Source organism: Papio anubis, chromosome 7 (genome assembly GCF_008728515.1).
Source record: "Papio anubis isolate 15944 chromosome 7, Panubis1.0, whole genome shotgun sequence".
Classification (NCBI taxonomy): domain Eukaryota; kingdom Metazoa; phylum Chordata; class Mammalia; order Primates; family Cercopithecidae; genus Papio; species Papio anubis.
Genome location: NC_044982.1, coordinates 40419532 through 40491620, shown reverse-complemented (window position 1 = coordinate 40491620; position 72089 = coordinate 40419532). Strand labels below are relative to the sequence as shown.

The following is a 72089-nucleotide window of genomic DNA, read 5'->3' as shown; positions in this document are numbered from 1 at the left end:
AAGAATGATAGAGTGAAATTTGAACCTGTATCGTTTGTCTCCTGCATCCATGCTATTAGTACTATCAATTTTAGCAGGTCTCAGAACCCCCTGAGTGACCCTCACACAGAAAACAGTAGGAGATTCCTCTGCTGCCCTTGTAGGGTAAAACCAAAATTGAGGATCTCTTTGGCTTTGACCACAGGGAGCACCCACAAGATAAAACTGGAGTGTGAGGGAGGGGAAAGAGCTAGAAAAGGGAAACTGAGACAAGGCCAGGGGACACAAAGCTTCTGGGCATCCATCCCAGGCTGACTCTGCAGCCCGGTTGGAAAGGATAAATCCTATTCTGTATCACCCTCTGGACTATGGCTGTTTACTGCTCCCCTCCCTCCCTCTCTCCCCTTTTTCCTTCCTTCCTTCCTTTCATTCTCATCAGTTATGGGCTATATACCTGCCTTTCCAGATATTGTGGGGTGTAACATGAGGAATAAGAAAAAATTAGTAAACCAAGGCTCAGAACTAATGAAGCAAAATGCGCCCATGCGCACACACACTTCCCTCTCACTTGAGGGACCTCCTAGCACAGCTGGGATTTTGTTTCAGTTACCATTGCTGTTGGCTGCAGATAACAGAAACCAGACTCACAGTGAAAGAACTAAACAGGAAATCATTTTTCTCCTTCACTGCAAGGTCAGCTGTGAGCCCTCCAGGACTGCTGGTGGCTTGCACTGCTGCCGACACCCCAGCCACCCTCTGTCTTCCTGCTCCTGCACCCTGGGCATGTGGCGTCATCCTCCTGCCCACAAGAAGGCTGCTGCACTTCCAGCAAGCACAATCACGGGCAGGCGGGAGAGGAGAGGAGGGAATGATGGACAGGTGGTGCCAGCTGAGTCTGTCCCTTTGGCTTCCTTCTCATTGGCCAGAACTGGGCCACTCATCCACCCTGGCTGCAAGGGATCCTGGGAAGGTGTTTATTTTTAACCGGACATGTTACCACCCTGCAAAAAATATTGGAGTTCAATTAGCAAGGAGGTGGGAAAAGGGACACTGGGGAGGCATCTAGCAGTGTCTGCCATGGATTCCAACGGTAAACCTCATCCCACTAGGGAACACCGCACCTCATGAGGGCCAGCGGAGTGGAGTGGAGGGTACAAACTCTGAAGACAGATGGCTGACCTTGAATCTCATTACTACTTGTGTAACCTTGGGCCAGTTGCTTTAACTTCCTGTACTTAGGTTTCCTCATTTGTAAACTTAGGAAATAGAATAGCACCCAATTCACAGTATTGCTGTGGGGATCAAATGAGTTAGCACATGTAAAATACTAAGAAGAGTGTCTGGTGTATAATCCATTCTCAATAAATATTAGCTATTTTGGCTGTTACTATATATTTATGGACTCTCCACTCTATGCTAAATCCTATACATTTTCTCATCTAATTCTCACAACAAATACATGAGGGGAATAAATGCTCACCCAGGTGGCATGAGTTTAGGAGTCACAGACTCCACAGAGTGTCATTTTGCCATTTCATCACCACTTCACTCCCTTGAATCAAGAAGACTTCTAATCCTTGAGAGTTTCTTTAAAGAAAATACCTGTAAGAAAGTTCTCCACAGCTTTTTCAGCAAGCAGCTTGGCAGTTGACACTGAGGGCAGAGATTAGTAGAATCAGCACACCAGGATGTCAAAGACAGAGCCTCTACGTCTGACTTTCTAGTAGGTCTTGTCCCGGGTTCGGTTGCAAGGTTTGAGTGAAGCTTTAATCTAATTTCTATTCTTTCTTGCTTGATCTGCAAATTGACTCACCTATCCTGGATACTTAAAGAAATGTGTTAATGGTGCTCCCAGGATACAGCAGAGGCTGATATGCACAGAGCTTTCAGCAATCAATTAGGTCGGGGTTGAATCGACCTAGAAATGCCAAGAGAGAGGAACATGGGGAAAGGTGGTGGCGGGGGACCGGGGCTCAGAGAAGATTTGAGCAGTTGGTTGCTGAGTAAAGTCAGACTAGGCCAGAGAACAATCAAGTGCAATGACCCAGACTCTGTCTTTAGGGAGATCCCAGGTGCTGACCCAAGGACAGTCCAAAGCAACCTGCAGGGGAGAAGGCATCAGATCCATGGAGGAGGCCAAAACAGACCTGGGCCCTTCCTACAGACCCTCTCCACTGTGGCACCAAGACAGAGCCAGTGGGGCCCTCACTCAGTGCACCCCCAAATAAACTATCAGATTTTGTTTGACTCCTAGAAGTCCAGCCTAAATTAAATTTCATATTCCTGAAAGTGCTTTGAAAAATTTAAAGACTCCTATCTGTAGGGTAAATTCCACTTTTAGGAATATTTTCTGCAGAGGTAACATCCAGAAGGATTTTGCACTGTGGCATTATTTGTAATAGTGGTAAATTTGGGAACAAACGAGGCATTCATTAATAAGGGACTAGTGAATTTATGGAATACATATGTTTAAAAACAAAGAGTACCTCAGAATTTACTAACATAAAAAGATGTGTCTGAATTATGAAAAGAAGATATACAAATGCCCAACGAACATATGAAAAACTGCTCAACATCACTAATGACTAGGGAAATGCAAATCAAAACCACAATGCAATACCCCTTTACTCTTGCAAGAATGGCAATAACAAAAAAATTAAAAAAAAATGGATGTTGGTGTGGATTTGGTGAAAAGAGAACACTTTTACACTGCTGGTGGGAATGTAGACTATTACAACCACTATGGAAAACAATGTGGAGACTTCTTAAAGAAGTAAAAGTAGAACTACCATTTGATCCAGGAATCTCACTACTGGGTATCTACACAAAGGAAAAGAAGCCATTATATGAAAAACATCTTGCACACACATATTTATAGCAGCATAATTTGCAATTGCAAAAATATGGAACCAGCCCAAATGCCCATCAATCAATGAGTGGATAAAGAAATTGTGGTATATATATATACACCGTGGAATACTATTCAGCCCTAAAAAGGAACAAAATAATAGTATTTGCAGCAACCTTGTTGGAATTGGAGAACATTATTGTAAGTGAAGTAACTCAGGAATGAAAAGCCAAACATCGCATGTTCTTATTCATAAGTGGGAGCTAAGCTATGAGGATGCAAAGGCATAAGAATGATACAATGGACTTTGGGAACATGGGAGTAAGGATGAGAGAGGGATGAGGGATGAAAAACTATCAATTGGGTACAGGTATACTGCTCGGGTGATGGGGCACCAGAATCTCAGAAATCACCACTAAAGAACTTATTCATGTAACCAAACACCACCTGTTCCCTGAAAACTTATGGAAATAAGAAAAAAAATATGTGTCTGATAAGTAGTTACATAGGACAAAAGAACATTACAAAGGTACATATGTAAGAATATGTAGAATTTATGTGAAAATATGGAAATAATATATGTAAGCATATATGTTTAGAAAAATATTAGCAGAAAGGCAAGAACATGGACAGAGACAAAGACATTTCTGTCTTTGCTTAAAATGTTTGCTTAAATGTTAGCATCGGTTTATCTGCATAAAACAGTTCCCGAAGAGCAAGATTTCTCACTGTTGGAGTGGGAATTTACAGATAAGCAAGGGGAGGAGGCTAGAATGACCTGTATGGTAATAGATTAGAGATGGAGATATCAGAGGAATTTCTTAGTTTAACACAGATACAGACAGTTACATATCAAAATATTTATAGATGCATGTATACTCATGTGTTGGGATATGCACATGTATTTCTTGGTTCTCTCAGCTGAGAGGGCCTAGATGAAGTGACACTCCAGTAGCACCGAGTGCATCTACAACCCAGATTTTTATTTCTATTATTATTCTCCAATAAAAGGAACCAGAGTGCTTTGGAGAAATGGCTGATTCTAAGGCTGGGGCAAAAAATGTACATGATAAGCGTGGATGGTCATGTAATGCCAGAAAGAAAGGAAGTACTAAAAGCCTACTCAAACAAAAATACTACATTGGTGGGAGTACATCAAAGGAGCCCAGGAACCAATTATCAGAATTCCCAATAGCCAGTATTGAAGCAATTTAGGCAACACAATTAAGTATATTGGATTATAATCCAGTTATAAAATAAATATCCATGAGTTCATAGTGATGTAAGTAAATGATGGAATACATTAATAAATGCGGGGAGGGGAGCGAGAGATAAATCTCCCACGCAGAATTCCAAACAATTTATATACACACTCTGCCCTCAAGGAGTGTACTGCCCCACTTGTTAAGGGGGGCCGTGCTGAGTGGCTTCCTTCCAGAAGGTATAGTATACGAAGACAGAAAAATGAAAGGTAGCCTCACAGTGGAGATGCCTCACAAACACAACTCAGTCCAGTGATCAAGGTCAACATCAACAACCATAAATCATGTGATTACGTAACCTTGATATGATGCGGTAAAAATGACACTATCTCTGTGATCTTCTTCCTCAAAATCTATAACTCCAGGCTAATCATGAGGAAAACATCAGACCAATTCCAATACAGGAGTGTCCTATGAAATTCCTGCTCAGTACTGCTCAAAAATGCCAAGGTCATCAAAAGCAAGAAAAGGTTGGCAAACTATCCCAGCCAAGCAGAGACAGGTACATCTTGAACTGTTCTAAAAAATAAAACTTTTTTTAAAAAAAAGTTCTCACAGAACGATTTTTACATAAACAAAAGAATCAAAGAGAATTAAAAATATATATATACACACATATATATATGTAGAAAGAGAGAGAGAGAGTCTTGCTCTGTTACCCAGGCTGGAGTGCAGTGGCATGGTCTCAGTTCACTGCAACCTCCACCTCCCAGGTTCAAGTGATTCTCCTGCCGCAGCCTCCCAAGTAACCAAGATTACAGGCATGTGCCACCATGCCTGGCTAATTTTTGTAATTTTAGTAGAGGGAGAGTTTCACCATGTTGTCCAGGCTGGTCTCGAACTCATGACCTTGGGTGGTCCACTCCATTTTGGCCTCCCAAAGTGCTGGGATTACAGGCGTGAACCACTGCATCTGGCCTCGAAGTGAATTTTGATTGCAACTTTTAACAAGATGGAAAAGGATCTTTGAAAATAAAACTTTTCCTTAAAGGTTTTCCAATATCCTGGATCAAATTCTTACATAGAACTTAAGGTCAAAGTTCTTGGGCTTTCTCCAGGATATGGAAAGAGTTTCCCAAATATAGCAGAGGCAGACACAACCCTGATCAAGGGGAAGGCTGAAGAAGGTTTAGGTTCCTTTCCCAGGCTCTTGATGTTTTCCTCATCACACATACACAACAGATTAAACTTGAGCATCTCAGCCTATCTTTTGAGAGATGGCAAAGTTGACTGTTTCCAGCTGCATTTGCAGTTTTCATCAGGTCCCAGTCCATCTCAGTGGTTTACCACTGTGTACCCAAGAAGCAGACTCAGAGCTTCTCAGAGAGACCATGAAGTCTCCAGACACATATGAACAGACAATGGTCAAATACCAGGGTCAAGTACCCTCAGGCTGCTGATTGGCTGAAGACGGTGAGACACTTCCATGAATGCATCTGGATGGCAGACTGGTATGCGAGGCATCCTAAACATTCCTCCTATCCCCACTTTAAGTTAGAAGAATCTCAAGAGGCTGCACGCCTATGAATGAAGCTGATGGGGGTAAGCCATGGTTTGTTTTATTTCTTCTTTTTGATTTTGTATGTATGCAGCTTCACTAAGTAGAATTATAACAAGTTGTTTCCCTGGTGATCCAATAAATATCCTACAAAATATAATTCTGGATAGTCAGAAAAGTCCCTAAAATTAGCACTAGGATTTAGAAACAAGTCAGAAAATGACATCTTTGAAAACACAAAGTGACAAATCAATATGCAATGCATGGGATTAGCCCCCAACAGCTCTTCCTCCCCTGTGAGTCGTCCACACTCAGAGATGTTTGGCAAACATTACCGATAAGACTGGAGTGTCTCCCGAATGTTGCCAAGGGCCCCGGGTGTCTTGTGTGTCTCCACAGGAAACTTCTCATCTCAAATGAACTTTAGCTTATTGAGTAAGCTACAGTTTTGAAAATTGTGGCATGCTAATGACAAATGCAAATGCAAAGCTCTCCAAAGACCCTAGGGACAGGAGATAAATAGAGAAGTCCTGGTCAGGGTTTTACAAATCCGTCTAACCAGTAGTCTGACCAATTCATGGTTTCTGGTTGCTAGAAAAATGGCTTTTCCTGTGGAACTGGGACAAGACTTCCAGTTCTTGTGACATGCTGGTCCCATGAAACTAGGTAATCTTTTCTCCTCTCTAAGTTCACCAAGGAACCTTGTGGTCTTCAGGGAAGACACTGAGAGGGAGATGACACAGATAGGTGGACTAAGTATCCAATTACTGAAAAGCCTGGTCTCTCATTGTAGAAGTCCTATGTTAATATGTTTGAAAATCAGTGTCTTATGCATTTGGAAAATGTTCCTCCATACTTGAGAGCTAGGGCACATCTGTACGTACTGATGCTGAAGATTCAGATACTGGACAAAGATGTCCCTGCTAAAGGATACTCCAAGAAGCCTGTGTGGGCAGCCGGCTGAACCCTTTAATGCTTCCTCACAGTAGCCTTGGATCTTCATTTTAAAATAGAATATCCTACATGTTAAATGTTGTAAGACCATTTATTTGCTCAAGATGCTCCTTAGATTCACCATTCTTTGGGAGTGGTTAATGTTACGTAGTCAGGGAAGTTGGAATTATCATTTCTCTAATTGTGTTTGATTTTTCAACTTCATATGGGAACAAAAGGGTTGGGTGCTTTCTTACATGCAATCAACTACTTCGTGGGCCCTACCCAGTGACTGGGTCTAAATGAAGGAACTATAGATGTGTTCTATGGACTGCAGTACTTAAAACCAGAGCTCAAATGCTTTGCTCATGCTGCACAGAAAGACTTTCACATCCATTTGTATCAAAATCATCTTCTGTGGCCTGAAAACAGTACCATTTAATGGATTTCAGAAATTTTCATCTGCAATAGAAAAAGTAACACTTACAAGAGGTGATCTGTGCTAGTCACCTATGTGCATGAAGTGGGTCTGTTTCCTTTAAGACATTTTACCCATGGATTAGGGAGAACATGTGTTTAAAAATATTTGCTTGTATGTGAGTGAAAACAATCTTATTCCCCAAAATATGTTAAGAGAAGCTAACTTCTCCTGTTTTCTAAGACAACAACCATCACTTCTCTTCCCCCGCTTTGCTCTCTATAGAAATTGCAACGCTTCTAGTCATACTCTGTATCCCCCGTGGTTTCTGCAGGCTCCTTGGTGAACACACACCATGTTATGATTAAAAACATTTGCCAGCTGTAAAATGTCTTCTCCAAGCCCCTCTAGAAGAATGTTAAAACCAAGGTTCATGCTGTTATGGGTTTCTGGAACAACAGTCATGGAGACAACAGCTGCTCTTCTTATTGTTGTAACAGAATCTTTCTTGGCAGCCATATAACTTTCCTGGAGGGAATCTACTAAAATTCAATAGCAGACGCCACCTATCCACGACCTCTTTGATCCGGAAGACCTCCTGGCAACCACCAGCTAACCATGCAGGATGGGGCTTATGAACCCCTCCTTCTATGAACTACACAAGAAGGAAAGTAAAGAGCAAGAGAGAGGGAGAACTTGAGAGAGAGAAAGAGAAACAGAGCGCTCTCTAAGACCCTGGACAACATTCCTATGTATCTAATGGCCCCACTCAAAGGCAGCTGCGTAGGCCAGAAGTCCTGCTGCTTCCTTCAGGCATGGCTTCTCGTCCGGAGTAAAGGCCTTGGGTCAGTTATCAGTGCTTTACACCAAAGATACACATGGGTTTAAACCTCCAAAAAAAAGGAGACAGGGATTATTTGCCAAACAGACTTCAAAGGAGAACAAAAATGGTCCTTTTTGCCAAGAAGCCTCACTTGAAAGGTCTCTGGTTTGCTAAGGAGAGAACAGTGTCACCGGCAGGGAAGAGCACAGAGTGGGAAGGTGATCGCTGCAGCTCGAATGGCTCAGACACCAAAACCAGCTCAGAGCATCCAGGGGAGCAGTGCGCCCAGTCCATGCTTTCCACCTTGGTTCCAAATGGCAAGATTATCATGGTTTGTCTCTTAAACGAGCACACTATTTTTTTCCCTACTATTTGCTTCTGTCATCCTTGGAAGGTCCAGCAAGTAAACCATTTTAATAGGGTGTAGCAATAAAATTAGGTAACATTTATGTTTTATATACATGGTATTATTTAGTCCTCACAATGAACCAATGGGGTGAGTATCGTTATACCCATTTTATAGGTAAATAACTTGAATATATTAAGGGATAAATAACGTGCTCAAGAACATACAGCAAGCAAGTGGCTGAGGGGAGATTTGAACTCAGAAAGTCTAGCTCCAAAGCTCATGCTCTTAGCCATGTTACGTTTCCTGTTCACTTTCTACTCCCTCCCTTCCCAGAGTGGCTGCATCTCAAGGCTTAGTTAAATGACCCTGTATCTGCAAATCCCCAGAAAAAAGTCCCCTCTACAATACACCTGGAGGTCTATTGCCTGAATATTTGACAGACGCTAGTTTCTGAAATGAAAACCTACATTAGTCTTTCATATGACTAGAGACCTTTTTAAATGCCAAGGTCAAGTAACCCTCAAGGTTGCAAGGGTCCAAAGGAGGAACCTAGTCTTCATATATTGCTTCAGAATTCTGAATGTTACAGCATTAGCCCAAATCCATTTTGCACGAGGAGCATATGGACTTGCTCAGAGAAAAGATACAAAATATTTTGAGAACTTTCAGTAAGGCCTGGAAATTAGAAGCATGCATTTATCTTTGCTTTCCACTGCAATGTCTCTAAAATGACCATACAGACACCTAAAGGAAGAAACCCTATAGACAAAGAGAATGGGCAGGGAGACAATATAGAGCAGGACAATGGAAGGTGAATGGATGAGTGATGACTCACAGAGAAAGTCCAAGCCCAGCTGCCTTCAGAGGGATGGCCAGTGAGAAGCAAGCTGACTTGTACCACGCAGCCCCTAAGAAGTTTTAGGTTTGGAGGCACTGGGTATCTCTGAAGGGGAAGTCGAGGAGTGGGATTGAAAACAACCTAACTGGTAAAAATCTTCATGAGAAGCATTTAGAGCCGAGTCCCATCCTTTCTCCTACCCCAGGAAGCCACATGGCCAGCCCTGCTCTACCTATTACAGGAAACAAGAAGCATACTCCTTGGAGAAACTGAGCCATAAAGGTCTCAGACCTAGAAACACAAGGCTCAATAAAGGGTAAAGCACTAAATGAAAAGGAGAGAATTGCATGAACATCTACACATTGAATAAATAATGAAACTCTAAGTGCCTTCTTCATCCCCTCCCAGAAGGCTGGCAGAGAGGTTCTTTGGAGAAAATGAACAACACCGGTGAAAGACTTATCTATGATGATGTTTCAGGGCTGTGTAAAAGCAAGGTAGGGCCCTGATTTAATTATTTTATTTAAAAATTTTAAACACTTTTCATTTGGAAACAATCTGACTTACCAAAAAAGTTGCAAGTATAGTACATACACCCTTCACCCAGCTTCTCCAAATGTTAATGTTTTACATAGCTATAGTATAATTATCAGAATCAGGAAATTAACATTGATACTATACTATTAATTAATTTAAGCCATTAGTGAAACCTTACCAATTTTACTTTTCTGGTCCAGGACTTAATACAGGACACTGCACTTAGTTCTTGTGTCTCCTTAGTTTTTCCCAATTTAAGACAGATCTTCATTATTTCTTTGTCTTGAATGACTTTAATAATTTTAAAAAGTACTAGTCAGTTGCCTTGGAGAATGTTCCTTCTCAGTGCACCATATCAGGAAGGACATAATGTCCATGTATCTCATTACTAGTGAGGTTAACTTTGATCACTTGGTTAATGTGGTATCTGCCAGGCCTCTCCACCCTAACATTGCTTTTTAAATTAGTTAACCATATTATAGGGAGCAACATATTCTGTTTCTCAACAAATTTTGACCCACTAGTTTTAGCATGCATTGATGCTTCTTGCATGCAACAACTATTACTCTGGTGAGTGCCAAATGATGATTTTCTTTTTCTGCATAACTCCTTCTACATTTTTATTTGAAATTCTACAGTGAGAGCTTTCTTGTCTTTCCTCTGTTATTCATTTATTAAAGTATCTATATCAGGATGGACTCAGTGACATTTCTCTTATTCTATGGGTTATTTTCCATTATTCTCATTATTTATTTTGTTGTTCAAATTGTCCCAAATTTGACCAGTGAAAACTTTTTAAAATAGGCTTTTCTGTCCTTTTGACATATCCCCAACAATTTTTGAGTACTTTCTTACTTTCTGGAAACATAAGACATTCCAGGTTTACCTTGTACTTTTTCTAACCTAGCCTAAAATGAGCCATTTCGCCAAGGAGCTCTCATTGCTTTTACTGGAGAATGAAATTTAAAAACTAGTGTTGATTCTAAATGTGCCTTTAGTTACAAGGGTATCATTAATTCAAGGTCTTCTCAGCAGACAGAACTAGAAGATAAATCTGTGTACACACACACACACGCACATCTATATCCTATAGTTAGTTTGTAAATAAAGACTCAAATTTTGGATTATAATCGACATTTACTAAAATCTGCTTAGAAGAGGAAGAAATGCAGAAGTTCAGTATCTCAGAGATTCAACTCCTCAGCCTTCTCAAGTCTAAGAAGCTTTAGATGTTCTCTTCTATGTCTTTGCATGGAACATTTATGCAGAAATGGATTAGTAACTTGAGAAAGCTGTCAAGGATTTCTTCCTAATACCTATTTCTTTTTTATGGTTAGATGTAACTTGTGACATAGGGAAGCTTAAGTGCAGGGGTGTCTTGTGATACAAGGGAACCAAGGAGTCATAAGGAAGGTCTTTGTCATGGTGAGGTTAATTGGCTGGCAGGTCTCATCCATACATAGGACCTGCATTTGGCTTTTTATTGGCTCATTCTTAAATACAAATGGACAGGTCATCAACAGGTATTTGAGGAAGTCTCCCACATGAAAGACAGAAATTATAACAAACAATAAAAAAGAAATTTAGAACTCTCAGAAACAATGCAGAGAATAGGAGAAAAGAAAAGCAACAGATAAAAAGACAGAGAAGAAATATAATTGTTAAACAAGATCAGAGTGCTATTTAAAAAGAACATTCAGCCAGGCACGGTGGCTGACGCCTGTAATCCCAGCCCTTTGGGAGGCCAAGGCGGGCGGATCACGAGGTCAGGAGATCGAGACCATCCTGGCTAACACGGTGAAACGCCGTCTCTACTAAAAATACAAAAAAATCAGCCGGGCGTGGTGGCGGGCGCCTGTAGTCCCAGCTACTCAGGAGGCTGAGGCAGGAGAATGGCGTGAACCTGCGAGGCGGAGCTTGTAGTGAGCCAAGATCGCGCCACTGCACTTCAGCCTGGGTGACAGAGCGAGACTCCATCTCAGAGAACAAGAAAGAGCTCTTGAGGATTAAGTCCAAGTTTGGCTCGGCCCCTGCAGGCTGTGCTCAGCTCACGCTTCTGGCCTGATCCACACCTGCCAAGGGTGAGTAGGGCAGCGAGGGGTGTGTAAGCAAGTGAGCATGGGGTCCGGCCACTGTGCACAACCAGGCATGCTGGCTCCAGTGGGGTGGGCAGCCCCAGGCACCGGCAAAGGGGCTGGTTCCCTGTGAGGCAGCAGCTGGAACAGGCATACCATAGGCAGCTTCTACAGCTGACATCAGGGAACGTGTTGTCACCCAGAAGCTTGGAGACACCAGGAATCACAGAGCCCTAAAGAGGGTATCACAGCCCCAGCTTGGCAAGCTCTTAGGTCTGGGCTACCTGAGGGCTGCAGCTCTTTTCTCCTCTCTTTGCTCCTTATTGCCCACAGTATGGTGAGCAAAGGGCATGTTTCAGTCCTGTTTGTATTACAGCTCTTTTAGCTCTACCATCTGTCAGGTCCCAAGTTCTTGTCCTGAGTCCAAGAAGAATGAGGTACACAGACAAGTGGAGGGTGAGCAAGACAAAGAGGAGGTTTACTGAGTAACAAACAGCTCACAGGAGACCCGCAGTGGGCAACCCCTCTCGGTGTCCCAACGGTGTCCCAACGAGTGTTCAGCTCTTAGCAGAGAGGGTAGCTCCTCTCTGCTGGGCAGGTCATCCTCAGGAGTGTTCAGCTCCCAGCAGAGAGGAGACCCTAGGGTAGCCAGCACCTCTCTGCAGCTGGTCTCCAGTCATCTCTTTGGGTCTGGGTGAGTCCCAGGCTTTTTACGGGTCTTAGAGGGGAGGAAGTGCATGCTGATTGGTCGATGGGCGGGCCTGGAAAAAGCACCACAAGTTCCCACTATGGTTTATGGGAACTGCAGCCCCGCCCTTGGGGTTCAAGCGCTCCCCAGCTTGAAGGTGGGGATTCACAGAGGACCCGTCCCCTTCTGCCTGTTTGCGTTCTACTGCCATTCATGGCGTTCAGGCTGTTTGGGCCAATAGGCACCTGTAGGCCAGCACTGAGCTGCCCTCAGGCCCACCTGGACTCCCTCTTGTGTTCCTTGGCGTCCAAAGTCCAGCGGGGCGAGGAGGCAGGGGGCTGGCATGTCCACGCTGCCTCGAGCGTGCACACATCTGCCCGGGCTGCGGCAGCGTGCAGACTAGGCTACAACCTTGCTCCAAGATCAGAGCAGGTGCAGGGAGTGGGGAGGGGCCAGGGAGCGGGAGCAGGAACACACACCTCTGAGCCTGCGGGGGCAGGGCGCGGGGGCCTTCCCGACCCTGAGAGTGCAGAGATGCCTGGGTCTGCGGCCATGACTTGGGTGGCTGCAGCTGCACTTGGGAGGGTGGGGCTCCTGCCTGCTCCCAGCCCCTGCTGGTTCCGTGGAGAGTGGAGCGCACCACCACCCTGGACACACCTCCGCCTCGAGGCCCCTCTCTGCCAGCCCCTCCATGCCTGACTGTGCTGCTCCCCCCACCAGCGGACAACTCAGTCCGACCCCATCACTGCGGCTCCCAGGGCAGTGGGCTCTGAGGGGCTTCCAGGGGCGGGCTCTAGGGACTGCCCACCTCCTGTCCACATTTTCCCTGCAGCATCGGTGGACAAGATGCAGGTGGCATGGCGGCCCTGGCCAGCCCCATACAAATGAACCTGACGCTCTCAGAGTTGTCCCAGTAAGTCTCGGCTGTGCCTTCCGCCGGGTGCTCACAGGCTCCCGAGATGAAGCAGGCAGCAAGGTTGAGGCTGCAGCGGAGGCTCTGGGTCTGGGAGCGGGTCCCGCCCAGCTGTGAGACGATGGGGGTGGCATAGTCAGCTGCCTCAGGGACGCGAGGCACAGGGGCCCACCGTGGCCACTACTGCTCCTGCAGTCACTCCTGCCACCACCACCCATGCCTCCAGCTGCAGCTGGCAGATGGCAGCAGCCGCTCTGGAGGGTCTGCCACTGCTATCAATGTCGGCTCATGACTGTAATCCTAGCTTTTTGGGAGGCCAAGGAGGGAGGATTGCTTGAGGCCAGGAGTCTGAGACTAGCCTGGGCAACATAGTGAGATTCCATCTCTACAAATAATTTTAAAAATTAGCTGGGCATGGTGGCACACACTTGGGCTACTTGAGAGACTAAGGCAGGCGAATCACTTAAGCCCCCGAGTTCAAGGCTGTAGTGAGCTACGATTGTGCCACTGCACTCCAGCCTGGGTGACAAAGCAAGAGCCTGTCTTTAAAAAAAAAGTCATAGATTTTTAAAAGTTTAATAGAAAGATTGGAAGGTAAAGGAAAAGAGAGACTCTAGAAGGCAAAATAAAAAGATCAAGAGATTTTCTTCTTTTTCCCTTTATGAACAATTCTGTCTCAAAACCATGAGATGAGGCTGAGAAAAGTATGGAGACTATGTGTGTGGTGGCTAAGGGAGGGGAGGGGATGTGGTGGCTCAGTGCAGGAATTGGAGCTTTACCTGGGGGTATGGGGGTATGGTGGCCTGGTGCAGGGTGACCCTGAAATAGTATCTGTGCAGACTCAGAAGCCCTGCTTGGGGTGTCTGAGCACGAGAGGGGTGAGGAAGATATCCACATAGTTGGGGGGTCAGCGGCAGCCTGGCACAGGGAGTCGGATCCTGACCAGGATGAGGCAGATATCCTCATGGGGGAGGGGAAGATGGCTTTGATTGGGAATTGGTTACATAAAGCCATTGACCAGATAAGTAAAGATGTTAAAGATATCACTCTCAGAGAAGGAAGTTAAAATATGGAAAAAGAGAAAACTAGAATAAACCTTATAGTATTAGAGGTATTGGAATGAACCTATATATTGTTTCACTATAGATAGATATAGGAATAAAATGTATATATAGTTATGTATATACTATTTGTGCATTTGTGTGTGTATTGTGTGTATTACCCTCTGAGAGGGCCTGGCAGTGCCCCAATAGCAATAAACACGGCACTCAAATCTCAACTTCTAAATACCATTGACCACTAGAAAGATGGCTAATTCCAACACTAAGGTGAGTCTGGAATATTTTGTATGCCTAAAAGTAAGAAAGCTCTCAAAGAATGATGCGACACATCAAAAGATCCAGAAACCAGCTCAAACTGGGGACGTTCTGAACATCAAAATCAGTAATGATGGTAAGGGATTATAATCCACTGAACATAATAGGAAACCATGAGTCATACCCACATAAATACTGACTATATGGGAAGTTTGATGAAGAAAATGATATTTACAGAGTTTCAAAATTCCTTTCCATAAAGCATTTGTTAATTACAAAGGGAAAAAGGGAAACTTTACAGAGAAATGTGGCAGATACCTCCTTAATCAAACGATCAAGGAGAACATCATCAGGGATAGGACAAATCAAAGTCATGCACCACCTGAGCGGATGCAGTGAGACTGCTCTGCAGCCCATCTGTGAAATCTACTACCTAAGATGCATGACCTGAATCGAATCAAGAGAAAGCATCAGGCAAACCCAATTTGAGGGAAAGTCTACAAAACAATTGGCCTGTGCTTTTCCAAAGTGTCAAAGTCATGAAGGAAAAATTAGATTAAGAAGATGAAAGAGAAATGACTAACTGCAACATGTGATTCTGAACTGGATCTTTTTGCTGTCCAGGACATGATTGAGAAAAACAGAAAAACTTAACTGGGGTCTGAGAATTAGATGGTAGTCATGTATAAATGTTAATTTTCTGATTGTTATGCTTATCTTGTGTTTTTGTGGGGGAACGTCCTTGTTTGCAGGAAATACAGACTAAAGCAGTGAGATGTCATGATGTATCATGTTCACAATTTGCTTTCAAATGGACTAGGAAAAAAGTTATTTCTGTTGTATCTGTAACTTTCCTGTAAGTTTGGGTTTGTCTTAAAATGTTTAAAAATAGTTCATGAATAAAAGATAAATAAAAGATTAAAAAATGTTAAAGATAGTTAACTAAGTAAAATCATGAAAAAAAAATTTTTTCAATGAATTAGGGGTTTAATTCAGGAAATCCAACATCTGAATCCTCTGAGCTCCAGAAGGATAAAACAGAGTAAACAGAGGGGGACAAGATTTTCAAAGAAATGTAAAAGAGATAAATGTCGCAGACCATAGGACATAAACTTTCAGATTAAAAGGCTTACCAAGCTCTCAACACAATACATGGAAAAGACCAAGGCATATAATCATGACAGTTTAGAGCACTGGAGATAGGGAAAGATATAAAGAGTTTCTGGAAAGGAAACAAAACAAAACAGGTCACATTATCTTAAGTGAAACAATCCAGGCACAGAAAGTCAAACATTACATGTTCTCACTCATAAGTGGGTGCTGAAACATATGTACATATAGATGTAGGGAGTGGGATGTTGGACAATGAAGACTCAGAAGAGTGGCGGGGTGGGAGGGTGTTGGGAGGAGAATGAATGATGACAAATTAGTTAATGGGTTCAATGTATGTTATTTGGGTGAGGAATATACACTAAAAGTTATGACTTGACAACAACCCAACCTATGCACATAACAAAGTTGCACATGTACTGCATAAATTTGTGCAAAAAATAAAACAGGTCATATACTCTTTATAAGGCAATTCTTGCCTTAAAGAGTAAATAGTTTCTCTTTCTCTTTGCCAAACCTCAAGTAAATAAAATTATTTTTATAAAACAATGACTGAAATGCTCAGAACTAGAAGAGACACACATCAGTCAAAAGGGTTTTTGTTCAACAAAATTCTGTCATTTTCAACTCATGATAATGTCAAATTACAGTCAGATAATACTCAAACTAGTTTCTCAGCCTTTTTCTTTAATGAGATTGCTCCTTGAATGGCATCAAACATCAGAATAGAGATTTGAGACCTGCCTGCCACTTGTCTTGGGAAAGTTGAATGAAAGAGGTTTGTGGAAGGAAAAGATCTGCAGACACCAGCTGCTCCCCGCGTCCCCCTGGAAGTGACCAATCTCTTTCATTTACACCAAAAGATGTTTAACAGGTGCCATACATTAAAGCTTTTTCTTTGTCATGTGGTGCTCCAAGAAGTGGGTGGCCTCTATTTTCTGACAGATATTCTACAGGTATTGATCATGCAAAAAGTTCAATGACATTGTGTAAGGCATGAAGAATAAAACCCTCACCCCATCCTGGTTTTGTTCTATTCCTTTGATTCCCTAAAATTTTCTCTTGGGAGTGGAACAATGTAAGCCTTGCTAACCCATAGTCTCCGAGAATCAGCTCTCCAAATCCTTACGTTTCCAGATGAAAAATGTTCCTGAGAATCCCTGTTGCACACATAAAGGAAGAGAATCAGAAAGTGTCAAACTTCCCAACAAAGTCAGTCAGTTCCCTACAAAGTCAGTCAGTTCCCTACAGAAAGGCCAAGACAGATTCTCATGGCAAAAGCAGCAGCTGTATATTATGACTAGCATTTGAAGGAAAGAGAGAAAGCTATGGTTCCAAACCCTGAACTCCTCCAACAACAGCTGCTGCAGGATACTAAGGGCTATCAGTGCCACAATGAACACCTCTGAAAGGCAGGGCAGCTGATGTAGCACCTTAGTGAAAATTAGGAAAAAGAGGCCTCTCTGGGCAAATATCCCTAGGCTCACAGTGTTGTGGCCCTTCCTCCGGACAGAGTCATCCTAATTAAAGGAACATAAACTGGACCCAGTCCCCGCTTTTTGCTCCCTCAGTCAAGACCTTTGTGTCTTAAATGCACAAAACACCCATCATACATGGTGGCCCTGAACATTCGGCCTAACTTCGTCCTCAGCTGGTAAACTGGGCTGGAAGCAGGTCAAGTGGCCCTCTGTCTTTGTCCCCAAGGCTGACATCCTGCTTTAGGCATCCATTCTAACTGCTCTGTTGGTGAGAAGCACAGAGGGACATACACAGGAAGAAAGGGGATTTCTGTCTTGTGAAGTCCTAATAAAATAAGTAAGTAAAAATGAGGAAAGGGCACCAGGTCCCACTGGTACGACATCCTGTTCCCAAATACCTCGCTGCTCCTTTCATGGAGTCCCAGCAGCATGACCTTATATGCAAACCTTGTCTGCATGTAGCCCCTCCAGCGTGACCCTATAAAACTTCCCCCAACCCCTACCTCTTTGCAGACAGCCATTTCTCTGCTGTGCTGCCTGTTGCACTCCTGCAACATATCTTCATACTTTCTCTAATAAATCTGCCTTCCTTTATCTATAATTGTCTTGGTAAATTCTCTACTGCCTGTGATGCCGGCCCCAGCCAGTCACACCTGTTATATCTCTCAGGCTCTGAACACCTAGTCAATTCCAGTCCCTCTATGCCTTCCTTCTGCTCCCTTTTAGGCCCTGCTTGCAGTACACGCGGAGCGGGGACTCCTGTCCAGTAAGAGGCTGCCTCAGGCCCATCTTACCACTGATACAAAAGGGCTGGGCTGCCAGCTAAACCCCACTCTTAAGCCTGGAACTGTGGCCCTAAGTGAAAAGAGCTGACCCGGTTCTTCTACCCAAATGTTGCCTTTTTGGCCTGCCTCGCCTCTATCCTGTGCCCATAAAAGACTTCAGCTAGCAGAGCAACACAAGCGGCTGAGTGTCACACAGAGAAGCAATTAGCGCTGGAGACTACAGATAGACACAGCTAACTTCAGATGGTGTGGCTTCAGAGAGGCGCCCAGCCAGAGACCAGTGGACTTCAGGAAAAGATCACCTCTCATCCCCTTTTCAGCCTCCCTTTCCACTGAGAATCACCCACCACTCAACAAAGTCTTCCACATTCACTACCTTTCAAACAGTTTGTGTGACCTGATTCTTCTTGGATGCTGGAAAAGAACCCAGGTGCCAAGAGGGCAGGGTCTGCCCATCCCCACCCTTCACTGAGCTGGTTGGCACTTGGCCATCCCCGGAGGGCAGAACTGAAATATCATTGGTTGTAACATGCTTGGACGCTGCTGCAGGGCCCGCACAGAGCCTGCTCCTGCCAGAGAGGAGCGACTGGCTGGTTCCAGCATTCATTCACCCTGGTTTCTGCACTCACTTGCTCTCATGCTTCCTCCTATGAGGAGTGGCCAGCAGTGGGCTGAGTGAAACAAGCCAGTTCCCGCACACGGCACACAAAGGGGGTGAAGGGGACTATCCCATCTCATCACAATTTATCAAAGAAAGCCAAATGGACTTTCTCCCAAATTAATCTAATGAGGAAGAGGAAGATGACAGTAGGAAGAAGGGAACCCACAGGTTTGACAGAGAGAAGGATTGCAAAAGGATATTCTCCTCAGAAATAAAAATTTTTAACTTCTTCTCCCTTCTCTCCAAATCCCACTATCTTTTGAAGTCAAATGAGTCAAACCCAGGGTTTGGGAATGGCAGAGGAAATGTTACTTTCCTAGAGGTTGGAATGTGACTTCACAGTCACAAGAGCCAGGTTATGCACTGGTGGCTGCAGGAGAACTTGAAGCCTGCCACATAGTGAAATCATCTTTGCAAAACTTGTATCAGTCAGAAAATTATAGCAGTGGAGGAGATCTGATCTAACCAATCCCTCTTGTGCCTTTAGCCTTTAAGCTACTTTTAACTATTCCTGGGCTATCTTTGGGAGACTTTTAGTTTATATTTTAAATGATAATAGCCCTTCCCCAAAACTCAACTGCCTTTGTAAAGCTATTGAGAGAACACCAGCCTAGGAGAATGTAAACCAAAACTGAAATTTGAAGTCCCCTGAACCCCGCCACCATCTGAATGGACGCCCTCCTTGGCCAGGGCACTCTAAAATTTAACCTGAAAGACTGCTCAGGCCATGATGAGGAGTGGGGGTCAGACGTGCCTGATTATATCCCTCTGGAATCAACACAGACCTTAAGTCGGCTACAAAGCATTTACAATCCGTTGTCTTTGTCATCATCTATTTTATGTATTATCTATTATCTATTTGTCATTATCATCATTATCTGTCATTATCAAATCTATTATATTTGTCATTTACCTGGAGGCTTTATCTGCATGATAAAACCTTGGTTTCCACAACCCCTAATCTTAACTCAGATATTCCTTTCTACTGATAATAACTCTTTCAATGAATTGACAATCAGAATATGTTTAAATCTACCTGATCTGGAAGTCCCCTCACTCCCATCTTAGGCACAGGTCCTCAGGACCTCCTGAGGGTGTGTCATGGGTGCGTCCCTAATCTTTGCAAAATAAGATTTCTAAATTAATGAAACCTGTCTCAGATATTTTGGGTTCATAGGAAGGAGGGGGGCCTGAATTCTGTTAAGTTGTAGACAAAAATGATTGACAGCCTTTATTCCAGAGGTCATAAGACATGCAACTTCCCCAATTACTCCTGCAGATAAAATCACTATTGTAGAATTGGAAGATTGGCCTTTTGAGGTATCTTCTCAGATTTTTTGCACATCTGAAATCTATGGCTCCGAGGACCCATCTACCGATGATGACTCCACCTGGACCTGCCAACTGTTCCTGTGGCCCCACCCAGAAGCTATTCAGTGTCCAGGAGGATCATTTCCCATACCCCTATGCTTGCACCCCTAACCAATCAGCAGTGAGCCTCCATTGCCTAACCAACCCCAACCCGTCCCCAAACTTCCTTTGAAAAACCCTAGCCCTCCAATTCTCAAGGAGATCGATTTGAGTAATAATAAAACTCCCATTCAGTTGGCTCTGTGTCAATTAAACCCTTTCTCTATTGCAATTCTCCTGCCTTGACAAATTGACTCTATCTGGACAGCAGGCAAGAAGAATCCACTGGAGAGTTACAGTAGAACACAGAAGCTACCAGGGACTGGGCCAAGGAAGAGGGAAACTTGAAGCCCCAGCAGGTCCACTGGGAACTCATTGCCAAAAGTGGTTTCTGTTATCACTGTCATAATCACTCACATTCTCTGAACACCCTACTGAAGGCTAGGATGATCTGGGGAAGTGGAGGTTACAATTTAAAAGGCTCCAACTGGATGTGATAGGGACAGGAGACAGGGAAATACTGGTTAAAAGAAGGTGGTTCACAGCAAAGGCCCCACCCTCAAGCCTGGAAATCTGAGGACCTATATGGGAAAAGCCATTCCTGTTTTCATGCCTACCTCGCTCCCCTATCCTGTACCCAGGTAAACCCCAGACCCCAAGCCCCAGAAGCAGATGAGGAGATGAACAGAATGGCAGAGTGGCATGGTAGAGAGAAGAGGAGCATCTGAATGTCAAGAGGAGTTTGGCTGGGGACAGTCAGAGAGATCAGCCACTGGACAGTTGAACTCCAGCGGAAGATTATCTTCCCACTCTATCACCTTTCCAGCTCCCCATCCATCCCACTGAGAGCCACCTCCACCACTCAAACCTCTGCATTCACCATCCTTCAAGTCCATGTGTGACCTGATTCTTCCTGGACACTGGACAAAGACCTGGATACTAAGAGGGCATTGAGCTGGTTAACACTTAAGCTGTCCATGGTTGGCAAGGCTAAAAGAGTGCACTGTAACACATGCCCACTTGCGTTTCGAGAGTTGCAGATAGTTGCCCTTGGATGCTACCGAGGGGCCAGAGTCCAGGGGAACTTGCCCTGGCTCCTGCACCTGCCCATCTATGTGCTCCCCATTCGGTAAGGGATTTGAGCACACACGGCGGCCAAACAGATGAGCCATACCCCGTCACATGTCCTGTGAGGGAGGGCCAGGGAACTTTCCCATTTCAGATGGAAATCCTTAGAAAGACAGCCCCAGCAGCTCCCCAGTGCTTAGAGAAGTACCTGAGGTTTGTGAACAATGTGTCACTCTCATGTAACAGCTTTGCCTCATCAATGTGAGGCAGAAGGACAACCACTAAAGTTTATTTACACACCAAAGGAATTTAGACTCAGCATTTGTGATACCTTTGCTCATTCTATCTGCCCCTGAGCAATTAGTATCACTGAAAGGAAGAAAAATTCTCCTCAATTACAGCAAGTGGATTTAACATTTTCCATCTATCCTCAATTACTCTTATCTCTCCCCTTGTTACCCTGTGACCCAATAGAAAGCAGCCTCTAGGTCCTTACCTGCACACAACCCACCAGCCATTAGGGATATATTAAATTGTGCCTTGACCTTAACTCCACTCCAAATTTGAGAGCCCTTTGGTACCATAGCAAGTTCTAAGTCACCTATCAGGAGTTGCAAAGTTAGATTTTTATCATAGAGAAATTACTCTTTCCTCAGTCAAGATAAAACTCTTCCAATTGGGCCAATGTCTAATTAAAGCTATTCTGATTGCCCCAAAACAGACACTAATTTTAGCCCAAGTCAATGTTTTCACCTGCTTAAGCAAAATGCCTGATTGTTGGCAGGTCCCCTGAACTTTAATACTAGTCCAGGGATGTTTTCTGTTTTTCTTTTCCTTGTGCTCCAAGTCTTCCTCTGAGATTTCCCCCAAGTTGTTCCCCTCAACTGAAAATTTATACTGACTTGGTGACCAACAGTATCAACATCAAAAGATGGGTTTTGAAAGTGCCTACAGGTACTTGACGCTTTTTCGAGAATAATCTGCACAGAAATCTCACCCTCTTGTACTCAACAGAGCAGTGAGCAGCACAAGACCAATCCCGTCCCGTGCACTATCAGACTTTTTACTCTGATAGTTGATGTGGCCTCTCTTCACTCTTTTACTCTATAAGCTAAAGGATCCTTGCCCTAATTTTTCAAGTGACTTGTTTGCCCATATAGAATATTACCTTTGGGTCCATCTTTTATCAAACTATGGGTTAAAGCTTTGTTTCCAACGAAGGACAACCTTTCCCTTAGGACAGGGGCCAGGTCTGCCTGATTCACTCTTTTATCCTCACTCCTCTGCATAGCTCCCAATAGGTAGTAAGTGCTTGATAAGTAATTGTGGATTGCAGCAATGAACCAAATCTGACCAGCCAGTCAACATAGAATTATATTACAACAGCAAGTTTTAGCCCATTCAGCATGGTTCAGGCTTCCATAAAAACAACTGTCTTCCCCAAAGCTTTTTCTAAAGCTGTTAATCCGACCCTGTTTAGTGATCATTGTTTCTCTGTGGCCTAAAGACAAGACATGAATATCACCATTTAGAGTTAATTCTCACCTACCAAACAGAGGAATCAATTAGATATCCTTCCTTCTCTATGTCTTCAAATTTTAAGTAGCTACAAACATGAGCTTTGGTGCCATACTGCCTGTCCGGATCTTCACTCTGCTACTTATTTAGCTGTCCCGTGGGCAACCCTCTCTATGCCTTAGTTTCCAATCTGTAACATTAAAATATTTGTTTATAGTTCATAAGGTTATTGTGAGGAGTAAATGAGTTAACATATACAAGGTACTTAACACTGTGTGTGGCACCATTAAGTACTCAACAAATAATAGCAATTATTATTATACAACTTTGGCCCAATTCTGTAAAAAGTCTTTAGCTTGAAGTACCCAAAAATACTTGTATCATTCTTGAAAGGCAACTTTTAAAAATCACAATGAGACAGCCAAATGCCTAGGCAAATAAAAAGGGGTCCCCAGAGAATCTCCAACCCACCCCACAAGTGTTTACAACAGATGCTTTTGTGCAGATGAGGGAACCTGCCCAGGGCCTTGTCTGAACATGCCCACATGCGCAATGGGGGAACAGGGTGGAGCCACGGGCAAGCGGGAAGAGCCTGTCTTCTTCCTGTGTGGTGGCCTGGGATTCAATCTGGGAGGTGGGGGGCCTGTCAGCAGGACTCCATCTTGCTTTGCTGAGTTTTTTGGTTTTTTTTTTTCTTTTTTTTCCCCTTTTGCCCAATAAAACCCTAAATTTTCCTGGTCATGTGACAAGAACCCGGTTTTAGGGGAACTAGAGCAAAATTCTGCAACATTATCCCCACCCTCCAAAATAGTTTTCCTTCCAGTATAGATACCTACAGGTAAGTTATTTCCATCAGTCACTGCCCTAGCAGCTGTTGGCCTTTATGAGCTCACTGAAGCTTCCTGAGGTTGCAGTAACATTTAGAAATACAAAAATTCTTTACTTTCTTTGGAGCTGCTTCTCCAAATCTGTCCCCTCCCTGACATCCACATGTGAGTTCAGACTCCAGGGAGACACCACGGAGAAAGAGGGAGACTTCCCTGCTGGGCCAAGGGCTGGTGGCAGGGAAGAGCCCTTGAGGGCTGGAAGAATGATGCAGGGTGTTAGTCCTGGATTCTGGTGTAACCCTCCCTAAGATTCCAAGTCCAATACAATCTAAACTTCACTCAGTGCTCCTGGATGTTTGAAGCTCCTGATAAGAGACTGTGGGCTGCAGAGGAGTTTCTGGGCGAGGGTAAGATTCTTTGTGGCATTTGTTCCCAGGACTGGGAAGCATGTGGTGAGATGCTGAGTTGGGTCTTATTCTCAAATAAAGGATCAACTTCAGGACTAGCCTTACCACTGGCTCAAGACAAGTTTGGGCCTTCCAGTCCTGCCAAATTAGGAAATGAGAGAGGAAGAAAATGTGCTTTTGGGAAGCTAATCTGCCATTTCTGCGCAAGATGGACTGGAAAAGAGAGTGGACCTGAAGACAAGGATTCCTGTTCAGAAAGGAGATAAGTGGGCCTGCAGCAGGTGGTGCCAACACTGAAAGAGAAAGGAACAGCTAGAAAGACGGTGCCAAGGAAATGCAATGTGAAACATTGGCTGGCCAGCTGGATATGGAGCAGGGAGAAAAGAGAGGTCAGAAACTCCAAGGTTTCAAGCCTGGGAGATTAAAGGAATCCCATGACTAGGAAGAGGGCACGATGATGTTGGAGCTGAATGATCAGCTGCTGGGTTTGATGACATCTGCCTGCAAAGATGCAGTCAGTAGCAAGCATGGAGGATCTGGAGGTACAGAAAGCAGTCGGGGCTGAAAACTCGGGTCCTGGAGTGACTCACATCTATTGTGAAGTTGTGAGGATGGGCGTGTTCTCTGAGGGAAATGACACAGAGAGGAAAAAAAGCACAGAGTTGCCATCTAAAAACTGAGGAGCTCTCTTGTCAGGGCAGAAGGATGAGTGAGGAAGGGAAGGAGAAGAAGTCTAGGAAGGAAGATGTATGAGTCAGGGTTCTGCAGAGACAGAATCAGTAAGATGTGTTTGTATAGAAGGGTGGGGGAGAGAGTGATTTATTTTAAGGAACTGGCTTATACAATTATGGAGGTTGGCAAGTTCAAAACCTGCAGATCAGGGAAGAGCCAGTGCTACAGTTCAAGTCTGAAGCCTTCCTGCTGGCAGAGCTCCCCCTTGCTCAGAGAAGGTCAGCTTTTTGGTTTTTTATTTTTTGAAACAGAGTCTCATTCTGCCACCCAGGCTGGAGTGCAGTGGCATGATCTCAGCTCACTGCAACCTCCGCCTCCCGGGTTCAAGTGATTCTCATGCCTCAGTCTCCCAAGTAGCTGGGATTATAAGGGTATGCCACCATACCCTGCTAATTTTCGTATTTTTAGTAGAGACGGGGTTTCACCATGTTGGCTAGGCTGGTCTCAAACCCCTGACCTCAGGTGATCCTCCTGCCTCAGTCTCCCAAAGTGTTGGGATTACAGTTGTGAGCCACCACGTCCAGCGGAGGTCAGTTCTATTCACCTGATTAGATGAGGCCTACCTACATTATGGAGGGCAATCTGCTTTATTCCGGGCCTACACATTTCAATGTTAATCTCATCCAAAAAAATACTCTCAACAGAAACATCCAGAATGTTTGACCAAATGCCTGAGCACTGTGGCCCAGGCACATTGCTACATAAAATTAACTATCACAAAAGATGAGGACTTGTAGGGTTTAATGGCAATGGAACATGAACACTGTCTCAGAGGCCAAGAGCTATGCAGGAAAAGTCCACTGGATTCTTCGTCCGAGATTCGTTGGATCACATTTCTCTTCCTACTAAGGGTAAAATACTGGTTAAGAGCATGCATGAGCTTTGGGGCAAAAAATATTCTGAAGCCCATCCTGACTCAGCCATTACTTACTGTGAACCTACACAAATCATACACAAATTACTTTCCCTCTCTGGACCTCAGTTTTCCCATCTCTAAAATAGAAATAACTGTATCTATGAAGAATTTTTTGAGAATTAAATATTTTGGTGTATCTACTACATGCTAACTGATAAAGTATAGTTCATATTAATATTATCATCACTAACATTCATATTATTATTATCTTGATCATCATCATCTTCATCTGTTCTGTATTCAGAGGACACGATTTAGAGTAGAAGGATTAAAGAGGGAATGGATTAAAGATTAAAGGAGGGATTAAGAAGGGAATGAGGAATAAGGAAAAATGTGTGCCTATATTTCATAGCAGACCTAGCATTTCACACTGAAATCCAGTTCTGAGTCTAGAACACTTTTAATTCATTCTGTCTCCTTTTACAAGCAAGGAAACATTTTCAACACTAATACATTTATTTCTCCCAATCTATAGTTCAACAACACAATCAGAAGTATAGAGAAGACTTACTTTCTCCACCCTGCACCTCTGTCACCAGATAAGCATATTCTTAACTCCCATGGCTTAGCCTTGATTGTGATGCTACTTTCCTAGAAAACTTCTAATAAGAACGGGGGTCATAGTGGACCACATCACTTCTTTCTCCCAGCAGTACTGCAAATGAGGAGGGAGTAGGTGTAGATCCTCACTACAAAGAGCAGGCACAGATTCTAGCTCTGAAACATTTTACTCAGGGTTCCCTGACAATCAAACTGCGTTTCATTTCTTCTTTCAGCTCAGTGCAGTAGGGGTTAATGACTTTGTCCTAAGAAACAAAAGGCTCATATGCAATTAAAAGGATCTTAGAAACAAGTCAGGCATGAAGAGTGTTCTAGAAATTCTACAATTGAATTTTTTTTCATTGACAAATGATCCTGCCATCATTGTAGATAGGGTAACATATCTAATTCCTATAATTCTGTACCTTTAAATGAAGCCTGCAGGAAATGCCTTGATGGAAAGGAAGATCAATGGGACTGAAAAGAACATATTCCACTTCATTCCCCTTCTCTGAATTCAATTTCTCACCAGGTACTCTGATAGCTTCCTTCTTCCACCCCTTCCAGAGTCAATTCTCATTTATCCAACCCTGAAAAAGACTATGAAGCCAATGGAGTCACCAGACACCTAACTTAGCAAGGGCCCCAATCTTCTTCTCCAAGCAAACCTCTTCCTCTTTGTAATTCACCTTTCTGTTCTTCATGTAGCAGAGAAAGAAATAAACAGGGAAAGCAGAAAGAAAAGAGGTAGAGAGGGCACTGCAAGGCCCAGAGAGTTCACAAACAAAAGAACCTGCCTTAGTATTACAAAGCACCAACCACACTTGCTTTATGCTTAAATCAGACTTGATATGGCTCTTCTGAACAAGCACCAGCATCCACATCATTCACTTGGCAGCATTATCTATGGCCTGTTATGTGACAGACACAATGCCACACACTGGTAGATGCCAGTATGAAGACAAGACATGGTCCTGGAATGTAATATTACTCATGGTGTCACCTTGGGCAAGTTATTTAATCTCCATGTGACTCTGTTTTCTCATCTGTAAATGGGGATAATAATAAGCTCTATATCAAAGACTGTGATAAGAATTAAATGTATTATTACATATAAATCACTTAGTGCTAGGGTAGAGATATCATCACAGGAAGATAGGATACTTGAGAATTCCACCTGGACCTTCACACAGACAATGATCCTTGGGCTGGGCTTTATAAAAAAGTGTTTAAGGTTTTAAGAAAAGTGTAAAAGAGATGGGAAGGTCATGCTAGAGGATAGGCCAGCATGAACGATGGCTCAGAAGTGAAAATACACACATTTCTTGGATGGTGAGAGGATGGAGTGCGGAGGGAGCTGTGAAGGGGAAGCTGCTGGAACCTCAGGCCTCCTCTCCCAGGCTCTGCAGGGCCTGTGTACCCGAGGGAGGAGCCTGTCCGGATGATCTACAGAGCTCCTGCTGCAAGGAAGAAGCAGTTCTTAACTGTGTCCAGGGAAGAGTGGTTCTGGACAAAGAGATGGAGCATTTCCTGTCTGTTCCTGTGACTTACCCACTGAGAAGGCAGGAAGGACAGAAGGGATGTTTGCTCTGAGATGGGTTCAGTTAAATTCAAGTTTCCAATAATTCTAATCCTTGACCAAATTTCTGTCAGTGAAGCCTTCTGCTCTAGAATCTTCCCTCCTTCTGGGCACCGCCTTCACAAGCACAAACTACCGACAGGCTTTCCTCTGCTCTCGCTTTCCAGAGTTCCCAGAACTCTGAGGAAGGAGCAGCCCAGGTGAGGCAGAGCTGGGAAGGCCATGAGGTGCAGATGTGACCTCAGTAGCCACTGTCTCTGCCCTCTCGTAGGGAGCCAGGCTCTCAGAAGGTGGAGGAGACAGAGAGCAGAGAGAAAGAGGCAGACAGAGACAGAAACACAGATGGAGGGAGAGTCTGAGTGTGTTGGCCGTCTTCTGTGCTCCATCTTACACTGCCATGGCAACCAGTTTGCAAAGGTGTGACCTGGTGGAAGTAGCAGTGGTTCCTCCCTCACCATCACTCCCAGTGGCCCCCTGTGGAATTTGCAGTCCTTGTCCCATGACCTTATGCTCTGCTGGTTAAGGGTTCCAGGTACCAAGGGGGAACATGGTTGGAATTCTGCTAGAAGACATGCCTGCTATCTGTTTGTTTTAGGCTTCTCCTGCCAGTGAAGAAGTAGGCATGGCAAGGAGTTACATTGTTGGCAGGGGCAATCAGCCCTGATGACCACGAGGAGCCAGGTTGCCACTCTACAACATGGGGCAGGAAGGAGTGCCTCTGGAACCCAGAGATCCCCGGGGGTGTCTCTCAGGGATTCCTGTGCCCATGACAACCATAAATAGGCCATTGGTATACAACTGAGGCCTGGAAAGGCCCAGACCCTTCGAAGATGAAAGTTCAAGCCACCCTACAGGGTAGCAGCCTTGACCCACTAAAATGCTCACTGTGGTGAGGGAATGTAGAAACCCAGGTGGAGGATGACGAATCTTGATTGAGACCTTGGGATCAGTCGTAAGGTCACAGACCATGGCACGTTGCACTAACTCTCATGTCCTCAGGCTTTTTGTAGAGATGACAGATGGCTACACTTTGAAGTCACTGTGGCAAACTTGACTTCATAGGAGGCATTACTAGATCTAAGCATTGCAAGGGGAAGACATCATGGTGTCCTGTCGCATTTCTTCCTGGACTGCTTTTCTTTCCTGCTATTGCTGGGCTAAGCAGCTTTGCACAGCTTTTCTGCCTCAGTTGCAAGCTGCCACCTGAAGTCCTGCTCCAAAGAGAAGAACCACTCAGAACCACAGTGCTGCCACTGCACACTCAGGCATCATCCCAGGGGCCTGGCCACTCCTAATGCCATGCCTTGCCCCACAAAGTCACTCATCTTAACTGGCGAGGCTGGTTCAGATGATCTCATTTCAGGGACATTTTCCTGGCTCCCCCTTTCATTTGTCCCAACTCACTCACAGCTGAGCATGCATGGATTAGGATAACAACAATGTTTCTGACAGGAAGTGTATTACTAGAACACTTTAAGAACTCTTGTGTACACACACACACAAGTGAAATGTTTTCCTAATATCAAGATTCAAGGCTTTTGTAGTGACTTTAGGTTGTCCCATTTTCTGTAGCAAAGTCTTATACACATACATACATACAAACACACGCACGCAGTGTCTTAAACTTAAGTTGATGGAGTGTGAAACTGCATTTCGTTTACTACATAATGAAACACCTTAATGATACTCATAGATATAATGCCTTTTCTCTGAACCACTTTTCTTTTTAGTATTTGATGTATGTTATCACCACAATTTTCATCTGTTTTTCAGAAATACTCTACAAAATCTATTTTCCTTGCTGGGAAACTAGACCCAAAGAGCAGGTATCCCTGTCTATGTTGTTAGCAAGTATTTTGAGATGTCTTTAGGGATGCATAACTCCACAGAATTGAGAATAGAAAGCCAGGAGACATTGAAAAGATGTCACATCTGTAAGGATACCTCCTGGACTAAGCTTAAATGAACACTACAGAGGGTCTCATCCTCAAAAGGCTTTGCTGGTTATGTAGGACCAAAAAAGTTATACAGCTGAAGCTAATAATAAAGCAAATGACAAGAAACAACTTTTATATTAATCAGGGTTTGTTTTTAAGTTGAAGTGAACAAAATACAACTCAAACTAACTCAAGCAAAAAAGAAATAGGTACTGGGGAGAGGGGACAGTAGGGGAACAGGCTCCTACATACTGAGATCTAGGAACACAAAGGACAGTTATCAGGTCTCTCTCTCTCTCAGCTCTGCTTCTTTCAGTGTGGTGGCCTCATTCTTTTTAACTGAAAAACGATCTTTATTACAGAAAATTCTAAGCATCATTGTGGCAGATCCCGTGAGTCCCAGAGAAGGATTCTGATTGGTCCTGCTTCAGTCACATGCCTGCATCTTAGTCCAATCACTGTGGCCTGGAGAATGGGACACTATGATTGGCCAGACTCTGGTCACATGCCCACACCTGTGGCTTAGTGAAGCAGAGCACCAGCAGTGATGGTACCACCAGAACCACATGGAATAGAAAACTGTGCATTTCCCTAAGGAAAGGGAATGCCAGACAAGGGCAGAAGGGAAACCAGGAAGACAAAACAGTAAATTACCTACCTCAAATCCAATTTACTGGTATTTTTCCTCTTACACTTAACCAAGCAACAATTTCTCCTGGTCCCATAATGGAAAAGAGAGTTTATCTAGATTCACATATACAAGACTGAAGAATGAAGAGAGACCCAGAGAATGTTCTAAAATCTGCCAGTTAGCATAACCACACAGAGAAATCTTTGCTTACAGAGGAGGAGACAAGTTCAAGTCAGAGGTGAGGAATGCCAACAGGAAAGCTCACTTTCTCGGGGGTTATTCAGGCCAACACTAGGAAACCACAGCCAAGTCAGGCAGGGCTTGGGGCTGAGCTGCTGACACGTCCACCCCAGCCAATCCAAGGTGCACGCCTGCCTCATGCAGCCCAGAGTGGCTCCCGGCATTGGCACACCATGCCCATCACAGGCTGGAGCTCCTTTCCTCCACCGTCTTCCCAACCCCTGCCAACCATAAGTTAACTACTCCTTCTGGATTCTGCTTTTCACTTCTTCTTCATTAGACTATGGAAGCTTAGACTTCATAATTTGGCTGAGATTTCAAAAATAGTTTTAAAGAAAGTTATTCCCACCCTGCTAAAGTAATTACATGGTTCTGCCCCCTTAAACACCCAAAGCCCTAATCCGTGTTCTCAAAACTCTGATCTTAATCGCTTTTTCCAGTCTTATCTCCAACTACTTTTCTTCATGAATACTTCCTTCATAAACACTGTACTTTAAATTACTCTCCTTCAATTACGTTTTTACTTCCCAGACCCTGGCTTTTGCTTATGTCATTTCTCTCACTTAGGTGGTTTTTTTCTCCATCAGAATTCCAGTCTTTCTTCAAATGTCAACTCAAAAACAGCCCTCCTCATGGAGACTCCTGTGGCCACCTCAGTGGGAAACAGTCGACATCATTGGTATTAGAATCACCGATATTGGGAACAAGCTCATTTAAGTAGCTTCCAAGTATGAGATTTCTCTACTTGCCTGTTTAATATTCTGCCATCGCCATCGCTTTTAGAGAGTTATCTCACCTAACTCCAGCCAAAAATACTAATACGTGCCCTGGGTCTAAAGAAAATATTGCCTTTGGAATTTGTGTAAGAATTTACGATTGAGACCTCTGAATATGCCGTGAAAAATATGAGCCTTACTCTCATGAGCTGAGGGAAGTAAATGTATGTGAATCTATGAATCTCAAAACAACACGTAAAATGTGTAAAGGTCTGATGTTACAAGGGCTATTAGTTTGAAATTTGGTGATTTTGCTGCCAGATGTCCATAAACTACACTACCCACTGACAAATACATTTATTAGAAATTTTGCTTACAAAAAGACATGAACTATTTTATCAGGGAATCTAGTATACAAATAGTTTCTAGACATTGTAAGTCTTGTCATACAGCACACCAGTGGTTAGAGCTTATGAAATATGTAAACAACTTCCAATATATTCTTTTCCCTTATAAAATTGTTTAGTTTATTCTATGAATTTAATACAGGTCTATATTTTAAATTGTCTACCCAAGAGTTTCCTACTTGTTAGAATTCTGTTCTTTGTCACAGCAAGCTGTTTCACATTGATGTGATTGTATGTAGAAGTTTGTTATTTTTTTATTGATGTATGTCATATTTTACGACATGACTATACCACGTTTATCCATTCTGTTGACAGTGCTTGTTTCCATTTTGGGGTTACTGTGAACATTCTTGTGCACATCTTCTGTTGGATATGCGAACTCATTTCTCATGGATATATACCTAGGAGCATTGCATCTAGGAGTGCAATTGCTGTGTCATAGGATAGACAAGTATTTAGTTTTAATAGGTATTTCCAAAGCGGTTGAACTGATTTCACTCCCTCCTATAATGTATGAGTTCTAATTGTTCCACATCCTCAGCAATACTTAGTATTATTAGTTTTGAAAATAACTTTAGCTATTCTGGTATGTATGGGAATTTGTACTTTCCTAATGAATGTTATTGAACACCTTCTCATATGCTTACTAGACATCTGAATTAATCTTTTATAAAATGTTTGTTATAAAAGATTAATTCAATTTTAAAAATGGTTTATTTTCTTTTTCTTTGTAGTTCTTTATATAGTTTGGACACAAGATCTTTGTCAGACATTTATATCATGAACATCTTCTTACAGTCTATTGGTTGCTCTATTAGTCAGTGTTCTTTAGAGGGACAGGACTAACAGGATAGATGTATATATGACAGGGAGTTTATTAAGGAGCACTGACTCATACAATCACAAGGCGATGTCCCACAATAGGTTGTCCGCAAGCTAAGGAGCAAGGAAGCCAGTCTGAGTCCCAAAACCTTAAAAGTAGGAAAGCTGACAGTGTAGCCTTCAGTCTGGGGCTGAAGGCCCAAGATTCTCTGGCAAACCACTGGTGTAAGTCCTTTAAGAATCCAAAAGCTGAAGAACTTGGAATCCAATGCTCAAGGGCAGGAAGCATCCAGCACGGGAGAAAGATGAAAGCCCAAAGACTCAGCCAGTCTAGCCTTTCCACATTCTTCTGACTGCTTTTGATTAAGAGTGGGTCTGCCTTTCCCAGCCCACTGACTCAAATATTAATCTCCTTTGGCAACACCTCACACACACACCCAGGAACAATACTTTGCATCCTTCAACCCAATCAAATTGACACTCCGTATTAACCATCACAGTTGCTTAATAACTTTCTTGATGTGATTTGATCAGCAGATATTCTTAATTTAATAAAATCTAATTTATCCTTTTTTGAAATGATAGTCTGGCTTTTACATTTAGATATATGATCTACCTGGAATTATTTTATGTGTATGGTATGGAGTTCTAGAATTCAGGAAGTTAAATCCCTTCTAAAATTCTGGCACCTCGGCCAGCAAAACTTTGCAATCACACCTTTGATTTAATTAATGTGAGTAAAAGAAAAGTGAGCCTATGCAAAGAGGAACATATGCAAAGTGAGCCAATGCCAAGGTGAAATGCCAAGAGGAACATTCTAGTATTCTCTGCAGCTTGACATATGTTTAAAATACAATTCTTTTCAAGGGAACTCAGCAAATTGGGGGACATTTTTTACCCATCTTTGATGAAGTCATATTTGGGTCTATTGCCATTCTCAGCCTTGGCACTGTTGACATTTTGGCTGGATAATTCCTTATTGTGGGCAGCTGTCCCATGCACCCTTGCAGTGTGTTTAGAAGCATTCCTGACCTCCACCCACTAGATTCCAGGAACATTTCACCCTGCAGTTGTGACAACCAAAAAATTAAAGAACACTGGGATTCTCTCCATAAAGCCTGGGGCAAGACCCAGTTTCACTGCTCTGGACAGGCAAACCTGGTCCTCCCTCTTCTCCTTGCCCAGGCTGCCTTTCCTTGTTGGTAGAATTGGGGTACTATAGCAGCCTCAAAGGATTGTGGAGGGGATTGACCAAGCTGGTTTTGTGAACCCACAAATGGCTACCGCTTTAACTGTAAACCACTATTCCCATATAAAGAATAAATTAATTTTCCTAACGTCACAGGATAAGTGGCAAAACTAGAATTTGGATATGCGTTAGTTTTACTCAAAAGACTTTTGCTACCACACCTTGCAAATGGATGTATATTTGGGAATGACACTAGGATAGTGGAAAGTCGTATGCACTACCCAGACTGTCTATCCCAGGGATGTGTATGTCAGAGGAAGAAACTCTGCTCTCTTGTCTGAATCTATCATTTGAGGGAATACCAGGTAAATGGCTATTACAGTGACCCATAGTCCCTCTGTTGTACAGAGATCTAGGCTGAGTCAGTAGGATCTGGACACAGGGTATAAAGAAGGAGGATTCCTGACCAAAAGAAGCAGCAGAAATAGATGTTCCAGTCTGTGGCTACTTGAAGCCTAGCTTTCCCCATCGCTCTACAGGGCACAGAGAATAGAGAATCTCTCGCAAGTCAGTCTCCCAGGAGTCAGCCCTGGAGAGAAACACCTAACAGATGAGCAGACCCAACACAGAGACCATGAAGCAGAAGACGTGTCTCCCACAAGGCCAGATCCACAGGACTTTCACTCATGGTCATCCTTAACAAGTAACAGCAGTGTTATGATGCTGCAACCCTGTAATTTCCATTGTGATCAATGTATATATTGGGGGTCAGAGAAAGGCAGATTGATAACTTCATTTAGAGCAAACCAGTTGAATTCCACTGAAAGATTCATGACTCATCCAAGAAATGTGCAAAGGCTGTCAGAGAGCACTGAGTCTCCTCCCCTGGTGATTTTTACAAGCCTCATCAATTTTTGTCCCACAAAACACTTTAATTTGAGTTATTAACATAAAAGTTATACAATTCTTGGAGTTAAATCCTTTCTAAAATTCTGGCATCTTGGCCAGCAAAACTTTGCCATGACACCTTTGATTTAATTAACATGAATAAAGGGAAAGTGAGCCTAGGCAAATGTCAGCTGGTCAGCCATGACACTCAGAAAAAAAGCCATAAAGACAGCCACTGGCAGTGCCCACGACAGCAGTGTCATGGAAAGAGAGACACTTAAGTAGTCTGGATTCCCTTGTAGAAAAATCCTTTGAATCATCTTAGCCTCACACTGCTACAGACTTAAGCATTCCTTGTTCTGATTCCATATGTATTGACTGAATAGAAGCTGGAGGAATTAGGTCATGCCACTCCCTCCAGTATATACATTTCAGACCCTTGATTTACATAAAAGCTGAGAAATCACTGGGGCAAAGACTCAAATTGTGGGGTTCAGTGAGAAACAACACAGCTGGTGGACTTAGCATATGGTGGGACTTGGTGCAGTGGCAAGAAGAGGGTGTAGGATGCCCAGGGACAGTGAAATGTGCTTGTGCTTTCCTTCTCTCCCTCTACTCTGCTGCCACAGCACTGAAATTTGCACCTAGTGTTTCTAGTACCCACACAGACTGGTGCCTGGAGACAAATGTCTTTCTTTGTCCTTTGTCTGTCTTTATCATGCTCCAGTTTGGTGGGGAGCAGGGAGACTAGTGAAAGCCAGCTTAAATGAAGCAATAGTGGAGGTGTTGAGACTTTACTCACCACAGGGAAGAAGACTTGAGCTATCATGAGCCCAAGCTAATGCTAAGACCAGATGTTGGGAGGAAATAGTGGCTCTTGGCTTTGTGCAGCAACTGACACCAGAATCTACCCTGATCCAGCTCTGCCGGTGTCACATGTGTGCCTTTCGAGACATAGTTTGCATAAGTAACTCCGCTCTGGGGCCTTTGCATAACTAAGAAGAAGTATTTATTTACAGCAGGGATAAAGGAGCTCTGGCCTTGAGCCTTGTAGAACTGTCAGGGTTTGAATGTGTGAAGTTTAAGTTTATCCACCTGTGATAGCTATTAATAAACAGGGTTCATGTGGGTACAAGTATAAGCAGCATCCCTGGGTCTCTAAATCTACTGGGAGAAAAGGCTGAGATTCCAGCGGCAAGCAGAGGGCTCACAGACATTAAGATTTGGCTCTCATGGAGACTACATCTTTATTCCCAATCTGACAAAGTCAGAGATACCTGGATTTCAGTGCTTACCAATCCTGCCCCCAGAACTATGTTCAGTCTCTAAGGCATGGGTGATTTCCTTTCCCTGTTTAAAGCCAATCTTCCACTTGTGCAGTAGATCTCAACTCTCATTTACCTGAGGATTTTGCTCCAGCAATTCACTTCCTTCTCTTATATCTTCAGTTTTTCTTTTCCTACTGGATCATTACCATGAGCATGCAGGCATACTATTAATTCTTCCATCTTTAAAGCAAATAAACATTCTCCTAATCCTACTTTTCCCCTAGCTCTGGCCCCATTTCTTTGCTCTCTCTGCTACCAAACTCTTCAAAAGTGCTATGTATTCTAATCAAGCACGTTCCTCTCATTCTCTCTTAAACCCTTCAATCAGTTTCTTGTCTTTAAAATTATTCTTATAAAGGTTACCAGTTACCTACACACTCCTAAGTGTAATACTTAATTTTTGTTTTTATCTAACTTGTTCCACCAGCAGCCTTTGGCACGACTCATCATGCCTCTGTTCCCGATTCAGTGTTATTCACTGGGTCCCTGGATGGACTTTCTTTGTTTCTCCTCCTATCCCAGTGATTCCACTTTTAGCTTCCTTTACTATTCTTTCTTTCCTCCCATTGTCTTCTTGGAGTGGACCTTTCCTCTATCTACTCAACTCCCTTGATGATATGATTCAGTCTCATTGTTTTAAATCCCATCTAGTTCTCAATGACTCTCAAATTTACATCTTCAGCCCAGAACTTTCTCCTTAATTCTGGATCCATATGTCCAACTTCCTACTGGACATCTCCACAGTTTCCCTTAACATGTCAAAAACGTAACTCTTAATTCCTAAACCTGTTTCAAGTGCATCATTTCCTATCCTAGTTGATGGCAACTCTTTCTAGTTGCTCAAGTAAAAAACTTTGACTTCATTATTGACTCCAGTGTTTTCCTTACAGTTCCCACATAAACTATATCTGGAAATCCCTATATTTCAAAATATAACTGTAATTTGACTACTCGTCGCTACTTCCATTGCAACTACATTGGTCTGAACCACCAACATCTCTCTCCTGGATGACTACAATAACCTCCTAATAACTCTCCCTGCCTCTATCTGGGGCCCTTCTAATCTATCTTCAACACAACAGTAAGAGTAGTCCTTTTGTAAATGTGAAAAAATGGTTTAATATTTGAAGATCCATCAATGTAATTAATCACATTAATGGAATAATGAGAAAAACTACATACATAATTATCTCAATAGATGCTGAAAAATTATTTGATAAAATTCAAAACTAGCAAGGCACTGTGACTCACACCTGCAATCCCAGCACTTTGGGAGGCTGAGGTGGGAGGATCACTTGAGTTCCAGGAGTTTGAGACCAGTCTGGGCAACACAGGGAGACTCCATCTCTACAACTAATTAAAAAAAATTAGCTGGGTGTGCTGGTGTGCACCTGTGGTCCCAGCTACTTGGGAGGTTAAGGTGGGAGGATCTTCTGAGCCCAGGAGGTCAAGACTACAATGAGCTGTGATTGAGCCACTGCACTCCAGCCTGGACAACAGGGTTAGATAGTCTCAATTAAAAAAAAATAAAAAACTAATTTATTATTATGTTTTTTTATTTTTGTAGAAATGGGGTTTCACTTTGTTGCCCAGGCTAGTCTTGAACACCTGGCTTCAAGCAATCCTCTTGCCTCAGCCTCCCAAAGTGCTGGGATTATAGGCATGAGCCCCTGAACCCAAGCTAAAACTAATTCTTAGTTTTTAAAAAACTCTCAGTGAACTAGGAATAGAAAGGAACTTCCTTAAAAAATTTACGAATAAAAGGTATCTACAAAACAAAGAAACAACAACAGCAACAACAAAAAAGTGGACCCAACATGATTTTCAGTGGTGAATTTTGAAATCTTTCTCCTCTAAAGTCAGGAACAAGATAAGGATATGTACTGTCACCATTCTTTTCAACATTGTACTAGAGGTCCTAGCAATGTGATGAGGAAATAATAAGAAATATAATACAAAGTATAAAGATTAGAAAGGAATCAGTAAGTCTTTTATTCACAGATGATATAATAGTATACGTTGAAATTCCCCCAAAGAATCTAAAAACTATTAGAATTAATAAGTTAATTGATCAAGACTGCTGGATACCAAGTGAACATACAAAACAAATTATTATATTAGCATATATTTGCAAAAAACAATTAGGAAATTAAATGAAAAAATTACCACTTACAATAGCAAAAAATGATAAAATACCTAATACAAAATCTAACAAAAATGTACAAGACCTCTACACTATAATCTATAAAACATTGCTAAGAAAAATCAAAGAAGACCTAAATAAGTGAAGAAACATTACATGTACATTGAAAGGAAGATTCAATATTGTTAAGATGCCAATTTTTGCCAAATTGATTTATAGATTCAATTCTTCCCAATCAAAATCAAAAGAGATTTTCTGGAAATTGACAAAGTGATTCTAAAACTTAAGAAAATGCAAAAACACATTGTCTAAAATAATCGAGACAATGTTGAAAAAGAATAATCAAGTTAGAGGACTTCACACTACCCGATTTCAAGGCCTACCATAAAACTATAGAAATTAGGGCAGCTTGGTACGGGTACAAATGTAAACAAATAGATCAATGAAACACAATAGAGAGGCCAGAATAGTCCCTCTCCTGTGTAATCACTTGATTTGCAAAGAAAGAGAGAGCGAGAGAGAGAACAAGAGAAAGGAAGAGAAAGAAAGCCAGCCACTGCAATTCAGTGGAGAAAGAATAGTCTTTCCAAAAAATGATGCTGAAGTAATCAGATATTCTGTGAAACAAAATTAACTCTGACTTCTACCTCCTACCATGAACATAGACTAATTCTAGGTAGATCATATATCTAAATGTAGAAACCAGACTGTATCATAAAAGGAAAAAATGATAAATTACATTTTATTAAATTAACAATGTCTGTTGATCAAATCATCAAGAAAGCTATTAGACAACCAATAGACCAGAAGAAGATATTCATGATACAAATGTCTGACAAAGATCTTGTATCCAAAATATACAAAGAACACCTACAAAACAAAATAAATCATTTTTAATGTGCAAAATGCTTAAACAGATATTTTATAAAATATTAATTCAAATGTCTATTAAGCATATGGAAAGGTGTTCAATAACATTACTCATTAGGAAAGTAATACCCACCAGAATGACTAAAATTTTTTAAAAACCTGATAATACTAAGTGTTGGTGAGGATGTGGAACAATTAGAACTTTGCTACATTACAAAAGGGAGTGAAATCAGTTCAACCACTTTGGAAATACCCATTAAAACTAAACATTTGTCTGCCCTATGACACAGCAATTGCATTCCTAGATGCAATACTTTTAGGTATATATCCATGAGAAATGAGTTCATATGTCTGACAGAAGACATGTACAAGAATGTTCACAGTAGCCCCAAATTGGAAATAATCCAGCTGTCAACAGAATGGATAAATTGTGGAATAGTCATATCATAAAATACTATACATCAGTGAAAAACAACAAACTTCTGCTACATACAATCACATCAATGAATCTTGCAGACAAAATGGTGAGCTAAAGTAGTCAGACACAAAAGGATACATACTGTATGATTCTTTCTACAAAAAAATTCAAGAACAGGCAAAATTAATCTTTGATGATAGGAGTTAAAATAGTGACTACCTTGGATAGTGGTGGTAGGGTTATGAATTGAGAAACAAGGGAATCTTGAGTGCTGGAAAGACTCTGTTTTATATCCCTATCTGAATAATGGTTACAAGGGTATGAAAATATTCCTGATGCTGTAGTTTATTGTAAATTGTACCTCAATCAAAAAGACATTACGTAACGGAAGTGCTTACTGAGTAAATATTATATCTGGAATTCAGAGAGGAGGGGAAGTGAATGGGGAGTATATTTATAAAATATTGATGAGTTGATAATTGTAAAATTGGGTAATGGGCACATGAAGGGTTATTATACTATTTTGTCTGCTTTTTTAGCTTAAAAAAATAAATAAAAAATTTAAATATAAATTTGTCTACATAATAAAATATTGTGTAATAATTGACCCTATTATTATACAACATTATAATTACTATGTAATAATATAATATGACAATATATATTATATGATAATATAATAATGTGATAATATTATTTGTCTACATAATGAAAATTAAACACAAAATTAATGAAAAAGCAAGTCAAATTATGTCATCCCTCTGCTTACAACCTTGCCTTGACTTCCATCTCATTTAGAGTAAAAAACCAAAGTCTAAATGACTACGAGTTCCCATGTGCTGTGTCCTTATGGCCTCTGCCACCATTATCAGTTCTCACTCACCCATTCCAGTGACAATGGCGTTTTCTCTCCTTAGGGCCTTTTCTTAGCCTGTTGTCTCTGTCCAGAATGCTCTCCCAACACATATCTACCCTCCTTCAATCTTTCCTCACATGTTCTCTCTCAATGAGACCATACTGATCACCCTATTCAAAATTGCAATCTACCTCTCTGGAATTCTTGATCCCTTTTACCCTAACATATTTCCCTCCATAGAAATAATCACTTTCTAACATACTGCATAACTTATTTATTGTTTATTGTCTATCTTCCCCCATCTCTCCTCTAAAATGCAAGCTCCTTAAAATCAAGTTTCTTTATTTTTTTCATGAAAGTATTCTAAGCACCTAAACAGTACCAAGGTCCCAAAGCACCTGGCACAAAATATGTGCTGAATAAATACTTTTTTTAATGAATCAAGAGATGAACCGTAAATGCCATAAAAATTACTGATTCTGACTTGACCTCCCATGCATCTTGACTACAAGAAGAGAATGTGCTGGTCATGCCACCATGATTCCTTCTGGTCCATATAAAAGTTTCTGGTTAAAATGGCATGTTATTCTTTGATGGTGTATTGAACATGTTGGGCAATGGGCCTGTCATTCTCATTGTTCCCTACGTCTTTGGAGTGAGTGGTGCAATCTCTGCTCATTGCAACCTCCACTTCCCAAGCTCAAGTGATTCTTCTGCCTCAGCCTATCCAGTAACTGGGATCACAGGCATCCACCACCATGTCCCACTAATTTTTATATTTTTAGCAGAAACAAGATTTCACCATGTTGGCCAGGATGGTTTCAAACTCCTGACCTCAAATGATCCACCGGCCTCAGCATCCCAAAGTGCTGGGATTACAGGGATGAGCCACTATGCCCAGCCTGTTCCTTATATCTTAATGAGAAAGATCTTCAGAGGACTGGAAAAGGGAGATCTAGGACTCTCACTGACCTGGCTTTCTCAGTTTCAGTCAGTTTGGCTGTGATTGAACCCACGACACAGAAAAGCCAAATAATTTGGATCACAAAATACAGAAACCAGTCAGCATGGCAGATGCCTGACCTGAGTAGGCTGGGTTGTGTACAGGCAGAGAATGAGGCATGAAGCTGTCAGGCAGGGGCCTGTGGCCTTTCAGGAACAAGAGGGCAGGCTCCGTCCTGACTCCCTACTCCCACTTACAGTGTCTGTTCTCACATGACTCAGGAGGACTCTCTCTCTGGCCCTTCATGCCTGTTGAATCCTTAAAGTAAACCCTCTTTACTCAAGCTTGAGTGACTCTCTGTCTGTTAACAAGGCATCTCTAGGGCACCCAAGCTGTGATATGCATGATCCTTAGGCATCCAAATGGAGGCTAATGAGTGCATCCCAAAACACTGGTCAAAAATGATCAATACAGACTCCTTGGCTGAATTTTTAGAAATATGGATTCCAATGCAAAAGGTATGAAGTAGGGGCTAGAAATAATTTTTTTTTTAACAGTGCTCTAGAATATTCTAATTTGCAAATCAGTTTGGGAAATCAGTATAGGCTACTATTTCCAGATACAGACCCTCAACTCATTTCTACAGAGTAATGTAGCTCTTTTTCTAATTTGGGACAGAATTTGCATTGCAAATACGATAGGCATGTCTTATTATGCATACCTACACCGTTTCCCTCCCCTGTATGAGTGGTATACCAAAAGGGCAAAAAGTAACCTCAGTAACTCTTAGGATTTCCCTAATAAGTGAGTCTCCTTTTGTGGCAGTATGACCTTGGTCTGTATATGCAAATTCACAGACATGAAAAAGAGCAAAGCCCTGCTCCTGTTCCCTAAAGGTCACCAAGTCCTACACCAGTGTCACACTGACAGAGGGGTGGGTGGGATGGGGGTTTGTAAATTTTATGACTCATAATAACAGTCCAAGTAATGCAGCTGAGATAAAGGGCTAATCAAATTTCATGCTCCAAGGCATGAGCTGGTTACTGCTGGGCCAAGAGGGGATTTATTCCCTGTGGTTCTGACAGGCAAAGGGGGCCAGGAGCACTCTCTGAAGCTTCACACCCTACTGCCCACTTCTAAAAAGGAGGATCCATGAGTCCAGAGTCCTGACACCTACTGGGCCTGTGTTTTCTCAGATCAAAGGCAGAAGGATGGCATGAAGAGAAACCTCAAAGGCAAAAGATTTGTTAAGAAAGATGGACCAGAACTTTGTGGAATGTACCTGGGGACTCCATAGAGAACTTGTGTGCCAGGGCCTCATCCAACCTAGAGAAGTGAGAGAACCCTGAAGACCTCTGCTCCTTTCCATTGGTGTCTTATTCTGTCTGTGAAATTAGGATAATGATGATAACTTTTTGAGGTGGTTGTGAAGATGAAGGTGGGCAAGATTGGATTATGGGGTAGGATTGCAGATGGTGCCCCAAAACTATTATTCTGACAATCTGGGAGACATCAGAGCACCGGCCCTTGGTTGAAAGACAGCAATTCTTGGGCCGGGCCAGGTGGCTCACACCTGTAATCCCAGCTCTTTGGGAGGCCGAGGTAGATGGATCACTTGAAGTCTGGAGTTCAAGACCAGCCTGGCCAACATGACAAAACCCTGTCCCTACTAAAAATACAAAAATTAGCTGGGCATGGTAGTGGACACCTTTAATCCCAGCTGCTGGAGAGGCTAAGGCAGGAGAGGCTGAGGTTGCAGTGAGCCAACCTTGTGCCACTGCACTCCAGCCTGGGTGACAGAGCAAGACTCTGTCTCAATTAAAAAAGAAAGACAGCATTTCTTGGGCTCAATAGCTTTGTGTAGTTAAGAACTTTGGCTCTGGATCAGAAGCATACACATAGACTCAAAGCCTGAAGAGTTTTTAAGAGAACTAAAAAATCCAAAACCCAGTAATTATTCAACCTCTAAGGCAATTCTCGGGCCCCATAACTTGCACCATTAAGAAGTGGGATGCCAACACTGTTTTACACTCCCAAAATGTGTTTTCCCAGTGCCCGTATAGAATATTGCCATGGGAGACACAAACTAAGAAAATCCTTCCAGAAGCAAACCTGGGCATTGAAAAGTAACCCAACCATGGGGATAACAGTCATAACTCCATCCTATCCCCAAAACTTCTCCAGCCCTGTAGAGCCTCTCAGTTGGAACTGAAATGAGACTCAGCTGCGCCTCCCAGTGCATCCCTCAAGATGGCTCCAGAAGGCTGTGGCTCAAGCCATTCCCCCTGTAGGTAGGCTGGTCTCTCGTTCCTCTTCCCTAGGCAAATCCTCCTGATTTTTTGAATCTTAGATCAAATCACTCCATCTCTACTCAAGGTCTTCCCTAACCACCCCAGGCCACAGAACACTTTCCCTCCTCAGAATTCCTTATAACTTTTTACTAAGCATTTATGTTGTACACAGCAATAATCTCTATTTTTGTTAAAATGAGCAAATATAAAGTCAATATATTTCAGCAGAAAGAGTTCTGACTTTGAAGACAGGCCCTGGTGCTTCTCCTTGCTAGCCAAGTAAACTTTGGAAAATTTTTACCCTCTCTAAGGCATGGGGGTTACCATCTGTTAAATGCAGATAATCATACCTTGTGGAGTAATTGTGACAATTAAAATAATGCATGTAAATCACCTAGCACACAGTAGGCATTTAATACACTGGCTATTAATACTGGTCTCATTTAATTTTTCATATGCTTCTGTTTTATGTATCTAACTAAAGTTTAAGTTGTCTAAGGATGGAGTTGAGTCTTATACATTTCTATATTCTCATAGGTTAATGCCCACAATAAGTGTTCTTGAAATACAGTCATGCATTGCTTAACCATGGGGATATATTCTGACAAATGCATGATTAGGTGATTTCATCACTGGGCAAACATCACAGCTTGTACTCACACAAACCTAGATGTCATAGCCTACTACACACCTAGGCTATATGATATAGCCTATTGCTAGCAACAAACCTGTACAGCATATTACTGTCTTGAATACTTAGGCAGCGGAACACAATGGTAAGTATTTGTGTAGCTAAACATATCTAACCATAGAAGTACAGTAAAAATATGATGTTATAACACTATGGAACCAGCGTTGCATATGTAGTCCATTGCTGACTGAAATGTCATTATGTGATGCATGGCTGTATTTGCGACTAGAGATTAAAGTAACATTTGGCGTAAATCTATTTTCTTCCTTTTGGTGTTTCCAAAATACTATCCTAAAGAGAGCAAACCTAAGTCTGGGTTCATAGCAAATGTAGTGTCTTTTTTCTAACAGTTATAGAAGCAGATGATCAGTGGCCCATGGATTCCAGGTGAGGGTCTGGAACCCAGACATCCAGATATTGAAAACACAGGGATGGAGTCTGTATGGAAAAACTTAAAATATAGCAAAACTTGAAATATGGAATAGAAATCTTTCAATTTCCCAATGGAAGTGAGAAAAGAATAAGTAAAAGACCCCCAAAAAGAACCAGGGCAATAGATTCAGGTACTAGACACCAGTGGTAAAAGGGACTTTAAAACAAAATAGGGTCTCCTGATTTAGGATCCAAGTTTTTATATGGTATCTGCAGAGTCGGGCATTCCATACGGGTATCCACCCCAGGTTAAGCAGGAGCCTGGGGGCAGTTGGCTAAGATGTGTTTCCAAAGCTTCCTCTAGGGAGACACTTATGAATATTCTCTCTATAAAACTGAACAAAAAGAAAACCCCAAAACTTCAAGGTATACAACCTGATTTATGTTTGAACTTCTCTAAGAGCAACTATGTTCTCTTTCTATATTCCCCAACAAGGCAAAGAAAAGTATTGGTCTTCCAAAACAAATAGAGGGACAGAGCTGCTGCTGTTGCATGGTGTCTAGAAACTTAGACAACTTCATCATTCTATATTTGCATCCAAGAGAGAGAAAGAAAAACTGCAATCATTTTCCATTTACTCATCAACCCATCAACCTCCAAGTAAGTGATCTTTAGGTCATTTGCATCTTGCTCACAAAAGTTTAGTGATCTTTCTTGAAAGACTTTCCTGTGTCCTAGGGGAAAAGTGCCTCCCTAGGCCAAGCCCAGCTCTTCTGTATTTGGGGTGAGCTCCCTCATTTACCACTGGAGCTCCTCACATTTCCTTACCTTAACTTCCTCTTCCACCATCAGGCCTTGCACCGCTGTCAGCCTTGGAAAAGCCTCATAACTCTGGATGAAAATATCTAGACCATTAAGCCTACATACTGCAGCAAAACTGCCTCACTGCTGTCTCTGCTCCAGGTTATAAAGATTTCTCACAGCTTACACAAGTCCCTCAAGCACTGGACTTGAGGGGTTGCCCCCAGAAAGCCGCTTCCAAGACCAAAGCCATTTTTCACTCAAGCACTCTGTCTATGGGGGCCTCAAACTACTGCACAGTAATGCTCATGGTGATAGCTTTGAGGTATTACCCAGGCATGGCCCATTGCTCAGACCTCAGAAATGGTGATCAGAGGAAGTTGACCACCTCAAAACATATAGACATTCATACATGAATGCTGAAACATGAGCATCAATTCCCCTTACTCATGATTGCAGAAAATCCACAGCCTACAGTGAGTACAAGAATCCACTCACTAGGATTACAAATCATCTTGTCAAGATGGTATAAAGTCAAAATCCCTATATTAAGTCTAATAATCTTCAAAATTCCCATATAACTTGAAACATTTCTGGTGCTTGGTAAGAAGGAAATTTTTCCTGGAGCCCATAAAGTTTGGGCTTTACTGAAACTACTAATTTTCTTTTCTTTTTTGGGGGGGGGAGACAGAGTTTTGCTTTTGTTGCCCATGCTGGAGTGCAAATGGCACGATCTCAGCTTACTGCAACCTCCACCTCCTGGGTTCAAGCAATTCTCCTGCCTCAGCCTCCTGAGTAGCTGGGACTACAGGCACGTGCCACCAGGCCCAGCTAATTTTTGTATTTTTAGTAGAGACAGGGTTTCTCCATGTTGGCCAGGTGGTCTTGAACTCCTGACCTCAGGTGATCCACCCACCTCCGCCTCCCAAAGTGCTGGGATTACAGGCATGAGCCACAGCACCCAGCCCTACTAATTTTGAATGCCCCTTGGCTGACATTCCCTGGCTTCCTCTTCTCAGCCTCACATCCCAACTTTCACCTCCAGGCAGACTAACAACAGTTGAAGGATGACATTGTCAAACAGACGCCATATTTTAAAAGCAAGTGTAAAAGTCCAGAGTATACATATCAAAATTTGCAAATGTTCATGACTTTTGCCAAGGAATCTGTTCATTTCCTGTGGTGCTGCAGCCAAAGGCTACAAGATGGTGCAATGTCAGTCTCTTGTCCCTCTCTGGTGCTTGACAGTGGAATCTTAGTTGTGAAACGCTGTGTAGCCTGTACAAACTAGACTTTAAGGATCTTAATATAATAGGCACCGGCACTTATTTTGAATTAGGACTCTCCTTCATTATTGTATCATATCCCTGCCATTTTGAACTTCTCATGGCGAAGTCCATCTAAATAAGCACTGTCCAATACAACTTTTTGCAGTGTCAGAAATCTTTTGTCCAATAAAAAGCCAGTAGCCACATATGGCTACTAAGCACTTGAAATGTGGCTAGTACAACTGAGGAACTAAATTTTATTTACTTTTATTTAATTTAAACTTACATTTAACTACAAGAGTGCAGTGATTACCATACTAGACAGCACGACTTCTAATTGTTATGACATGGAACAGTGCTTGCTTCCCCAGCATTTTGAAAGCCGCAGAATGATAACCTGGCCCAGAATGACACATGGATGAATAAGAGGAATTAAAACAAGGTCCATATACATCAAATATCAAAATGAGTGTGAGACAGCCTCCCCAGATGCAGTTTCCAAAGGAAATGACCAGTTTAACTGGTTCCATGATACTTGCCCCTTCTTCCCTGCCAGATAAAGGCTATTAAAAAACAATCAAAGTGTGAAGAGGACAGAAAATGTGATGAAGAGATTCTTTGGAGAAAGTAGCTGCCACTGTTACCTTGGGATCTGCCTATAGTCCTCACAGAGCTTGGTAAGACAAAAGATGGCTTTCCTGTAGACACAGGAGGGAGAGAAAGCTGGGCCAGAGCTGGTTAAATCCTGCGCATGAAGACTGCCTTGGAGAGCAGTGGGACTCCAAAAGCACGAGCCAGGATGGGGTGGACTCAACGATGTGCTGGTAAATGTTTAAGAACCAATTCTCCAGGAAAAAAAAAAAAGGCTCTGACTTTTTGCATTTGCCAATTTCTTGGGTGTAAATACTCCCTCATGGCCAATTTCCAGCCACCTGGCTGAAGTCTCTGTGGAGTTGGGAATGGACATGCACAGTCGGCTTTGGTGAGCTGCTTGTATTGTAAGTCAGCTCCAGCATTCGGCTAGTGGGCCACTAGGGAGCCAGGGTACAAGGGAAGCAGCTTGTCTAGGGAATAGACAGCATCCCTTATAGTCCAAGACTTGCATGTGGGAGGTCCCTAGTGACAGGTGTATTTGCATATCCCAGGAGAGAAAGAATGAGTTTTAACCACTCTCCACCGAGAGCAAAAGCTGCTCAGCCAAGTCAGAGCTTTCCTTTCCCCTTACCTCTCCTCTTTCTCTGCCCCTCTTCAGCCCTTGCAGGATAGAATATAGGAGTTTGGGAGTCTGCAAGAAGGTAAGTAAGAGAAAGAGTAGAACCTTAAAGGCAGGTAGCTGCCAATTATTGGCCTCAGCCCACTAAAAAGAAGTTGATGTCTCTCCTCTGAATGAAGACTGAGACATTGATTAATGTCATGGACTGGATTGATTCTATTACTGAATTGAGATTATGTGTTGAGACTCAGAATGACCATAGGACCATCTATGATTTACCAAACATTTTCTAGGGGCAGGGGATAAATTTAAATTACCCAAAAACTGATAATGATAGGGTTGAGTTTTTACTACATCATGAGTTGTGGATGCTCAACACAATTTAGATAAAAATTTTCTCCTGGCGAAGACACATTAAAAAATAGCACCCTGTTTTGTTTTGTTTCATTGTGTTTTTTGTTTTTCTTTTTAAAAAATTCTCTTTTATCCTGTATGAATTTTGGGGTGAAAAAAAATATATGTATATATATATATTTTTTTAAGAGACAGGGTCTCACTATGATGCTCAGGTTGGCTTTGAACTCCTGGGCTCAAGGGATCCTCCTGCCTCAGCATCCTGAGTAGCTGAGTCTACAGGCATGAACCACCAGGCCCAGAGCCATGAGTGAATGTCCCTTCTTCCTCTATCTTCATCTTCACAGCATACCTCATTATTGTTAATATTGGAAATCAAAATCCCAGGGATCATCATCAGACTCACGTTCTTTATTGAGAGACAAGGTATGATGCTTGGGGCAGGATGGCAGCAAAAAGGTCACATAACCTAAAGTCCCTGACATGAACAATGTGCTCACTTGGAGGCTGGGAGTGGTATTTAAGTAAAACCAATAAGATGGAAATCAGCATGACCTCTTGGGTAGGACAATCAGCCCTATGAGATCTTTAGTCACTCGTGTCTGATAGCTATTTTTTAAATGTGTCAATCAATGCAGTGTTCATTAGAGGAAAAAAATTGAAACCTTCTGATGTTCCCAGACCAAGCTTATCAGACTTTCTTTCGTGTTATTAAACCTCTCAGGTATTTCCGTTAAAAAAAAAAAAACACAACCTTTAAAAAAGTAATAGTGGAAAAGAAAACAGTTATTTCAAGTATTCCAAAGCTCTCAAACTCAAGTGAGTAGTGTGTTCATCTTCAGTTTCAAAGTAAGCTCCACCTCCCTACATTTCAAGGGCGAGGTGAGGTGGTGACCTCAAATAGGCCATGTTAGAAGGCAGCACGTAGCAGAGGCTGAATGCCCTGGACAGCTGCTGGCATCTAGTCTGCCTGCTGTGTTAACAAACCTCAGAGAGACTCTAAGACAACACCCAACGGATGAGTCTGTTGAATGTAAAGGACCCTAAAGTTGGGCTAGACCTACAGGGGCATATTCTGTAAAAATACATTTTCTATTTATAGCTTTTGAAAACCAAATGCGATTTGTCTGCCCTGAAGTGACTACTTCATCTCCACCCAGCCCTTGGCTGGCAAAATCAGGAAGACTCCAGTGTTTCCTGAAGACCAGGGGAGAGTTTATAACTCTAGCAACAAAGTCAGCAGCTGTTCATCTAGAAAACCACTTCCTAAAAGTCAATGTCTTTGCCTGAAGCTTTTCTTCCCAGATCCCCTATGGTGAAACAACTAAAGGGAAGAAGAATGTGAGCAGCCCTCAGTAAGACTGGAGATGAGCATGGACATTGACTCATTCTTTCCTCCAGTCCTAGATGCTTACCTTGTACATTCTTTGTCTTCTGACTCAGTGTCTTTAGGGTATGGACATTGCCTGGTCCCACACAAGCCAAGCATCAGATGGAAGCTCAAGCATCAAATGAATGGCTCAACAAGGAGACCAAGACCAGCTAATGTTTAGTGAGACCCAAAGGGGCCACACTGGAGAGAACAGCACAGCTCCATCTGAGAAACAGTTGTTCCTTCCTGCCTGAGAGGCAGAGTGATAGAAGATATCACACAGAATGTTGCTGTTCATCTTCCATCCTGAACCTTCCACAACCTCCCTATAGCTTCCTGATTTTAAGCAGATACTCAAATGATTCTTAATCCTTTCTGGGTCTTGCAACTATTTGAGAATTGTCAACAGTACTGGGATTCCCAGAATAATGCACATATGTACATACTCAGATTTTCCCATACCCTGGATATAATTTTAAGGGAGTTCACAGACCACACTCCCCCACCCATCTGTGGACCCAGATTCTGTGGGTTCGAGATTTAGAAGCCCTGTTTCTAGGCAGGCCCTCTGTTGCTAACGCCCCTCCAGAACATCACCCTAGATGAATATCCCTTTTTCCTCCACTCCTTCCCACCTTCTCCAACTGCTGGGTTTCAGCACAAAGATTGCTTGCCAGTTAAACTGGCACCATGGACCGCTCAGTAGTTGTGTTTTGGGTCTAGAGGAAACAGCCTTTAAGTAAATCATGTCTTAGTTATTGATTGTTTCCACTTGAAGTTTTTGACAATCTCTGATTAAATCATAAACCACTGCATCCGCCATCTGCTGCTTCAGTCTCTCAAACCAAACATCAGTTTCTTTGTAGCCCTTCAATTCAAAGGTTGCAAATTCTGGTTCTAGGCTTCATTCTTTCACTCATTTAAACACTAACATCTATTGCATAACTATTAAATGCCAGGCAGTGTTCTAGGCATCAGGGACATAGTAATGTACAAAACAGACCTCATCTTACTTTACTTATTCTCTTCCAAAATTCTAATTCTAACCAGTGCTGCCTTAAAAACCATTACAATTATTATAATAACTGCCTAAGTTATAAGCTCTATTCTAATTAGTTAATATGTATTATTATTTTCCAGAAAACTCCATGAGGTAGGTATTATTATCATTCTTATTTTACAGAAGTGAAAATCATAAAGGTTAAGTAATTTGCCCCAGCTAGAAAAGGACAAAGACAAGATGTAACACCAGGCAGTTTGACTAAATTACTTACTGCTAAATTCAGCATCCCTGATTATGGTTACAAAGCAAGATTAGATTCTTTAGCACTGTTGAAATGTGAACAGATGTATTACAAAAAAAAATTGTCTAGCAATGTGCATATATTTAAGTAGCCCCGAGGGTTATCTGTGGTTGCCAAGAGGCTCAAAGTCAGCATGAATATAATCAGGAGGCACTGATGACTTTGTTACCCAGAGACGGTTTGGGGATCCTTCAGGAGTATCATGCACATGGACAGGAATGTGAGGCAGAGGATTACTGGAGTTGAGCTGGCAGTCAAGGGACAAGCAAGCCAAAAGTTATAAAAAACATATTTTAAAATTATATATTTTTAAACAATCGTGATAGACAGAAGAGATTGTAATCCTGAGGCAATAACTGAGAAAGTATTGAGTAGGTAATAAAAGGCCTGACTAGGCTGAAAAAAATGTTTTAAGATAGCACTTTCCTGTATCCATGGCTTCTAAAGACTTCAGTTAGTGCGAATAGTAACTCAAATGAAATTTAGAACCAGAAATAATTGAGAAGTGTAGCTCCCAGGCAGGAGTGAATTGTGTTTTGCAGGATTTGAAGATTATACAATTTGGATGACTCTTCTTTAAAAAATTACTAATACCAAATTAGATCTAGGGCCTTGGGAAGGGCCTGGAAGCATAAGCTATATTACCTTTACAGCAAACCCAGCTTGGACTCATGGAGGAGGTTGCTAAGAAACACATACATTGCTAGATCAGGACGGCAGTGATTCTGATAAGGCAGAATGCCCAATTTGGAGATCTTTGTGGTCCAGAGGACAGTGATTCGAAAGCACTTTGATATGAAGATGCAACACAACAGTGGATGTGGTTTGAAGGAAGGCTTTGGCAATCCACACAACTGAAAGAGACATCCCGGGTAAATTTTAATGAGATATCAATTTTTGCCATTTAATTTCTCAATTTTAAAAAATTATACTGTGGAGCCAGCCTCCAGCTAACTTATACAGTACCTATGTAGAATTTACAAAAATATGTCTATTTAGGCTGACAAGGTGGAAAGACAAACCCCTTCTGGGCAGGTGGGGTGGTATGGTATGACAACCTGGTGGAGCTTTCGGGCAAAGTAGAAAGCATTTCTTTCTTTCTCTGGGGTGTCGCACTTGCAGGGAGCAAGGCTGGGCAAGGGAACTGCTGAGTGGATTTCAGCCCTAATTCATCTTCTCAGCTAGGTACCTTTGCACAGTGTTCAAACTGTGCAACCAAACAAGGCAGTCCTGTATCTACAGGTGCAGTGCCTTTAACAGCATGACTAAAGGGACCTAAACATGTGCAATCCTCTGGCCCAGAAAGTCCAGTTCTTGGAATTTATTCTAAGAAAATTATCAGGGAAAAGTACAAATATTTACATAGAACACTTCTAGAAATAGTGTTTCTATAAAGAAAAATTGAAAACAACCTGTATGTCCAATAATACAACATGGATAAATTAACTTGTGACTCAGCCTAACAACAGAATACTGATCGTCCATTAAATGAATTTTAAATGGCAAGAGGAAATGTTCATGACATAATTATAAATTAAAAAGCAAGAAAGGAAACTATGCAGACTCTAAAAATATGTGTGTTTGTTAAAAAAGACCAGAAAAGAAAACACCAAACTATTAATATTAAAAGTGGTTATCTATGAAGCATTATCTGTGGATTACAGGCAATTTTATTTTCTTCTTCATATTTTTCCATATTAATGTTTTTACCTCATAAATGCCATACTCTTACCTTTATTGCAAACATATTTTAAAATCGTATCCAGATTTGAAGGGCAGAGACAAAACTGGAGAAGTGAGTGAATGTTGCCTTGACCTCATGGGCGTAGTGTTTGCACCTCATTGATTTCCACTTTGCATCAAGTCCCATGCCGCTGGTGGCTCAGGTGTGCCTTGCTTCATTACCCTCTGTCCTATAGTGATGAATGGTCATTGAAGGAATGTGATGTCTCCCTATGACTGTCCCTACTTTTCAAAGCCCCAGGAGTATCTCCATGTACTTGAGCACTATGACAAAACAGCTTTGGGTCACTAAAGGCACTTACCCAGAAGCCACCATAGAAGGTGAAGATAATGTGAGTTAGACTAGAGCAGCTAATTGACTTAGCTATTGACTTTCAGATTTATGGGACACCACTGCTGAGTAATTAAATTTACTGAGCTATTTTCACAAGATATTAACTTTAAGTAATCCACACTAAACATAAATTGAGAGCTGGGTTTGGGTTTGGTTTTGTTGTTTTTCACTTTGGTATCAGTAATTAAAGATTATTCAATTATGATAATGTATTTCTTTTAGGACTGGTTTTTGCAGCTGAAGCCTGATGAACAACACTATGTGGCTTGGATGATAATGATTTTGTTAAAAATCTCCTATAAAGTTCCAACTGAAGGACACCTGCTTTCTCACTTTTTCTATGGCTAGTTGTTCTCTAAACTTCATTCCAGAACCGTCTTTAATTAAAGGCAGATTTTCTCCCTAGGGTTGGAGACGGACATAGATATAGGCAGTGTATGTTGGAAGCGCAGGTATCCCTAGCACATGGACCATTTTAGTACATTGCGTGAAGTCATAAAGGGCTTCAAATTTAAAAATCATAGTTAAATGGTGGGGTAAAATGGTCTGAGAGAAGAGCTTAGGACTCCAGGCCCACAAATCTTCTCCAAGGGGTGAAGAGAGAGGCCTCACTAGGATCATGCAGTCAGGACTGCACAGTCTGGCCTGGCCTCTTCTCTCCAAAAATGCTCTTGCCTCAGGCTTCCCCTGCAATGTATATTGAGTGGTAGATGGTGATGCACATTACATCCCTGGTGAGCATGTAATCAGCACTCCTTCCAGCAAGCTCTCAGCAGCCACTGGAGCAGAAGGTAAATCCAGGTAAACTGACATGCAGGCAAATTACTGCTCCTGGCTTAGCAGGAGCCAGACCTCTGTTTTTGGTCCAAGCTATCTCACAGGGGATTGGGTATGCTGCATCAGAAATAGCAGAGGAAACTCAGGCTTCTGAATAAGGTTAGACCTGGGTTTCAAGTCTTCCTAATGGGTAACTTTGCCAAGTCTCAGTTTCTTCATCTGTAAAATAGGGAGGATACCACATAACCTATGGAAGGTGCTCTGACTTCAGCAAGTGATACCATATATAAATATCTAGCACGGTTACCGACACACGACATTTGTTTCATTCCACAGCTCCCAGTGAGCTCCTAGGTTCCTGCTCTCATTCAGTCCTTGATTCCAGAAGGTTCTCAACTCTGGCTATACTTTAGAATCACCTGGGAAACCTGTAAAAAATACAGATGCTTGAGCCCTGTATCAATTAGCTATTGCTGTATAACAAATCACTCCAAAGCTTAGTGGCTTAAGAAACATACATTTATTATGTCACAGTTTCTGTGGATCAGAAATATCATAGCAGTTTAGCCAAGTAGTTCTAAGAGTTTCTCATGATGTTTGTAATCAAGATGTCACCTGAGACTTGACTGGGTGGGAGGCTATACTTTACATTTAGCTCACTCATTTATTGGCTCTTGGCCAAAGTTTCTCAGCCTGGTCCTCTCCACCAGGCTGCTACTGGCATGGCATTCTGCTTTCTCCAAAGCAATGCCACTCTGCCTGTTATGACATAGTTTCCAAGTCACATATCTTCACTTCCACCTTATTCTACTAGAAACAAATCACTAAGTTCTACCCACACTCAATGGGATAAAATCCTAAAAGGATGAGAATATCAGGGGGAAGAAACATTGGGGGCCTTGAAGACCTGCCTCTACAGACCCCATTCCCAAAGATTTTAATTTAACTGGTTTGGGGCCCAATCATCTTTTTCTTTTGTTAAACTCCCTAGTAACTCCAATTTGCCACCAAGATTAAAAACTATACTCTATACAGTTTCTCCTAAGTTACCTTCTCTTTTGGCCCAACTTGGTCAATTTAATCCCTTTCTTTTGCATGTCCTTAATTGGCTCATCATATCCTGCTGCTAAATTCTCTCTGGTCCTAAGCAGTCAGGAAGGTGCACCCCTGGCAGTAGGTCTCTGGCAGTAGGTACCAAGGGTGCACCTGCCTGAGTGCTTAGGACCCTAAGGACTGCTTAGTGGGGCCCTTCAAAATGCAGGATCACAGCAGCAGTGGGGTTGAAGGCCAGATAGCAAACAGCATCCAAAATTAAGACCTATTGGCAGGCCCTGGAGATACTGGAGCCAATGACTAGGCAAGTGACTAGGCAAAGTCAGGGGCCAGGCAAAATCAGAGATTGGAAATGCTAAAGGGGCCAGGCAGGAGCAGCCAGCAGGCGAGAGAACAGTCATAGGTCACCAACAACAAGGAGACTCCCCAAAGCCGCAGCAAACTTCTGGCTCAGCCCTGGCTGCCTTACTATTATTCTCTTACCCTTGTGAGAGCCAATCCCAAAACATCTCCCTAAAACGTCAACCAAAAGCAGCCTGAAGTGTGAATTCGGAGAAGGAGAACAGACAGTCCCAGCTTCCTGGCAGAGGCAGTTCCTCTAACACCAGCTGCCCTCAACCCCTCTTCCAGTAAGCAAGCTTTCCTGGCTCATTATAATGTTGGCATTGCCATCCACAAGATGAAAGTTGCCTACAACAAAAATAAACATAAAATGATTATAATATACACATCACTGGGGAGCGAGGTGTCCATCATCGCAGATGGCTTATTCATCTTTGTGTGATGAAACCCAAATTATAATTATATATATTTCCAGACTGTTCTCTCTCACTGCTCATTAAAGGGGGATCTGGCTTTGCCTGTCTGATCAATTACTGCCTGCTCTTGCCCTCTGGTCCTTTGGCCTTTCATAGCACAGAATCTAGAGAAGGAGAAAGAATAGCATAAGAGTGATCAGAGCCAGTGCAGGGAGAAGGCTTAACAGGAGTGGTTCTGAAGAAATGTGGGGGAGTATTTGCAGTGTATGAGAAAAATTGATGGAAGAGAAAAAGATTAAAAAGAGAACTGTTTCTCGGGACTGTGAGTCCTTTCAACATATCCAAAAATAGCAATTATTAAAAAACTTAGAAATTTCTTTTCAGTTGATGGACTATGTTTGTCCTTAATCATAATCCTGTTTTGAAATTAGATCATGGGGGTTCCTGCTTTAATGAGGTTCATTAGTATTCACAGTGCCTAGACTAGCAGAACCTAGTAATTACTGAAAAAACTGTTAAATAAATATTATATGCTCATAAAGTTCCAGAGAGGCCTATTATAAAAGCTGAAATATAATGGTATATATAAATGAAATATAATGAAAACCATAAGGACAATACATCATTGTGTGTGATCAAGTGCCTTCTGATCAATCCTGCCTGTAACCAGAGTCTAAGACTTGCTCCCCTTGTGAATTACATCAAAGCTGGACCTTCAAACCAGCCTTGACTCCTTCTTCTTCCTCAAGGTACCTCTGGCCCCTGCCCCTTCAAAGATCTAGTGAATCACTAAGTTCTATTGATGTTGGCACCAACATTTCTCCTATCTAGACTCTTTCTTTGCCCTCAAAAGCTACTGTCTTCGCAGAGGCCTTTAGCATCTCTCATCTGAATTAACACCTACTACCTAGCTTCCCCACCTCCAGTCTTTTAAGCCCACCATCACGTACAGCTTCCAGGCTGAATCCTGTGACTCCTGTCATCATTAGTTCCCACTGTTTACAGGATAAAGTTTGAAGCATAAATGGTTCTTTCTGATGTGGCCCCTGCTACCCACTAGATCAGTCATGTACCTATTTGAAGTGTGATGAGCTCCCCATAAGGGTTACACTTCTGTGCCTTTGCTGGGGATCTTCCATCTGCCTGGATTGCCATTCCACCCATACTCAAGCCTCCACCTGGAGGCACCTACTGTGTTTGTCCAGGCTCAGTTCAATTACCACTCAGTTACAACTCATCCTCTTGTTATTTTCCCCACTGTGCCCCCATAGAAAATTTTATCCCTATATTAATGACTTTGTTGCACCTATTATTTTGAAGGTCTGTCTCCCCCAGTGAGGTTGAAAGCCCCTTACTGGCAGGATCTTATCCTGATAGTATTATAGTAATTATAGTTCCATGACCATGAAGATTGTTCATGGCCATTTGCTGAGCACGTAGTAGACAGCAGAGCCAAAGCTCTTTCCAATAAAGCATGCTGCCTTTTTCTTTTTCTGTCATTTTTAGTGCTCAGGCACTCAGTAAATGTTTTAAAACAAATAAATGGGCATCAATTTACTCATAAAAATAATAGGGAGCTAGAATTCAACTCTTGCTATTCCTCTTCTGTGGCAGACCCAAGACCTGAAGTGGAAATCCTACTTCTGGCCCCCAAAAAGTGGGTTTTCAGGGATAAATGAGGCAAATGTAACAAAATCTTAATAACTGTTGAGTCTGATCCGACTTCATTTTACTACTTTCTCTAACTTTGAGTGTTTGAAAGTTATAATAAAAAGATGAAAACTTGTTTATGCAGCATTGTTTTAGGGTTTTTCCTGCTGTGAACTTGCCAGTGACTATGTGGTGGTTCCCTAACTCCTCTCTCTGAAGCCCTTCCTTTTCCTGACCAGACCAGACCATTCTCAGCAAGGTTGCCTTGGTGTCTGCTAGATCAACAAAGACACATTATGTATTTTATCTGGTGAAATCACTCCTCAATACATGCAATGAATTCACTCTTGGCTTGATCTGATTTCCCTGGGTGATATATGCAGCAGTGGTTCAGGCCAAATAGCCACCTGGCAAGGCAATTCTTCTTCAGGAGATAGCCTGGGGCATGTGAGATGCGACCAGTGACAGGCATGATGGTGGCAAGATTTATCTGCCAAACAGGACATGGTTAGTGATATTTTTCAGCTCCAGGACAAGACCCAGACTCAGCAGCCAAGCTGCTCAGAGTCTGCAGCCTGGAGCAAATGGGATTTTCCTTGCTCTCTGCAAAACTTCAGCCAGACCTCCAAGAATAGGAGTGCTGCTGTTGGAAGCCCAGCAAGGCATTAACTCCTCTTGGGTGCAGGAGCCTGTGACAATGTGCAATCTGCAGTTAAATTTGATAAAATATCAAACGTTATAAAATTCTTGAGGGGAAAAACTGGGTTTGGATTATTTTGCTAAGTTTTAGATCTGGGAGGTAGAAGCCGGAATGGAAAGAAAAATAAGTTTTCGAGCTAGTCAGATACGGATTCTGATGTCAACTAAGCCACTGTCGTCTTGTGACTTGGGACAATATTTAACCTGCCTGAGTTTCCACTGTCTCCAGTGAAAGATGGTAATAACCTTATAGAAATAATACATGTAAGGAATCAACACAGTGCCTGGGACATAGTAAGTTCTTAAGAAATGATAAATGTATTATTCTGAAAGATTTTGACGGAGTTCACAATGTTCCAGGAGGTACATACAGAGAAAATAAGTGTTGACTTTTAGATTAGAAAGAAAATCACTAAAAAGAGCAGGGAAATAAAAAATTCCATGAAGATAGGTGGAGAAGGATCAGAACATTTAATGGGCAGCCAAGGGGAACAGAAGAAAATATGAACAGCTAAGTTTCTTTTATGTAGATTTTAGTTTTTCAGGGCTTGTTCCTGGTTTTACAAGACCTTAAATTATTTAAGTCAAGTCAACATCTCCTGAACATTCAAAATCTCATTTTGTTGGTTTGAATGCTTTTAGCAATGATGCGTGGCCGCCACAGCGCTGGGGCAGCGTTTGTCTAAATACTGACCTCAACATCCACTGCACACAAGAAGCAGCAGAACAGATAGCAGCTTATGGGTTGCAAAACCAAGCCATTTTCCTAAGTTATACTTCTTCTATTTCCCCCATCTCTGTAAAAACATTACAGTTGATTAATTTTGTGAGATTTCAGGATCCCCAGTCTGTAATTCTCGGTTAGTGCTGTCCCATATGCTCTGGCGGGAAAGACAAGCATAAACCATTCCCAGCCACACATCAATGCCAACCCAGAGGCTTTGGGCTCAGGCCGAGAGATACAGCTTCAACTCAGATGTTTAACATCTGCCTGATTTATGGCCTCCTCGCTTTGTGAAGAGAGCTGGTAAAAGCTGTTGGGGAGCATTTTGATGCCACTTGTATTCATTTTCAGCAATAAATTGCGACAGTGTTGCAAGAGCAAATGTATCAGACAGTCAGAGTCTATTATCGTATAAGGCCAGTGACATCCTGGGAAAATCACAGCATATACAGGATGCAAAAATTACCTTCAAGTATCATTTAGAGCATAGTTTTAAACACACAGGAAATTAGGAATATAGACGTTAAGATTCCCACAGTCACAGTAATCGGGCCACATGATTTTCTAACCATCAGGTTATGCATGGCACTGAGTAGAGCTGACGAATGTCACAATGAGACCCCAAAGTCAATCAGCCATCTGCAGTGTGGAACTGTCAACCCTAATGATGTAGTCATGCTTTGTGTTTGTACTATAACATTTTATATGGCTAATACATGATCTCCTAGCTTGTTAAACAGTGTTACAGTCACTTTCACCTCTCTGCTGCTCTTCTTTTCCTAGTTCTTCTCTGGTTCAGGAACCCTCATTCCCTTTTTCCCCAAAGTTTCATACCCTTCTCCCTGGCACCAGCCACTCACAACCAATCTCTCCTGCAACTGGTGGCCAAATTAACTTTTCTGAAGTGTTGTTCTTTTCATATCAACACTGCTCAAAAACTGTCAACAAACTTTCACATCTATTAAAACACAGCCACATGCATTTCACAGTTAATCTGCTATGTGGGCCTGATCTTCTGGGGGATCTTCCTTGGCCCCCAATCATAGTTTATTTTTGCTTGTGTGTCTTCCTTACTTGACACTGAACTCTCTGACAGCAGAGGTAGTCCTGGAATACAATAGGTGCTCATTGAATATTTGTTGAATGACTAAATGAATGAATCTGCTCATGCATACTGGCTGGCAATATGAACCAGTAAAAATTCTTTTGGAAAGTAATTTGCAAGTATCAATATTCATTAAAATATTCATAATCTTTGACCTTAAAATAATATTCTGAGAATGTGTTTTGAGGCAATCATTCAATGGGGATATGATGCTTATGAGGTATTGCCTATAATAATGAAATGTCAGAATGGATTTAAAGCAATAATAAGAGAATGGTTAAGTAAATTAAGGTAAATCCACTCAAATGAACATTATAAAGTCAATAAAAATTATTATGAAGACTGGTTAGTGACATGAAACATTGACCTATATCTTTTTTTAAAAGTATTGAAAATTAAAGCCATATCCTGTTTTATCCACTTATCTAGTAAGGATGGTAAAATTTTTTTAAGAAGTACTCAAAAGTGAAAATGGTAGAATTACAGGAAATCTTCTTATTTACTTGGATTTATGTTAATGTTTTGGTAAAAAGATCCCCTGCCTGCCTAGCAAACAAGCACTTCAACAGTTTCCTATCCCACTGAATAAAACCCACAACCCGCCTTCAATTCTAGACGCAGAACAGTTTCCTCTAAACCTATATTTCCAGGTACATATATATTTTTCTCTTTGTGTTATAATATGCACCAAAACACCCCACATAAATCAAAATTATATAGCTAAATAATTTCCCATAAAGTGGAGCTCTGTGTGACCACCAGCCAGATCAAGAAGGAAATGTGCAGAATCCTCTCCCATCCCTATCTCATCCTTCTCCACAAAGGAAACCATCTTGACTTGGACTGTGACTACTCCTTTTGTTCCTTTATAGTTTGTCACATATTCCTTATCCCTAAATATTATAGTTTCAATGTGTTTTGAACTCACTTAACTAAATGGAATCACACATTTTAGATTTTTTACTTCTTTCACTCAAAAATTATGTTATTTAGATTTATCCACATCATTGTCTGTGGCTATAATTTGTTCACTCTTTTTATTGCCTAGCATCCCATCTCAAAAATATACAGCATTTATTTATTCATTCTACTGTTGATTATTATCAGTTAGGGCTCTTTGTCATATGAGGGTATCATGAAGCAGGCTCTCCGAACATCCTTGTACACATTCTTGGTACTCTCATGTATGTGTTCTATTGGAAATATACCTAGGAGTGGAATGCTCCAGCCACAGTGGTGGGCTTCTGACCTGTGGAAATGTGAGACAATGAATGGGTGCTGTTTTAAGCTCCTAAATATGTGGTAATTTCTAAAATGACTGCAGCAATAGAAAACTATTGCAACTGGCTCTCTACTCTCTGGGAGAAGGAGTCCAGCACAGGGAATAGCAAGGGTAGAGGCCCTGCTGGGAACACTCTCAGCAGGCTCCAAGAATAGTAAGTTGACCAGTGGGGTTGGAGCAGTGATAGAGAGGGAGTGTGAGGACATGAGGTTAAAGATAGAATTAGGGGTCAGATCACGGGGGGCCTTGTAGACCTTTAGAATTTTATGAGAAGTTATTGGAGAGTTTTGATCAGGAGAATGATATAATATGATTTACATTTTAAAGACAACTCTTGCTGACATGTAGCAATTTACTATGGAGAGACAAGTATAGATGTGGGAACAGTTAAGAAATCTAGTGTGGTATTCAAGGAGAGAGATCATTATGGCTGGGGCTAGTTTGTGAAGGGAAGTGAGAAGTTGAATAAATTTGAACATATAGCCAACAGGATTTGCTGATGGATTGGATATGGAGTGTAAGAGAAAGCGAGATGTAGAGATGTTGAGTGGGTAGTTGGATGTACCATTCTGGAGTTCACAGGAACTGACAGCAGAGAGATGCCACTTAAAGCATAAAAGTGGAGGAGATTTCTTGGGAGGTGAATGTAATTAGAAAAGAGGACTGTGCTCTGTGCTCTGAGGAAGGTGGTAATTTAGAGACCTGGAAAAGGCAAAGCTAGGAAATGAGGTATGCAGAAAACCAGAAAAGTGGTGTCCCAGTAGCCAAACGAAGAACTGATTGCAAGGAGCAGGGAGTGAATAGTGCCAAATACTGCAGGAGGCCGATCAGAAGAGGACAAAGACTGAACCACTGGATTTGCAGCAGGGATGCCCCTGGTGACCTTAACAAGACTAGTTTTGTGAAGCAGTGAGGATCAAAGCTTGTTTGGATGATCTCAAGAGGAAATGAAAAAAGAGGAAGTGAAGACAGTGAATACAGACTTTTTTTTTTTTTTTTAGTACTAGTTTTACTGCAACAAGAAGCAGATAAACGATGCTGTAGAAGGAGAAAAAAGCAGGGTCAAGGACAGGTAGTTTTTCTTAAAGCTAGGAGCTATTATAGTACTTGCTTGACATGGATGGGAATGACCTAGCAGAGAGTGGCAATTCCTGCCGGAGGAAAATGCCAGAATGGTTTCAGGGGCATGGGATTCAGGTCACTGGAGAGGAGACAGAATGAATGAGGATGGAGGTCAGCAGGTTGAAGGATGTGTCCTGTGGAAATAATAGTAACCACCAGTAACACACACACAGCACTAGGAGTCTCAGTGAGATGGGTCTCATTTCACATGCAAAGAAAATTGCACCTTAATACTGGGTAAAATGGCCGAACAGCAGCAGCCAGGTGGAACAGCTGCCACTGAGGGACCAAGATAACTGGAGCACTCCTTACAGCTCAGAGGGAAGGCACCGAGCGTGGACAGAGGGAAGACACAGAAGGTGGGCTGAAGAGGGAGGAAGCTGGGATCCCTGCATGGGGCTGCTGCACAATGGGATTTGTTCCTGGCCCCCAACAACTATGGGGGAATGGATGATTTGAACTGGCAAGGAGCAATATGCTCTCACCATGGGCCTCTGGAATTCTGGCAGGAGAGACACCTCAACCACCATGGACACTCGAATTGGCAGGGAGGGCTGTTTAGAGAAGTGGTGGTGACAGCAAGCCAGCTGATGTGAAACCCAGAGGGTTTTGTGCAGGAGCATCTCTAGTGGAGCACAACCAGGGATGCCCATCCCCCAAGGCTCGACGTGGTCCCATAGGAGACTTTAGCCCTAGGGAAACTGTTCACCTGAACTCTGCAGGGCAGTCTTGCCCATCAGACTGGGCCAACCTGAGCACGCTTGGTTGGCTGGCCTCTCCTGGGGCCCCAGCCTGGCCATGCCTGCTTGCCGGGCAGCCTTGGGTGCCCTGGGGGCCTACATCATAGCTCCTGTGCTGGCAGACTATGCTTGACCAGCAGAGAGCTCCAGTGGAGTGAACTCCATAACCACACACCAGCCCACCTGCTCCCTTCCCACAATGCAACTTCCCCTAGGCCCACAGCAATCCCCGACATTACTTTGCTGGTGGATGTGTGTGTGGACAGGTTTTGTCTTCCTTGCCCCACCAGCACACATGTGTGCATGCACCCTTCCTTACCACTGCTACAGCAGGAGTGCACACTGCCCACTCCTGCCTCCACTGAACTGCCATAGCAGATGGCACCTTGGTGGGCACAGAGTCAGCCAGCCCTGCCCTTGTGCCCACACTGCCATGGGAGTGAAACTAAGCACAAAGAACAGTGAACCCGCCTCCACCCTGAGTGACCACTCCTGCCTGTGGTGCAAGAATGCTCACACAGACCTGTGCCTGCCAGTGCCATGCCCCCATACTGACACCAACAGCAGCACAATCATGTGTATAGTCACCAGCAGGGGCCCCACACCCCCCAAGCCATGCTACCTCCACCACTGTGGTAAATGGCTGCATGGAGGCAGGCACCCCAGCACCCTCTTGCACCAGGCCACAGCCAAAGAGCATGCACTCTGCTGTGCTGCCACTGCTGCCACTATTGGCACAGGCAAACAAGGATGGATCCCACTACCACCATACTATGAAATGCTTTGGCTGACACCACCCATCAGAGTGTAGTGGCCAGAAGTCTGGGAGCACTTAGGCCTTCCCAATGCAGTGGACTCCTAATCTTGAGGAGCCAGAGAACAAAGTCAGTGCCCGATACAAGTCCCCCACAGTTAGAATACACAGTGCAGAAGTTGGGAGCTGAGCACCGGATAAATTCCTGGAAACATAAAACTTCCCAAGATTGAACCAGGAAGAAATTGAATGCCTGAACAGACCTATAATAAGGTCCAAAATTAAATCAGTAATACAAAGTCTACCAACCAGAAAAAGCCCAAGACCAGAGAGATTCACAGCCAAATTCTACCTGGTGTATTCTCGTACTATTCCTACTGAAACTATTCCAAAAAATTGAGGAGGAAAAACTCCTCCCTAACTCATTTTATGAGGCCAGCACCATCCTGGTACCAAACCTAGCAAAGACACAACAAAAACAGAAAGTTAGGGCCAATTTACTTGATGAACATCAATGTAAAAATCCTCAACAAAATATTAGCAAACCAAATCCAGCAGCACATCAGAAAGCTTATCTACCACAATCAAGTAGTCTTTATCCCTGGGATGCAAGGTTGGTTCAACATACACAAATCAATAAATGTAATTCATCACACAAACAGACCTAAAGACAAAAACCACATGATCATTGCAATAGATGCAAAAAAAAAAAAAAAGGCTTTCAATAAAGTTCAACATCCCTTCATGTTAAAAACCCTCAACAAATGCCATTGAGATAACATACTTCAAAATAGCAAGAGCCATCTATAACAAACCCACAGCCAACATCATACTAAATAGACAAAAGCTGTAAGCATGTACCTTGAGAACTGGAATAAGATAAGGATGCTCAATCTCACCACTCATATTCAACATAGCACTGGAAGTCCTTGCCAGAGCAATTAGGAAAGAGAAAGAAATAAAAGGCATCCAAACTGGAAGAGAGGAACTCAAACTATCTCTGTTTGCAGATTATATTATTCTATATCCAGACAACCCCACAGGCTCTGCCTGAAAGCTCCTAGATCTGAAAAACAGCTTCAGCAAAGTTCCAGTATACAAAATCAATGTACAAGAATCAGTAGCATTTCTATACATTAACAGCATCCAAGGTGAGAGACAAATCAAGAATGCAATAACATTCACAATAGTCTCAAAAAGAATAAAGTACTTATGAATATGGCTAACCAGGGAAGTGAAAGATCTCTACAATGAGAACAATAAAACACTGCTCAAAGAAAACAGAGAAGGGGTGGGGCCAAGATGGCAGACTAGAAAGAGTAGCGATCGGAGGCTCCCATTGACAAAAACCATAATAAGACTGTGAATCCTTCACTGTCAACCAAGGTATCCAGGTTCTCTCATCAGAACTGACTAGGTGGCTGGCATGATCCACGGAGAGGAAGGAACAGCAGTGTGGTTCAGCAGGCCACCTGAGAGCCACACAGGGCAGGGGAGGTCCCCCACCCAGCTAAGGGAGGTGGTGAGTGGGTCTGCTAACCAGCCGGGGAAACCATGCTTTTTCCACAGAACTACAACCCATAGATTGGAAGATCCCACTCACAAACCCACACCACCGGGCCCTAGCATAGCAACTCTGGAGCCACATAGATTCTCAACAGTCTCTCAGCTGGAATCTGCTTAAGCCTACTGAGCTCCTGGAGTAAGGGGAGACCAGTACCACAGCTGCAGTTGCCTGCTGTCTAAGCCAGATGAACTCCTTGTGGGAGGGGCAGCAGCCAGCACTGGGACTCACAACTGCCTAACACATTAAGCTCCATGGGTTGGGGAAGGGCAGCATCCATCTGTATTGCTCCAGGCCACACTTTTCCCCTGCTGGAGCCAGGGAGGCTGGATGGCTTTGTCCCAAGATGTGTTCCCCACAGCCAGCCCAACATACAGGCTGTGGCAGACTGCGGCCAGAGTGCCTCTTCAGACCTGACCCTGACTGTTCCTTCTTCACTTGGCAGGGCTTCTCTGCAGGAACTTCAATAACTCCAGCCAGAGGCTCAGGGACAGAACCCAGAACTCCCTGGGCCTGAGCCCCTAGCAGGAGGGGTGGCTGCAGTCTCTGTGGACCAGCAGACTTAAGTCTTTCCTCTGGGTAGTTCTGAGGAATCCGGGCAGCCCAGATGAATGCGTTTCCCTCCAGCAAAGCACACCCCACCAAGGGACAAAGTGCTTCATTAAATGGGTCCCGTTCCCCATGCCACCCAACTAGATGAGACCCTCCAACAGGGGTTGTCAGACACCCCATACAAGAGTGATCCTACTGGCATCAGGTTGGTTCCCCTTGAGGTCAGAGATCCTAGAAGAAGGAGCAGGCACCCATATTTGCTGTTCTCCAGCCTCCTTGAGTGACATCTCCAGGCATGGGAGCAAACCAGATGAATAAGGACTGAAGAAAACCCCTAGAAAACCACAGCAGCTCTACAAAAGAGGGACCTGACCACTGAAAAACAAACAAATAGAAAGCAACAAAAAGAGCATCGAAAACAACCAAAAGCCCCCATAAAAACTCCATCCAAGGGTCAATAGCCTCAAAGATCAAAACTTGACAAACTCATGAAGATGAAAAAGAATCAATGAAAAAATTCTGAAAGCCCAAAAAACCAGAGTGCTGCTTTCCTCCAAATGATAGCAATGTCTCTCCAGCAAGAGTGCAGAACTAGACAGAGGATGAGATGGACAAATTGACAGAAGTAGGCTTCAGAAGATGAGTAATAAAAAACTACACTGAGCTAAAGGAGCATGTTCTAACCCAATGCAACAAAGCTAAGAACCTTGATAAAAGGTTAGAGGAGCTTCTAACTAGAATAACTAGCATAGAGAGGAACACAAATGACCTGATGGAGCTGAAAAACACAGCACAAGAACTTTGTGAAGCATACACAAGCATCAATGGCCAAATTGACCAAGTGGAAGAAAGAATATCAGAGTTTGAAGACCACCTTGCTGAAATAAGGCATGCAGACAAGACTAGAGGAAAAAATAAAAAGGAATGAACAAACCCTCCGAGAAATATGGTACTTTGTACAAAGACCAAATATACAATTGGAGTACCTGAAGGAGATGGGGAGAATGGAAACAAGCTGGAAAACACACTTCAGGATATTATCCAGGAGAACTTCCCCAACCTAGCAAGACAGGCCAACATGCAAATTCAGGAAATACAGAGAACACCTCTAAGATACTCCATGAGAAGATCAACCCCAAGACACATAATTGTCAGATTCTCCAAGGTTAAAATGAAGGAAAAAATATTAAAAGCAGCCAGAGAGAAAGGCCAGGTCTTCTGGGGATAGGCCCCCAAATCTGGCCATAACCTGTCCCCAAAACTGACCATAAACAAAATCTCTGCAGCACTGTGACATGTTCGTAATGGCCATGATGCCCACACTGAAGGTTGTTGGTTTACCGGAATGAAGGCAAGGAACCCCTGGCCCATCCAGGGTGGAAAACCGCTTAAAGGCAGTCCTGAACCACAAATAATAGCATGAGCGATCTGTGTCTTAAGGACATGCTCCTGCTGCAGATAACTAGCCAGAGCCCATCCCTTTGTTTTGGCCCATCCCTTTGTTTCCCGTAAGGAATATTTTTAGTTAATCTATAATCTATAGAAATGATACTTATCACTGGCTTGCTGTCAGTAAATATGTGGGTAAATCTTTGTTCGAGGCTCTCAGCTCTGAAGGCTATGAGTCTCCCTGATTTCCCACTCCACATGCTATATTTCTGTGTGTGTGTCTTTAATTCCTCTAGTGCCATTGGGTTAGGGTCTCCCAGACCAAGCTGGTCTTGGCACGGGTCACCTACAAAGGGAAGCCCATCAAACTAACAGACCTCTCAGCAGAAACTCTACAAGCCAGAAGAGATTGGGGGCCAGTATTCAATGTTCTAAAGAAAAGAATTTTCAACCAGAATTTCATATCCAGCCAAACTAAGCTTCATAAGCGAAGGAGAAATAAAATCCTTTCCAGACAAACAAATGCTGAGGGATTTTGCTACCACCAGGCTTGCCTTGCAAGAACTCCTGAAAGAAGCACTAAATATGGAAATGAAAAACCGGTACCAGCCACTGCAAAAACACACCAAAATGTAAACACCAACGACACTATGAAGCAACTGCATCAACTAGTGTGCAAAATAACAAGATAGCATCATGATGACAGGATCAAATTCACACATAACAATACTAACATTACACGTAAATGGGCTAAATGCCCCAATTAAAAGACACAGAATGGCAAATTGGATAAAGAGTCAAGACCCATTGGTGTGCTATATTGAGGAGACCCATCTCACATGCGAAGATACACATAGGCTCAAAATAAAGGGATGGACAAAAATTTTCCAAGCAAATAGAAAACAAAAAAAGCAGGAGTTGCAATCCCAGTCTCTGACAAAACAGACTTTAAACCAACAAAGATCAAAAACAGACAAAGAAGGGCATTACATAATGGTAAACAGAACAATTCAACAAGAAGAGCTAACTATTCTAAATGTATATGCACCTAATAAAGGAGCATCCAGATTCATAAAACAAGTCCTTAGAGACCCACAAAGAGACTTAGACTCCCACAAAAAATAGTGGGAGACTTGAACACCCCATTGTCAATATTGGACAGATCAACAAGACAGAAGATTAACAAGGATATTCAGGACTTGAATTCAGCTCAGGATCAAGTGGACCTAATAGACATCTACAGAACTCTCCACCCCAAATCAACAGAATATACATTCTTCTCAGTGCCACATGGCACTTATTCTAAAATCAACCACATAATTGGAAGTAAAACACTTCTCAGCAAATGCAAAATAACTGAAATCATAACAGTCTCTCAGACCACAGTGCAATCACATTAGAACTCACAATTAAGAAATTCACTCAAAACTACATAATTACATGGAAATTCAGCAACCTGCTCCTGAATGACTCTTGTGTAAATAATGAAATTAAGGCAGAAATCTAGAAGTTATTTGAAACCAATGAGAACAAAGAGACAATGTACCAGAATATCTGGGACACAGCTAGAGCAGTGTTAAGAGGGAAATTTGTAGCACTAAATGCCCACATCAGAAAGCTAAAATGATCTCAAATCGACACCCTAACATAACAATTAAAAGAGCCAAAGAGGTAAGAGCAAACAGACCCAAAAGCTAGCAGAAGGCAAGAAATAACTAAAATCAGAGCAGAATTGAAGGAGATAGAGACATGAAAAACACTTCAAAAAAATCAATGAATCCAGGAGCTTGGGTTTTTTTGAAAAAAATTACAAAATACATAGACCCCTGGCTAAACTAATAAAGAAGAAAATTGAGAAGAATCAATTAGACACAATACAAAATGATAAAGGGGGTATCACCACTGACCCCACAGAAATACAAACTACCTTCAGAGAATGCTATAAAAACACCTCTATGCAAATAAACCAGAAAATCTAGAAGAAATGGATAAATTCCTGGACACATACACCCTCCCAAGACTAAACCAGGAAGAAGTCGAATCCCTGAATAGACCAATAACAAGTTCTCAAATTGAGGCAGTAATAGCCTACCAACAAAATATAGCCCTGGACAGAAAGATTCACAGCCAAATTCTACCAGAGGTACAAAGAGGAGCTGGTACCATTCCTTCCAAAAGTATTTCAAACAATTGAAAAGGAGGAACTCCTCCCTAACTCATTTTATGAAACTAGCATCATCCTGATACCAAAACCGTGAAGAAATATACACACAAAAAAGAAAACTTCAGGCCAATATTCCTAATGAACATCAATGCAAAAATCCTCAATAAAATACTGGCAAACTGAATCCAGGAGCACATCAAAACACTTACCCACCACAATCACATCAGCTTCATCCCTGGAATGCAAGGCGGGTTCAACATATGAAAATCAATAAACATAATCCATCACATAAACAGAACCAGAGGCAAAAACCACATGATTATCTCAATAGATGTAGAAAAGGCCTTTGATAAAATTCAACATCCCTTCACGTTAAAAACTCTCAATAAACTAGGTATTGATGAAACATGTCTCAAAATAATAAGAGCTATTTATGACAAACCCACAGCCAATATAATATTGAATGAGCAAAAGCTGGAAGCATTCCCTTTGAAAACCAGTACAAGATGAGGATGCTGTCTCTCACCACTCCTATTCAACATAGTATTGGAAGTTCTGGCCAGGGCAACCAGGCAAGAGAAAGAAACAAAGCATATTCAATTAGGAAGAGAGGAAGTCAAATTTTCTCTGTTTGCAGATAACATGATTTTATATTTAGAAAATTCCATCATCTCAGCCCAAAAACTCCTTAAACTGATAAGCAACTTTAGTGAAGTCTCAGGATACAAAATCTATGTGCAAAAATCTCAAGCATTTTTATACACCAACAAAGACAAGCAGAGAGCCAAATCATGAATGAACTCCCATTCACAATTGCTACAAAGAAAATTATATACTTAGGAATACAGCTAATAAGGGACATGAAGGACCTTTTCAAGGAGAAATACAAGCCACTGCTCAAGGAAATAAGAGAAGATACAAACAAATGGAAAAATATCTTATCCTCATGGATAAGAAAAATCAATATCATGAAAATGGCCATACTGCCCAAAGTAATTTATAGATTCAATGCTATTCCCATCAAACTACCACTGACATTCTTCACAGAATTGGAAAAAAACTATTTTAAATTTCATATGGAATCAAAGAAGACCCCATATAGCCAAGACAATCCTAAGCAAAAAGAACAAAGTTGGAGGCATCACACTGCCTGACTTCAAACTATACGACAAGGCTACAGTAACCAAAACAGCATGGTACTGGTTCCAAAATAGACATACAGACCAGTAGAATAGATCAGAGACCTCAGAAATAACACCACACATCTACAACCATCTGATCTTTGACAAACCTGACAAAAAAAGCAATGGGGAAAGGATCTCCTATTCAATAAATGGTGCTGGGAAAACTGGTTAGCTATATGCAGAAAGCTGAAACTGGACCCCTTCCTTACACCTTATACAAAAATTAACTCAAGATACATTAAAGACTTAAATGTAAAACCTAAAACCATAAAAACCCTAGAAGAAAACCTAGACAATACCATTCAGGACATAGACATGGGCAAAGACTTCATGATGAAAATGCCAAAAGCAATTGCAATAGAAGCCAAAATTGACAAATCGAATCTAATTAAACTAAAGTGCTTCTGCACAGCAAAAGAAACTGTCATCAGAGTGAACAGTCAACCTACAGAATGGGAGAAAATTTTTGCAATCTATCCATCTGACAAAGGTCTAATATATAGAATTTAAAAGGAACTTAAACAAATGTACAAGAAAAAACCACCCCATCAAAAAGTGAGCAAAGGATATGAACAGACACTTCTAAAAAGAAGACATTTATGTGGCCAAAAAACATACAAAAAAAACCCCTCAGCATCACTGATCATTAGAGAAATGCAAATCAAAACTACAATGAAATATCATCTTACGTCAGTCAGAATGGCGATTATTAAAATGTCAAGAAACAATAGATGCTGGTGAGGCTGTGGAGAAATGGGAATGCTTTTATACTGTTGGTGGGAATGTAAATTAGTTCAAACATTGTGGAAGACAGTATGACAATTCCTCAAGGATCTGGAACCAGAAATGCCACTTAACCCAGCAATCCCATTACTGGTTATATACCCAAAGGAATATAAATCATTCTACTATAAAGACATATGCACATGTATGTTTATTGCAGCACTATTTATAATAGCAAAGATGTGGAACCAACCCAAATGCTCATAAATGATAGACTGGACAAAGAAAATGTGGTACATATATACCATGGAATACTACATAGCCATAAAAAAGAATGAGATCATGTCCTCTGCAGGGACATGGATAAAGCTGGAAGCCATTATCCTCAGCAAACTAACACAGGAATAGAAAACCAAACACCGCATGTTCTAACTCATAAGTGGGAGGTGAACAATCAGACACAGGTGGGGGAACAACACATACCAGGGCCTGTTGGGGGTAGGGTGCAAGGGGAGGGAACTTAGAGGATGGGTCAATAGGTGCAGTAAACCACCATGGCACACATATACCTATGTAACAAACCTGCACATTCTGCACATGTATCCTGAAACTTAAAGTAAAATTAAAAAAAGAAACATCCTTAAAAAAGTAACACATTTGTTTATATGTTTGTGTTTGCATATATACGTATATCTGCAAATGAGAAGGAATAAAAAAAATTTGTTCATTGAGAAAAAATAAACAGAAATGATACAAACAAATAGAAAAACATTCCATGCTCATGGATAAGAAGAATCAATATCATTGAAACGGCCATACTGCTCAAAGCAATTTATAGACTCGGCGCTATCCCTATCAAACTACCAATGACATTCCTCACATAATTAGAAAAAAACTATTTTAAAAATCACATGGAACCCAAAAGAAAATCCCAAATAGCCAAGGCTATAACAAAGCTGGAGGCTTCATGCCACCCTACTTCAAATTATACTACAGGCCTACAGAAACCAAAACAACATGGTACTGGTATGAAAACAAACACATAGACAAATGAAACAGAATAGAAAGCCCAGATATAAAGTTGCACACCTGTAATTATTAGATCTTCGACAAACTGGACACAAACAAGAAAGTGGGAAAGGACTCCCCTTTCAATAAATGGTGCTGGGATAACCAGCTAGCCATATGCAGAAGACTGAAACTGGACCC

At 42.1% G+C, this 72089-nt stretch overlaps 2 long non-coding RNA genes across 5 annotated transcripts; both read left to right on the top strand.

The window, feature by feature from the left end:
• Nucleotides 1-30139: 30139 nt before the first annotated feature.
• LOC103886318 lies at nucleotides 30140-51302 on the top strand. Of its 4 annotated transcripts, XR_004184879.1 has the most exons (6): nucleotides 30140-30314; nucleotides 44747-44911; nucleotides 46877-46997; nucleotides 47573-47615; nucleotides 50400-50412; nucleotides 51217-51284. It is a non-coding gene; the product is annotated as an uncharacterized LOC103886318 (long non-coding RNA). The 4 variants fall into 4 exon arrangements; XR_004184878.1 differs by lacking the exon at nucleotides 50400-50412 and having other exon boundaries at nucleotides 51217-51302; XR_001904865.3 differs by lacking the exons at nucleotides 50400-50412; nucleotides 51217-51284 and adding an exon at nucleotides 48990-49073.
• A 48-nt stretch (nucleotides 51303-51350) lies between these two features.
• Nucleotides 51351-52958, top strand: LOC116275706. The gene is made up of 2 exons (XR_004184881.1): nucleotides 51351-51435; nucleotides 52863-52958. It is a non-coding gene; the product is annotated as an uncharacterized LOC116275706 (long non-coding RNA).
• Nucleotides 52959-72089: the final 19131 nt, after the last annotated feature.